At 33.7% G+C, this 71025-nt stretch overlaps 7 protein-coding genes and 1 long non-coding RNA gene across 8 annotated transcripts; 4 read left to right on the top strand and 4 right to left on the bottom strand.

Moving 5' to 3' along the window:
* The first annotated feature begins 1611 nt into the window (after positions 1–1611).
* On the top strand, positions 1612–9758 carry LOC130498369 (uncharacterized). The gene is made up of 10 exons (XM_056991689.1): positions 1612–1837; positions 1928–1961; positions 2052–2111; positions 2200–2436; positions 2524–2777; positions 2900–2999; positions 3086–3130; positions 3233–3319; positions 9073–9198; positions 9287–9758. Exons 1-10 carry the CDS (start codon positions 1752–1754, stop codon positions 9602–9604), a joined length of 1347 nt encoding a protein of 448 aa, XP_056847669.1. The 5' UTR covers positions 1612–1751; the 3' UTR covers positions 9605–9758.
* A 14352-nt stretch (positions 9759–24110) lies between these two features.
* Positions 24111–24829, bottom strand: LOC130498710 (uncharacterized). Its single transcript, XM_056992266.1, has 2 exons — positions 24414–24829; positions 24111–24303 (listed from the first exon to the last, which is right to left on the bottom strand). Exons 1-2 carry the CDS (start codon positions 24767–24769, stop codon positions 24213–24215), a joined length of 447 nt encoding a protein of 148 aa, XP_056848246.1. The 5' UTR covers positions 24770–24829; the 3' UTR covers positions 24111–24212.
* A 3928-nt stretch (positions 24830–28757) lies between these two features.
* Positions 28758–35287, top strand: LOC108819402 (triacylglycerol lipase OBL1). The gene is made up of 6 exons (XM_018592432.2): positions 28758–29151; positions 29653–29846; positions 30296–30329; positions 33698–33833; positions 33924–34395; positions 34824–35287. The coding sequence occupies exons 1-6, from the start codon at positions 28758–28760 to the stop codon at positions 35106–35108; spliced, it is 1515 nt and encodes a 504-aa protein (XP_018447934.2). The 3' UTR covers positions 35109–35287.
* Positions 35288–43683: 8396 nt separating this feature from the next.
* On the bottom strand, positions 43684–46307 carry LOC108832045 (uncharacterized). Its single transcript, XM_018605537.2, has 7 exons — positions 45999–46307; positions 45669–45756; positions 45446–45532; positions 44718–45290; positions 44317–44644; positions 44168–44249; positions 43684–44056 (listed from the first exon to the last, which is right to left on the bottom strand). Exons 1-7 carry the CDS (start codon positions 46191–46193, stop codon positions 43850–43852), a joined length of 1560 nt encoding a protein of 519 aa, XP_018461039.1. The 5' UTR covers positions 46194–46307; the 3' UTR covers positions 43684–43849.
* Positions 46308–49278: 2971 nt separating this feature from the next.
* Positions 49279–51104, bottom strand: LOC130498451 (protein DCL homolog, chloroplastic-like). The gene is made up of 3 exons (XM_056991826.1): positions 50609–51104; positions 49880–49994; positions 49279–49781 (listed from the first exon to the last, which is right to left on the bottom strand). The coding sequence occupies exons 1-3, from the start codon at positions 50959–50961 to the stop codon at positions 49605–49607; spliced, it is 645 nt and encodes a 214-aa protein (XP_056847806.1). The 5' UTR covers positions 50962–51104; the 3' UTR covers positions 49279–49604.
* Positions 51105–62155: 11051 nt separating this feature from the next.
* LOC130498714 (photosystem I chlorophyll a/b-binding protein 5, chloroplastic-like) lies at positions 62156–63535 on the top strand. Its single transcript, XM_056992269.1, has 6 exons — positions 62156–62462; positions 62537–62669; positions 62754–62866; positions 62957–63061; positions 63140–63228; positions 63298–63535. Exons 1-6 carry the CDS (start codon positions 62266–62268, stop codon positions 63438–63440), a joined length of 780 nt encoding a protein of 259 aa, XP_056848249.1. The 5' UTR covers positions 62156–62265; the 3' UTR covers positions 63441–63535.
* A 34-nt stretch (positions 63536–63569) lies between these two features.
* On the bottom strand, positions 63570–66258 carry LOC108822135 (protein WEAK CHLOROPLAST MOVEMENT UNDER BLUE LIGHT-like 2). Its single transcript, XM_018595162.2, has 3 exons — positions 66028–66258; positions 65372–65926; positions 63570–65278 (listed from the first exon to the last, which is right to left on the bottom strand). The coding sequence occupies exons 2-3, from the start codon at positions 65912–65914 to the stop codon at positions 63572–63574; spliced, it is 2250 nt and encodes a 749-aa protein (XP_018450664.1). The 5' UTR covers positions 65915–65926; positions 66028–66258; the 3' UTR covers positions 63570–63571.
* Positions 66259–66411: 153 nt separating this feature from the next.
* LOC130498715 (uncharacterized) lies at positions 66412–67706 on the top strand. The gene is made up of 2 exons (XR_008937641.1): positions 66412–67322; positions 67401–67706. It is a non-coding gene; the product is annotated as an uncharacterized LOC130498715 (long non-coding RNA).
* Positions 67707–71025: the final 3319 nt, after the last annotated feature.

A 71025-nucleotide genomic window follows, 5' to 3' on the forward strand; every position in this document is an offset into this window, starting at 1 on the left:
CACAAAAAAACACACAAAACCCAAATTCCAAACTATATATATATACTTTCTTATATTTTCGAAAAATTGCTGATCTAACCATCTCATCCCGCGCAAGGCGCGGGTTACTACCTAGTCTCTATTATAGAGGAAGAAATAGAGGTGGGTTGGAGTAATTTCACCTCTAAATGCTATTATAGAGGTGAAAATAGCAATGAGTTGGAGATGCTCTAAAAGTAGAAAGCGTGTTCAGTATTTTTGTCATCCTTCTAAACTTTTAGAATGCGCATTCTACGGATAAAAGTACCAGATTTTTGCGAAAATTAATGAAAGTTTCAGTTAAGGAAATATTCTAAAAACCTCCTAAAAATATTTTAACTTCCTTAAACGTGTTATGGTCAATTTTACTTGTGAAAAAATGATTTTGTTTGTGAAAAAAATGATTTTGTTTGTGGAAAAAAATGATTTTGCAATTTTTTTTTCATAAATCTATGATATCTCCAGAGTTTATCTTGTGATTTTCACAAACTCTTGTTCTATTTTTTCAAGTTTAATAAAACTAAAAAAAATACAAATGTTTTAAGCTTTTTATAAAAAAGACTTTGTAAATGTTTTTTATAAAGTTTATTTAAAGTTTTTTACTAAAAACTTTTTGTGTAAAGTTTAATTTTATTTTTATATAGTTTAAAAAGTTTACTTTTATTAAAAAAATTTAAAAGGTTTTATTTTTATTAAAAAGTTTGATAAAATTAAAAAATTTACAAACATTTTAAACCTTTTATAAAAATAAAACTTTGTAAAATATTTTCTATAAAGTTTTTATTAAAAACTTTTGTAAAGTTTATTTTTATTTTTTTAAAGTTTACAAATTTTATTTATTAAAGTTTTATCAAAAATGTTTTAAACTTTTTATAAAAAATAAAATTTGTAAAACGTTTTTTTAAAATTTTATTTAATGTTTTTCATTGAAACAATTTTGTTAATTATTTTTTTTACTTTATAAATTTTACGAATTTTATTTTTATTAAAAAAATTTTAAAAAGTTTTATTTTTGTTTTCCCTTTTTTTAAAACGCTTTTAGTTAATTAAAAAAATCTATTAGTTTAATGTGTTTAATTAATTAATCAAGTGTTATTTTTGGGATTATGAAAAAAAGTATACTAAAGAGACAATTAAATGATGGTTTTATACTTTAGAGACAACTATAGTGTTTTTTTGTTCCGTTTTGGCAATTTTCCCATAATATAATGCAAAATAAAAAGCTTTAGAGGTTGAATCCAAAACTGCAAATTTGGAGAGAAATACTTTCAAAAATAAAATTTAAAGTTTAGAAAAATCCAAATATAAATTGTTTTTGCGAGATGTTCTAGCGGAAAGAGTAGCACTGACTTTGTTTGTCTGTATATGTTTTTTCTGTATTTATTTCTTTTTATGTTTGTCTGTTTTTGTTTATATTATTATTGTGTGAGGAATAGGTCACCCTCTTTTGTGCTTTTGCACAGAAGAAAAATAATTTTTATGGGGAAAAAAGAATTTGTAAGTTGGGATTTTTTTATTTGGTAGGCGACATGTTTTAACAGCTTTGGTTAGATTTGGCATGTGGTTCTGTTAGATACCAAACCCAATCGCTCTTATTTTTCATCTTAGCATCTCTCTAAATTCGTCCTTTTTATAGCATCTCCTCTCCCCTATACCAATCACTATCTTCATTATTATTTGTTTAGATTCAAGCAGTTTAATTAGCCGGATTATAAAAATTCTGTAGCAAGAGAATGCCGTCAAACAGTGATCTCCTTTTTTTCTATTCATCTTCTTCCCTTTCATCTTCTTCATCTTCTTCTCAGCTAAGCACTCCAAGGTACTTCCAATAACGAGGTCAATCAACAATAAATAATCTGTACTAATATTAAATGTTTTCTAGTTAATTGTGGGTTTTTTTATCTTGCAGTGCATGTCAAAACGGGTCTTCTCGAGCCATTACTGTAAGTTCCTATTTCTAATAGTTCATTTACTTTTGATCTTTTGATAGATATGTTTGTTTTTTCCGAATTGTTGTACTATTGTATTTAAAGAAATCTCCTCTCTGGGATGTGGAGAAGGACAAGTGCAGCTTCGGTTTCTCAAAGCCTAAGGTCAACTTACAAATTCGAACGAGTTTTGTAAACCTTGTTAGTTGAAATGTTAAGACTTGGGTCTAACTATGGGCTCTGGATTTTGCAGTCTAGTGAAGAACTGAAGGAAGAGATAGCCGATATTGAGACAGAGATCTTACAGTTAGAGCGGTACCTTCTCTCGCTCTACAGAACATCGTTTGGAGATCTTTTGCATGCATTGTTGTTAAAAGATGATTCTTCACTTCTTCTACCAAAGCCACACACGACTAAATTTCAAAATGACAGAGTCTCTTATGTGTCTGATACACCTCTCTCGTCGAGCGTCAAACCGTTTTCTGAATCGGTGAATGATCTTAATTAGAAGATACACATATTGATGTAGTTGCAGCTCGCTTTCAATAATATTATTCTATGATTGTGAACGTTTCAGGACAATAAACAAAGATCAGAGTTCAGCAACCCAAGTTTGGCTGATCTTCTTGGTCTTAACACTCTCAGTCCCAATAAACTCTCTGAAGAGATTCTGAGACTTATGTGTGTAATCATCATCAAACTCTCAGACAAGGGACAAAGGAGATTTGTCAAGAATGAAAAATCTGGAGAAGAACTTGGAGTTGTTATCAATACACTTTGCCTAAATAATGACAATTTGAAGTCATTAGAGAGTTTTCTTCATAAATTCAGGTGAGATTGCGCGGTAAAGAAAAGAAAGAAATACTTGATTTACATAGATTTTAAAGTAGATTTTTAACTGACTAGACGTATAGGAGGATAAGGATGAAGTGTATTTGATTTACAAAACGCAGATCATTGGTTCAAAAGCTTGAGAAAGTTGATCCGACAAGTATGGCTCGAGAGGAGAAGCTTGCATTCTGGATCAATATTCATAATGCTCTGGTGATGCACGTAAGAAAATTAGCAATTACGAGCAGAGAAATATATTTTCAGTACCTTTAGTTATCATTACGAGCTAAATTGGTGTGCTCTTACAGGCGTATATACTATATGGGACTGGTGAAGATATAACAAGCACAAAGGTCTTAATGGTTTGAGATATGGATCATTTTCGTTAATATATAAAGTTTATTTTGTTAGATCATTGATCATCTTTGATATCATTTACGTAAAAACCTGTTTAGGCAGCATTTAATATAGGTGGGGAGTGGGTAAATGTATACGATGTCCAGAGTTCTATTTTAGGAATTCGTGAAAGCCATTCACCAACAGTAAGTTGATTACAACTTCTTTTTGTTGTCTACGTTTGCTTTAGTTTGTTACTTTGTTTTAATCAAAACCTAATTTAATTTTAATTACCTGTCTATTTATTCACTAATATATTTAAGCATGGATGTGCATTTTCAGTTCAACTTCAGTTTTTTTTTTGTTTGGTTTTGAAATAATTTGGATAAACTCTATAATTCTTGTTATCGATCTCTTAGCGCGAAGGCTGTATTTATACAAAGCATAAGCTCCTGAGTTGATAAGGACTCGGAGAAGATAACTCCTAAACAGAGTAATAATAGGAGAACAAATATATATCGTAATCTAAGTAAGACTTATCCCAATACTCCCCCTCAAGTTGGCAGTGTAAGGTTCTGAACAGCCAACTTGGACAGCAAGAAATCAAACTGAGGCCGAGGAAGAGACTTCGTAAGGATGTCAGCCAATTGGTTCTTCGAAGAGACATGTTCAGTAGTAATGAGCTTGGACTTAACAGCATCGCGAACATGATGACATTCTCGTTCTATATGCTTCGTACGTTCATGAAAGACGGGATTTGCAGCAATATATATTGCAGACTTACTATCACAATGTAGGCGCATAGGTGCTTGATGAGGGAAGCCAAACGACTGCAGCAAGCCTTTCAACCACTTGAGCTCCTTGAGTGTAGCAGACATTGCGCGATACTCCGCTTCAGCGGATGACAATGAGACTGCATCTTGCTTCTTCGTCCGCCAACAAACAGGAGTGGCGCCAAGGAAAATGATATATGCAGAGAGAGACCGACGGGTAAGAGGGCATGCGGACCAATCGGAGTCACAATAAGCATTGATCTGAATCGGATCATTAGCTTTGATGAAGATACCCTGACCCGGAGAACCTTTTAAATAACGAACCACACGGACTGCAGCATCCCAATGAGGCAAGAGTGGCTTCTGCATGAACTGAGTGAGAATATGAACAGCATAGCCAAGATCAGGCCGTGTGTTTGTGAGATAGATAAGACGACCAACTAAGCGACGATACTGGCGAGCATTTGCGAGTGGTCCTTCCGCCTTTGCGAGCTTGTGATTCAACTCCATAGGAACAGGAGAGGGCTTGGCGGCAAGAAGACCCGTTTCAGCAATAATATCCAAAGCATACTTGCGCTGGGAGAGATAGATGCCAGATGCATTGCGAGCTACTTCCAGGCCAAGAAAATATTTAACTTTCCCAAGGTCTTTCATTCGAAAACATGTTTGCAAGTAATCCTTAAACTCCTGCAAAGCCGTGGCATCATTGCACGCAATAACAAAATCATCCACATAGATAAGGATATGAATGCACACAGCTCCGCGAACCTTAGAAAATAAAGAGTGATCCGCATATTCATGAGAAAAACCAAACTTGGTAAGAGCTGTAGTGAGTTTAGAGTACCAACAGCGGGGTGCCTGTTTGAGCCCATATAGTGATTTCCTCAACCGACAAACCTTATTAGGATCAGAACACGTATAACCTTGTGGGAGTTTCATGTATATTTCTTCTTCAAGGTCTCCATGCAAAAATGCATTATGGACGTCCATCTGATGTACAAGCCAGTTATTAGATGCCGCAAGCTTGAGAATGATGCGGACAGTAGTTAGTTTGGCAACAGGGGCAAAGGTCTCATTGTAATCATCTCCCTCAATTTGTTTATCTCCACGCACCACCAGCCGAGCTTTGCATAACTTGTGAGAACCATCCGCATTATACTTATTAGAAAAGAGCCAAGCATTGCCAAGTGCCTTACGACCAGGAGGGAGATCAGTCAAATCCCATGTATGTGTAATTTCAAAAGCATCAACTTCGCGAGAAACCGCATCGCGCCAGACTTTATGTTTAACTGCTTCGTTGTACGAGCGAGGCGCCGTATCAGCAACAATGGCAGCCATGAAGGCCTGATGGTTCGCTGAAAATACATGGTCAGATACATAACTTGAGATGGGATACGGAGTCATACCTGAGGACGTTTCATGAAGATCTTGATCAGACAGGGAGAGATCGTGAGTGGGTTTATTATCAGATGATGCAGAGTGTGCGACGTAGTCTTTTAAAAGAACCGAAGGAAGTCTCTGTCTCTGTCCTCGTCCAAGAATTTCAGGTATACCTGGAGAGACTGGTTCATCATGTGAGGCTGCGACAGGTTGTGGTGATGATGGTGCAGATGTACTCGCAGACTGGTCAGGTATACTGGGATCAGGAGATGGTGATGCAGGCGACTGAGACAGATCGTGTTGGACAGGAGGAGAAGCCGGAGGAGAAGAAGACGAACTTGGCAAGCTCCCCCTGGATTCAATACTCGGAAGTAACCAATCATCTATAGCAGGATCATAAGAGTTCACCGGAGGTGTAACATAATCCTCTGTTCCAACACCTGGAAACTTAGATTCTGAAAACACAACATCCCGCGTAATGAAGAATTCATGAGTCTCGAGATCATAGACGCGCCATGCTTTCTTGCCGAATGGGTAACCCATAAAGAGGCACTTGCGACTGCGATCTCCAAATTTATCTTTATCTCTAGACTTGCGATGCACAAAGCAGAGACAACCAAAGACACGGAGTCGATCATAATCTGGTTTCTTACCAAACAAGAGTTCATATGGAGTCTGGCCATGAAGGACTTGCGAAGGGGTATGGTTAATCAAGTGAGCTGCCGTGAGGATACTCTCTCCCCAAAATGTCGAGGGTAACTTTGCTTGGAACAAACAGGCTCGCGCAATATTCAGAAGATGACGGTGCTTGCGCTCCACACGCCCATTCTGCTGGGGTGTATCAACACACGAAGTCTGGTGCTCGATCCCGTGTGCGCGAAAGAATGATGAGAGTACCATAAATTCAGAGCCATTATCTGTTCGGATCTTCTTGACAGGGCAGCCAAATTGTTTGTCACAGAAAGCAATAAACTCTCTAAGTAAAGTTGAGACCTCTGATTTTTCCAACATTAAATAGGTCCAAACTGCTCTGGAGTAGTCATCTACAATGGTCAGAAAATACTTTGCACCAGAAGAAGAAGGTGTTCTATATGGACCCCAGACGTCACAGTGAATTAAAGAAAAAATTGCAGAAGCTTTATTAGAACTCTCGTTAAAACTGGTACGAGTTTGCTTAGCACGAAAACAAATCTCACAAGAAGATGGTTGATCAAAACTCATCTTTTCTAAAATAGGTAAAAGCGACAAAACACGATAAGAAGGATGTCCTAGCCGTCGATGCCATAATTCTGAGGTAGACGAGTTCTTGACCGCAGCACTATGAACAGTCGAAGCAGTAACACCAGTAAAATAATAAACCCCCTCACGCTCTTCACCCGTTCCAATCAGGATCTTCGAAAAACGGTCCTGCAAGACACACAATGTATCAGTGAAAATCGCTATACATCCTGTTTGCTTTAACAAGCGTGAGACTGAAATTAAGGTGCAGTGAAAGTCAGGAACAAATAAGACATCCTGCAGACTATAGTCACGACTCAGGTCTAGTGTGCCTTTCTTAAGGGCACGAGAGTGTCGTCCATCTGGAAACTTAACCGAAGATGGGAGGATATCAGTTACATCTCTCAACAGTGATATGTCTCCTGTCATATGATGGGAGGCCCCTGTATCAATGATTATATCAGTGAGTTTCGTTTTACCAGATAGTCTTTCAGTCGATATATTGGAGCGAGAGGATTGTAAGAGTTGTATCAGTTGTCCAATCTGATCATTGTTGATGGAAAGTGGAGCAGCAGCATTGTTTGAAGAAGCCCGTGTCGAGTTAGATCGTCCACGTCCACGACCTCCTGAGTTCGAGTATCGTCCCCCTCGTCCTCTTTGATTAGATCCTCCAGTATTGAAGTTGTTTCTCGGTTGATCATTCCACCATTCAGGGTAACCATGTAGTTGAAAGCATTCAGTTTGATCATGCCCTCTCCGACTGCAATGCGTACATGTTCTGTTAGGATCGCGAGGTCTCACCGCTGCAACTTGTGGAGGCTCTGCTTTGGGTGACTCTGTTTGAGCCGAGAAGCCAATTGCCTCGGTTCGGGCTTCGGTGACGCGAGTAGAGTTGTTATGTTGCTCTTCTCGGATGATGCGGGAGTACACATTGTTCAAATCTGGTAAAGGGTCCTCGTCAATTATCTGAGAACGTATTGTGCGGAAGCGAGATTCATCCAAACCAAAAAGAAATTTATGAACCCTGATCTCTTCTCGTTCTTTCTCTATATCAGTCGCTGCATCACAAGAACATGCTTTAGTAGTTTTGAGGTTATCAAGTTCTTCCCATAACTTAGACAGCCTTCCATAGTAATCGATGACAGATTGTCCGTTTTGTTGACAAGTATTGATAGCATCTCGAAGCTGATGAATACGGACGCCGTTTCTAACAGAAAATCTCCGTTGCAGGTTTTCCCAGAGTTTGTGGGCATCAGGGACAAAGCTAACGGTTGATCGGATTTTAGGATCAATAGAAGTGCGTATCCAACCAACTAACATCGAATTGGTAGCTTGCCATCGTGAGAGGTCCGGTTCTGCTGTAGGTTTAACGATGGTGCCTTGAATAAATCCAAGCTTGCGCTTTGCCTGAATCGAATTTGACAATTCAGTAGCCCACTCTGTATAATTATCTCCACGAAGTAACACGGATGTGATGAGGGCTCCAGGATTGTCCGACGGATGTAGATAATAAGGGGAAGCAGAACTGAGGTCTGTAACTTGACCTCCTGTCGTCCCTGATGTAGCTGTAAGATCAGCCATAATTCGTGTTTCTCAAACACGAAAAATTTAGAGATTGCAGGTCGAGATCTTCTGCTCTGATACCATGAAATAATTTGGATAAACTCTATAATTCTTGTTATCGATCTCTTAGCGCGAAGGCTGTATTTATACAAAGCATAAGCTCCTGAGTTGATAAGGACTCGGAGAAGATAACTCCTAAACAGAGTAATAATAGGAGAACAAATATATATCGTAATCTAAGTAAGACTTATCCCAATAGGTTTCGGTTCAGTTGTAGCTTTCGGTTTTGAATCTAAAAATATATAGGAACCATTAGCTATTTTAACTTTTTTGGTCTGGTTGAATAACAAGGTTAGGAATTTGGTAAAAAATCGAGTTCAGTCTGTTAAGATTTATTTCTATTTTCGGATAATTTTGAATAATTTAGATTATATTATATTATATTATATTAAAGAAGAATCAAACATATTTTTATAATAAGGTTGCTTAATATTATATAAAGATTCATTAAATATGATATATATTTAGGAGATTAAATGTAAGAGTAAGATGAATTAATTGCTTTTATATTTATTATAAAACCATGTAGTAAATAAAAGTAGGCTAAGTATATACGGTGGTTCTAATCGTGTAGTAATCTTAGGAAAGATCTTTTCTTTTCAAAATAATTTATCACATACAAATTAAAAGCAATTGCACTACTGTAAATATTTTGAAAAACTAAGGGAATGTAATAAAAGGACAACAGATTTTAATTGTATTGATTCGCTTGCTAATTGCAAAGGCTGGTGCCAAAATTGAAGTAAAATAAAAAAGAGTAGAATTGAGTTTGCAAAAATATCTGAGAAAAAATGACCTAATATAAGAGAAAATTTGAGAAATTTGCCATATTTTCTAAAATTGTTTACTTTGTGAACCTATTGTTAAAATAATCAAGGCATATAAACACATTCATCTTGAACTTTCCTCAGTTTATAATGTGTAAACTTTAACGTCTTTAAATGTTTTCTGTTTGGTCATGATAGCGTGTATGGACGTTGTTTTCACCGGCTAGGAGTTCAAAGACAAGTAGGAGTCACACATATGCGTTGGAGTATGCAGAGCCACTTCTTCATTTTGCCCTTTCAACTGGAAAATTAACCGATCCAATGGTACTAAAACCACAGAATTCTTTATCTCCATTTCATCTTCTCTCAACAGAGTTAGCCATTTCAAGAAGTATTGTAATGGTTTCACCAGGTTCGAGTTTATACAGCGGAAGGAATACTCCAAGAACTTAGGCAAGCAAGAGACAGTTTCATACAAACAAGTGTTGAATTTGAAAAGGAGACACGGATTCTATTGCCAAAGATCATTTACAACTATGCAAATGACGCTTCTCTGGACATGGCAGAACTTTTCAATACAATATCAGGGTGCCTAACAGACACACAAAGAACAAAAATGAAAAGGGCTGTGAAAAAAAAGCAAGATAGATGCATTCACTGGATTAAGCATAACTCCGACTTCCATTTTATTATCCATTTGGAATACGTAAGAGATAGTCTAGGAATCTGAACTCATATCTTTTGTATCTATCATACAAAAAATTAGTTTGCATCACTTGTTTTATATATGTGCATTATTAATTTATCAATGATGCAACCAAAATTTGCATCACCTAAAATGATTCTGAAAGTTATAATGTAAATATTGTACAACAGTTTAAGTAAATGATGCACATATTTATCAGTTTTTTTTTGTTGTAGAAAATAATGTTATCTTTTGTTTTTACTAATATTAACTAGATCATGATATGCGCAATATCACGGGTTTTAATTCAAATTGATTTAACAAATTTTATAAATTAACTGAATGTTGTTTAGTGTTAAGAGAGATTTTATTTATATTTTATGTGGTTAAATTAACACTTTTATAAGTGCTTTATGTAATTTATTTTGCTAATAATTTTGTTCAAATTATAATCAATTTACATTTTAATCAGTTTAAATTTGGTTCATAATAAATATGAATATAAGTAGAGATTTGGCCCATCTAATTAATTTTGTTAATCTGTAATATCAAAGTATAATCCCTATTAGAATTTTGCCATTCCCTTTTAGTTATTTACAATGGCATTAATTTTATTTTTGCTATTATTTATTTAAGTTAAACTAAAGTTTGTACAATTGAATTTTGTTTACAAAACACAATCTGATTATGGTAATATTTTAAAAGCACAATAAATCCTATCTAAAATACATAACAAAATGTGATTATATGAGACAACCCGTTCCATAGACCTCAGACTGGCTCTGGAGATCAATTGGTGATAAATTATTTTGTATAAAGATTATTAAAAGGTGAGGTCATTGGTTCTAAGAACGTCAAGCACACCAATAACCTGTCCTGTGGACTCCAGGCTGGCCATGCAAGGCACCGACCTACCCCTCACATGTAAGCCCTAAGATTTTTCCAGGTTAGGTTATTAGTGAGTTTGGCGTTCCTCGAACCCAATACCTCACCCTTTAACAATCCTTCCACATGACAAATTGCCACCAATAGAACTGCACTTGTAATGCCCTGACCGTCCATGGCTAATGGGCCATCCACTCCCGATTTCTTGGCTCGTGTGTCCCGTCTCGTCTGACGAACGGTGCATTGTTTTTTCCAAAGCCCGAAAGTCTTGTTTACTGACCCTCCAATCATGACATGACATTTCTCTGTACTTTTGCCTCACTCGCATTGTATCACTAATCATTTTCCAATAGATCACTTATCCTATCACTACTCCAGCCCAATCAAGCTTAACTCTGGAATTCTAAACGAATATTTGACAGAAATGAAAAATCAACTTTGATGACATAGGTAATCAAATCAATCAAGTTTTTTCTATATATTAGAGCTCGGGATGTTACACTCTCCATTACGAGAGTATATATATTTGAACTTTCTTTTACATTAATAATAGATCGTTTTATTTGGATCCTAAATTTTTGCATTTTTTTCAACAACTAACTATTCGCTCATTGTATGAAATATTTGAATCTAAGAACAAAATCATATTTAGTAGTATACCATTATTTTCTAAACCACCATATTTAAATAACATTTCCCGCAGCTCTTACATGTGCCATTTTTTAGTTAACAAATATCATATCATAATTATATATTCTCTAATCCGTCAAATAATATAGTACTAAATGATAATCCGTATCTTGCGCGGATGATTTTTTTTAAAATATGTTATTTTAAATATTATAAACAATACAGATTTTGTTATCAATAACTCATTTTTACATTTAATTAGAGATGACACTCAGATGCTATTTGTTTCAGTTTGGTTATGTTCAGTTCGGATCTTTGCGGATTCGGTTCAGATCTTTGCGGATTTAGTTTGAGTTTGGGTTTCGATAACCCATTTATTTTATTTTATTTTTAAATTAAAGTTCATATATATTTTACATTTCTCAAAACATAAAAATAAAAATTATATATAACATAAAAATTGGTTAAGTTTAAATATTTGGATAGGAAATCAATAAATATTTAAATATTTTGGTATTTTGAGTATCGTTTAACTATTTTAAACATGTAATTTTAACTATTTTTATATATTTCCTAGTATTTTATAAATCTTAAGAACATCTTACATATTTTGTATATTCTTTTTAGTATTAAATTCAGAAATAATATATTTAAGTATATAAATCTGGTTTGAATATATTCAGATACCCGTTTGGATTGGATTCTGTTCCGGTTCTCTGGATACCAAAATTTTGAACCCATTTTGATATCTAACCAATTTTGGTTAGAGTTCAGTTCTCTTTTTGGATTGAATTTGGTCCAGTTTTTTGGATTCTAATTTTTTGTCCAACCATATATTTTTTTTATTGTAAAAATATTTTAAACAAAAGTGATGATCATAATGATTTTGGATATGCGCCAATTTTAAACCAAAACACATTCTTCTATGTAAGTAGCGTATTTAATTAATCATTAAAAATTGTCCTAGGCTCATTTAAGGAAAATGATGTGTTGAACTAAAAACTCTTACCATTTCAGTTTGTCTAAATCGACACTTCCAAATTATTCTATGTCGATATTGTGATGAAGAGAAAGGGGATTAGGGTTAGGAAAGAAAATATTTTGTGCAATCCATGTTCTTGTTAGGTGATTTCAATAACTTTTTAAAATAAATCTTCGATGTATCAATCTCTTGTAAGATTTTCGAAACTATTAATTAATTATTTTATTTATATTATATGGTATATAATTAAATTTCAAAAATATTGATATAGATATATATTATATTTCATATTAAATATTTATTATAGTATGGATTTATTAACATATGTATAGTTGTTGCAACAAAAAATTTAAACCATTAATCCCAGATTTTCGAAGTTTTAATTTTTCAATGCAAATTTCAAAATTAACATATTTATGCTTTAATATTTTATATAGTTTAATTTAAATGATATATATATTTAATATTTAATATATTAAATGAGAATTCATATTCATACAATTATATTATCATTTTTGTCTTATTATAACAAAAACAAAATTAAGGAATTGATCACGAAAATTTCAAAGTGGAATTTTTAACAGTTTTAGCAATTTATAGTTAATTTAAAAAATTCAAAATATAAAGTATAAGAAAATTATAATTTTTTTATTATATGGTTAATGTGATTTTTTTATTTTCTTTTAATAATATAAAACAAACAATATGAGGAAGGATACAATATCAAATATGTATGATTCATAACCATTAGTTATCATATATATGTTAATCATATTTGAAAATTCTGTAATTTTTAGTTAAAAATAATGGAGATTATTCTTTTATATACTACTAATCAATTTAATAATTAATTTAATAAAAATTATAATATATGTTTAGATAGACCAACTTATATTTCTAAGAATTCTAAGAATCATCCTAGTGATGACAATGACTACGAAAACATGTTGTAATGCTCCAGGATTAATATATAGAGAATTTCGCCAAAATCAATAACGACTCAACATGAAAAAATATCGTCCATATATGAACATATTCGTAATACAGAAATTTAAGTATTTAACACAATCTGTTAAAATATAGAAAAGTTAATCCAATGAAGATCTAGCCATTATCTTTTTTGAATTATATTTAAGAGTACAAAATATTCAAGTTACCATTATTATGGATAGTATCATTATAAAAAAACATACTGCAATTCTTTATCAAATAATGCTTATCTTTAATCAAAAAATATTAAATAAAATCAATATAAATTTACTTGGATTAAAAATATTTGCGTAAAAGTAAAATAATAAAAGCCCTGTTCGGAATCGCGCTACGCGCTTTCCGTGCGGCAACCCGAGGCCTAACGAGTTGTCAAAAAATCAGATAAACTCGGGGTATACGCGGGGAGCTATTTTCAATAAAATTTATTTTTAAATATATAAAATTCATTAAACACCAAAGTATATCATAAACAATAATAATTATTTTTTAGTTACATCTAATACAGAAAAAAGATCTACTTAATTACAAGAATGACCAATAATATATAGTTTTGATAAAGAGAAGAAACAAAAATACTAAAGTACATGCAAATTAAAAGTATAAAGAACTATTATTACAATTAATGGGTTAGGCTTATGAATATTATAACTATATGGGCCTTTAAAAAGTAATTGAAAATCGTTAAGTCAAATTGACCGGTATCATCTTCTTCGTTTGACTTGAATTATCGAACCACCAGACATGACAGAAACCACCACCCGTATCAGTCATCAACAGTATCAGGTTTACAACTTCGAATCATATGTTTATGCAACACTTGCAGTCTCATTTTTTTGAGAATCACGCTATTTTTGTGATTCCAAGTGAACTTTGAGATTCCGAATTTTCATTTTTATATGCCGCTTTATGTAATTCTACGGTCCAGGCGGACATAACTCGTCTCACCGTATAATGATATTGATCACCCCTAACTCGCCACCCTACAGCTCCGATCACTGTATTAGACAGGGACTAAAAGTAACTAATATTTATAATATTTAATTATATTGTTACAAATTATGCTTGATGCTTTTATGGTTAAAAATTCTGTTGGTTATTTTTTAGGATAATGAGTTGGAAAACCTAATTGGAATGGATTTAGATGTTTCAGCAGGGTTCATGGTTCCATTATGACTTGAATTGAGTAGGAAATTGATTGCACTGTTTGAATTGTAGTGCAGAATGTAGATTTGAAACTCAATCCGAAAACGACAGGACAACTAAAGAAACTAGTATTACTGATAATTGTACTATGGCTACTTATAACTGTATTACTGAATAAGTTTTCGCTTATTAATAAATTTTGTAGGCATGATTTTCCTATGCATAATGGATGGTATTTAATGGTTTTGGCTGATGGAAAGGTGGATGAAAATGCTGATGAAAATGTGGATAATGGTAGGCAAGACTGAGAAATGCGTGATAGATATGTAGAGGTTACACCTGTGGCTGAACTGATTCATTTTATGGAGAAATTGGAAAATGGTTTGGGTTTGAAAATACAACAAAATTTTGTTGGTAAAAAGGCAGTGCAAGAAATGGTGGAACACATGTAAGAAAAGTTGGCGTTTAATGTGGTACATTCGGATAATGAGCGATTAGTTCTAAGATGTAATAAAGAAGGATGTAAATGGGTACTACGAGTTTCAAAGATTAGAAAGACATAAATATTATCTATTAGAACGTAAACCAACATGCATAGATGCTCTCGTCGAAGTCAGAGTAAAAGCAACACAAGGAGGAAAGGCACACGACAACTAATTGCATCTTTATTGCATGATGATTATCCAGGACAAATGGAAACTTCTTCTCCTAAAAGCATCGTTGATCTTGTATGGAAAAAAGCTGGTGTCAATGTATCGTACTCCACTGCTTTGAGAGGTGAAAACGAAGCTGTGAACGTTTTGTGTGGGACTCCCGAAGAAAGTTACCAGATGCCGTATTTTTATTTGTACATATTAGATAAGATCAATCATGGGACACTAACACGTGTGAAATTGGATTAGTCAGAAAAATTCAAGTATTTTTCATCGCTATGTGAGCTAGCATAGAAGGTTTTAAAGTGATGAAAAAATTGATAACCGTGGATGCTATTATTCTCAAAAATATATATGGTGGTGTACTAGTTTTTGCAACGGTACAAGATCCTAATTGACACCACTATATATCATTTAGCCTTTGGTGTACTAGAAGGTGAAAATAAGCACAGTTGGAGTTGGTTTTTTGAGATGTTCAAAACTCTTGTGCCGGATTTATCGGAGTTGGTATTTGTGAGTGACAGAAATGAAAGCCTCATTAATTCTATAGCTAAAGTGTTTCTCATTGCTCATCATGCGTATTGTATATGTAATTTGGCTCAAAATGTGAAAGGTCATGTAAGTAACATCAACAAGAAAATTGTTCAATGGAAATTTATGGACATTGTTCAGATTTACACAGTGTCTGAATACGAGGCAGCTTATTCTGGTCTCAAGACTTGATATTCTCTGCTGCCAAGTATCTGGAGGAAAGTTCTGAAAAAGAAACGTGGGAGAGGTGTTGGTTTCCAACATCAACACAAGCTACATTGCGGAGTGTGTGAACAGCATGTTCAAGAATACAAAGCTTAGAAATTACTTAAGTTTAGAACAAAAGTGAGAATCATTTATAACAAAAAATTTAATGATATTTAACTAAAATTACATTTTGAAAAAATATCATTGCTTAAAATAAAATTAGTAATATTTTTATAAATAAGTCATACATATACATGGGGTGATCACCAGCCCTCCTAGATGCCTTCGGCGGACTCCCCGACTAAACTCCGGTGAACGATCATTAGACGTTATTCGGGTCTCTTTCGAGGGTATCCGGATACCAGGGTCATCAAAAAAAAAGTCATACATATATATAAATATATATACATATATATAAATTTATATAATAATTTATTTAAAATACTTACATAATTAGGCTTTTGAAAATCAACTTGAGCATGATACATCAAAAATACATTTCTCAAAACAAATAGGGAGATTTATGATACTTTGTTATTCACAAAACATAAGTATAAATGTAAGTAACTGCAAAAAATAAATAAAAATAAAAATATAATAATAAATTTTGTCATACTAATCTTAATTCTTTAACTGTACCTATAAAATTGATTTTTATAAAGGCTAATTGCGCTCCATATACACGGAAAAAAAGTTTATTTAGTTCCTTGGTTGTTCCACTGTTCGTATTTTCAATATCCCGATAAATTCCTTATAACATAGAAGCACTCTGTCTGAATCTCCAGTAAACATAAACTTGTTCCTCCCCCTCCGTATCTTTTTCTTAATTACAGTGAAATAAATCCAATGCTTATTCTGCTCTTCTTCTCTCTCTCTCGCAAATTCTTTTCTTCGTCGCCATCCCCATCGTACCTTCTTGTTCCGCCTCCTCTCCTGTTAAGCCATGGCTTCTCCACTTCCTCCTTGCTTCATCATCTCTGTTTTTCGTTTGGATTACTGCCGGATCCAGCAATTTGAATCGGGTTTCTAGGTGTGTATCTAACTTCTATGGAGTGATGGAGAGGTCGTGGAAGGTTGGATCTTTGCAGGAGGCGCCGCCGTGATTGTAGATCGAGGGTTTGCTATAGCCAAATCTGGATCAGATCTGCTTCGGAGGGTCTGCCGGAGTGGCAGAGCGTCGCTGCCTCCACTGCCTTCTCTTGTCTCTTCCGTCGGCGGCTCTTGTAAGAACTTCCCCGTCTAGTACCTTTGGTCTATGATGAAAAGATGATGTAGAGGCTTTCGCTGGGGAACTCCTCCCGTTCTGATTTCACAGCAGTCACCAAGGCGTCTTCTTTGGCTTCAGTTCTGTCTTTGGTTTGAGATGTCTCAGGGTTCGTGCCGTTCCTCTGCTCTGTTTTCCCTTGGTTTGACGGGTCCTTCCTCTGTATTAGGGAGTTTTTTTATTTTTTTAAGACTCAGAATTTCTGAGACACCACTGCTTTGATTAGCTATTCAATATAGGTGGTTTCTTGTTCGATGGTCTGTTCCCGAGTTTGGCTCCATCGTCTTTAAACGCAAAGTCTCTCTGTTATTGCTGACACACAAGTTGTTCTCAATAGTTTGGGTTTATTTTAGTCAATCATTATTTGCTCTAGTTTGTGTACGTCTCTGTTTCAATTGTCTATGTTTTTTCCTCTCGTTTTCCATTTGTGGGCATCTGTCTCTGGAGACTATTGTTTAGTCTGCCGGCTTTGTTTCCGGGATTATTTTAATCGCCGGCATTGTAATATGTTGTCTATGTTAATATAAAAATCCTCTAGTGTTCAAAAAAAAAGTTTGTGGACACTTGTGTAATTTTACCAACACCGCACTATCCGAATACCTAAATAATGTTTTGGTTGCATGATTAGCTAAATATCTTTCATTTCGTGATTTTCCAGCCAATTCACCCTTTTATAAAAGTGTATGTAAGTGAAAAACATAAAAACAAAAATTTCAAATAGTTGAGATTTTTTATACTTTCTTAATAAGAGAAGAAAACCTCTTCAGTTAACGTTACTCTCAGTTTAGTTGTTTCGTTTGTTTGTTTATAAGAATTATTGGATAAAGTAATGGATTTAATTAATTTTTATATAGAAAAATAAAGAAAAATCTAAAAATATTCCCTCTTTTTTTTCGCTAAAGGTTATTCCAATTTAAATGCAAAGTAAAGCATATGCATTTGACCTTTTAGGTAAAGGTTATTCGAACCACATAAGCCACATACCAAAAAGAAAAGAAATGTATACTGTAATTTTATGTCTGTTTGCTAAAATCTGATACTAATCATTTATCTATATTATGAAAAATCATTCTAACAATCTACTAAAAAAATTGTTGGACCATATATGACTATTTGTTATTTTTATCCTACCACTAATTACTCTAACGAAACAAATTTTTAAATAAATCATATTATTACTCCTTATGTCATATGATGATGTTCTTCTCTAAAATAGTTTTTCACTTAACATTATGGTTCTTATGCAATAATGTTATGCACCATATCTTATGCTCAATATTGACCTACAATATTTAGACATTTAATGAAAAATGAATTATCATATATCAGTCATCAAAGCGGTGAAAGGAACACGGGATCGACAGGACTCTCCCAGGCACGATTGACGAGGCAGGAAGCAACGTCTCCAACGCTTTGACAACGACAGCTCGTTAATTACCGCATTTGGAAACAATCCTCCGGTCCTTGCCTTGCGCCTTCTTGGAAGCCCTACTTCTTTTCTAGAAGTAGCATCCTCCAACATCTCATCCTTGCAATTTTCATCTTCAAATCCAAATCTACCAAGATCTGTAGTAACTCACTCGTCCCACAAGCATCTAGACCACATCTTGAAGTATCCACAAAGCAAAACACACACCCATAAGACTCTCACAGACAACAACCTGCAAACCATGTCAAAACGCTTTTCAAAAGAAGAGAAAGGAAAAGGCTTGATGTCTGAAGGAAAGGAATCTCACATCACGAGAATTAAGGCGCCTTGTGTAGACAACTCAGCTCTCATTAAGGAGAATGCTCTCACTATCATCGGCAGAGTCACGAACCAGCAAGAACAAAGGATTTGGGCTCTTCTACCAGCTCTTCCCCGCAAATGGCACCTACAAGGAAGCATCACGGGCTCAGACCTTGGAAATGGTTTCTTCCAGTTCAGGTTTGAGAGGGAGGAAGACATACACAGAGTTCTAGACAATGGACCGTACCATTTTTCCTACTGGATGGTTATCATTCAGAAATGGGAACCGGTTATCTCTCGCTCCTTCCCATCACAGATCCCGTTTTCGATCCGCATCAAAGGCCTCCCGCTACACTTCTGGATGGAGGAAGTGATCTGTAGCATAGGAAAAGAGTTGGGAACACTTGTGAACCACGAGCTCACTAAAACAACTGCAAGGGTTAGAGTTTTAGTGGATGGTCTCAAACCTCTAATAAAAGAAGCGGTCATGGAGTACGACTCAGGAGAAGAGAGTATCATCTATCTGGAGTACGAAAAATTGGAGAACCACTGCTCCCTGTGCAACTCCTTGACCCACCTCAAGTATGAGTGTCCAAACCAACCACAAGTAACGCAGATGGAGGATAAAACGGAGAAAGAAACTTCACTGGCACGTCATGGAGAGTTCTACAGTAACAAACAGCTGACAACAGAGCACTACTACAAAAACGAAACCCAACAAACTGCTAAAAGAGATCAACCTGCCAAGCTGATGGAGGAACAAGCAGCAGCTTTCCATGAAAGAGTGGACCGCCACGGTAACAGGTTTGGAGCCAGAGTCGCCACAAAGCAAACCCGGATCCCCTCACAACCTAGAGCCTCAGAGAACTGGAGAAGAGATCCTACCAGCTGGAGGAACAAAGGGGCTGACGTAACATCGGGAGACAAAGACTACAACTCTCCTTCCTACACGATTCGAGACGCTCCACTAAGGATGTATGGAACACAGAGGAAACAACCTTTTCCTCAGAGAGGACTCAGTGAATGGAGATTGAAACCAGCTAATCCACCGCGACTCACAGCGCCACAAACTGCTCCTCCAATTAGTGAAACCCAAAACCCTGCAGAGCGGAACAATCATCTGTTACAGGCCGAGGAGACAGCAAACAAACAGACAGAAGAACAAATTATCTCGGAGCTCAACGAAGAAACTCTACGATACATGAACTGTCCTGATCCTACAGAGGCAGCGGCCAGAAGGCATAGAGTGATGGCAAGTGACGCAAGAGGCCAAACAGAGTTAACTGCTGCAAATCTGTTGGCACTACAACGGGCATCGTCTGAGCAGACTACAAACGCTCACTCCCAGCCTTTAGTCCCTGCTATACCATCCAAAGATCAGATCTTACAAGAGCTACATGAAGTCACAAAGCAGTACCTTAGCTGTGCGGATCCTGTTGAAGCAGCGGCTCGACACCGAAGAGTTCTCGAAGGAGACGCTGAAGGACTGATGGAACAGACGGCAGACTCTATATTAGCAGCAACGATAACCCAAAGACGTCCTCTCTCTCCTTGGCAACGGGGGATAAGATCCGAAAGCCCACCAGGAATCGACTTCAACGAGGCCATGCAGCCATCTGATGTGGAGCTTACACCCCCACCTGTTTCACGGGGCTTGGTCTCCAAACGCTTGGAGCTCTCTCCACCTAAAAAGCCATCCACACCAAGATCTAAACGAAGTGACTCGACACGACTTCAGTCGATCATAGTCAGTCCTACAGGAGAACAAGTAGTGGGAAATACGACACAAAGAGAGCTTATCGAAACTGCAGATGTTGAGGAAACTCTAAGTAATTACCATAGCAAAGGTACCACTCAGAAGCAGAAGCAGCTACGACTTCGCTCACCGAGATTATCCCCTAACATCCTCCGGGGAGCAAGCTCGAAGAAGAGAAAACTCTCTCAGCTACAACAGTCCCCAAACGTGGGCAACAAGCATCCCCATAAAGGATACATAATAGACGTCAATACAGCAGGATTGCGAACTATGGGACACTCTCTCCACGTGGCAAATGGAAACGAGAGAAACCCAGCCATACAACTAATACCTGCAACAAAAAGACGCAGAAAAGCAATCAAACTTCAAAATCAACTGCACCTCCTACAAAACAGTCAGATGGGAACACAGGACCTTCAAGAAGGGGGCCACAATAGAAGCAACCGTCCATCCCAAGGAAGTGACAGGATTTTCGGTCTCCTCCACCCCCGGCTCCTTAGTCGTATTGAGTTGGAACTGTTGTGGGCTGTGGAACCCCATAACAGTCCAACTTCTGAAGGAGATCCACCGGAGGAACTCCCCATATATCTTCTTCCTCATGGAGACTAAAAACAACTTGGAAGTAATTCTTGATAAACTCAAATGGCTCTCCATAGACAACTATCACGTCGTTCCCCCAAATGCTCCAGGCGGTGGTGGACTTCTTCTTATCTGGAAGAATGAAATCAAGCTCACGGTCAGAACTAGCACAAAAAACATCATTGATACGATGATAGAAGATAAAGGTAAAAGCTACCAAGTCACCTTCGTGTACGGAGAACCTGATCACACCAAATGCGTCCAAATTTGGAATGAGATATCAGCTTTGCAACCACCCCTCGGAGAACCTTGGCTCTTGACTGGAGATTTCAATGAACTAACCGACAATAGTGAAAAGAAGGGAGGCCCGGAGAGAGCGGAGGGCACTTTCTGCTCCTTTAGAGACTTCCTGTCAAGTAATGGTTTATTTGATGTTAAACACTATGGAAATTATTTGTCGTGGAGGGGGAAGAGAAGTACGTATCTCGTCCAATGCCGACTGGATAGAACGATCAACAATAGTGAATGGTTTGACACCTTCCCATCTTCTAGATGCCAGTACTTAAGGTACGAAGGATCAGATCATCGGCCTTTGCTCACCTTCCTAGATACAAGAAGAAAGAAAGGTGCGAAGATTTTCAGATTTGATAGGAGATTAAAAGATAACCCTGAAGTCAGGAAACTGGTTCATGAAACATGGAACGCTACACCTCACCTGGACGTGGAAGAGAAGCTATCTAACTGCAGGAAAGCCATCTGTAGCTGGAGCAGGGCTTTCCACGAGAATAGCAGGAAAGCTCTGGAGACACTTCGCTCTCAGCTGGATACAGCAATGTCAGACCCTGTTTCAAGAGATGATTTAATTCATGAGATAAATACGAAACTTCTACACGCTTACAAAGCAGAAGAGGAATATTGGAGGCAATGTAGCAGACAGTTATGGCTTACTCTCGGAGATTCTAATACCGGCTACTTTCATGCGTCTACAAAGGCTAGAAAATCACGAAACAGACTAACAGTCATTGAGGATGAAAATGGCATACCGTGGTTTGAGGAGGAACAGATTGCTGGTGTCATCTGCAAGTACTTTGATCGGATCTTTACTTCTGAGAATCAAGATGGCCTACAAACCGTAGAGAAAGCACTTCATCAGTGTGTTACAAGCGAAATGAATGAAGCATTAATCAGGAATCCCACTGCAGAAGAGATTAAAGATGCAACCTTCGTTATTCACCCGGATAAAGCACCAGGTCCTGATGGCTTCTCTGCTAGCTTCTTCCAAGCTAACTGGGATGTGGTTGGACCAGATGTGATAAAGGAAATCCAGAACTTCTTTGCTACAGAGACTCTCCGAACCTCGCAAAACGTTACACACGTTAGATTAATTCCCAAAATAACTGGTGCAAAACGAGTTGCAGACTACCGCCCTATTGCTCTATGCAATGTGTATTTCAAGATCATCTCAAAGCTACTGGCCCTCAGACTTAAACCTATCCTACCGTTTATTATCTCAGAAAATCAGTCAGCATTCATTCCGGGCAGAGCAATTGCAGACAACATCCTAATCACTCACGAGGTTCTACAATATCTGAAGACATCTCAAGCACAGAAGAAGTGCACAATGGCTGTAAAGACTGATATGTCTAAAGCATACGACAGAATGGAGTGGGGATTCATCTCACAAGTGCTTAGAAAGTTGGGTTTTCACGAGAAATGGATCAACCTAATCATGCAATGTATTACTACAGTCTCCTATTCTTTCCTAATCAATGACTCAGTCCTAGGAGCGGTTAAACCTAACAGAGGCATTAGACAGGGAGACCCTCTATCTCCCTATCTCTTTATCCTCTGTGGACAAGTGCTATCGGGCCTTTGCAAACAAGCAGAAAGAGAAGGTACCTTGCAAGGAGTTAGAGTGGAAAGGGGAAGTCCGCGAATTAACCACCTGTTGTTCGCGGACGATACGATGTTCTTCTGTTACTCATCCCCCAAGTGCTGCAACAAACTGAAGGAGATATTGTGGGAGTATGAGCAGGCATCAGGGCAAAAGATCAACAAGGACAAATCAGCCGTGACTTTCTCCTCGAAGACCTCTGCAGAGACAAAACAAAACGTTAAAGATCTCCTGGGAATAAGTAAGGAAGGGGGAACTGGCAAATATTTGGGTCTACCTGAACATTTTGGCAGGAAGAAGAAGGACCTCTTCACGGCCATAGTAGATAGGATAAGGCAACGAGCCAATAGCCTGTCTACACGCTTCCTCTCCAGGGCAGGGAAGCTCACCATGCTGAAAGCCGTACTGTCGGCCATCCCAACTTTCTCCATGTCGTGCTTCGAACTACCTGTCAGTTTATGTAAACGAATACAGTCAGTTCTAACAAGATTTTGGTGGGACAACCCCGATGGAAAACGAAAGATTGCTTGGGTTGCTTGGGATAAGATGACTAAGCCTAAAGCAGGAGGGGGTCTGGGAATCAGGGACGTACAGATCTTTAATCAAGCACTACTTGCTAAACAAGCATGAAGGATACTCACAAAACCAGACTGTCTACTGGCTCGCGTTCTGCTAGGAAAATATTGTCATTCTATCTCTTTTATGGAAGCGCGAGTACCAGCAGTTAGCTCACACGGGTGGAGAAGTATTCTACACGGCAGAGATCTACTTATAGGCAACTTAGGAAAGGATATCGGTAATGGAGAAACTACGAAAGTGTGGAAGGACGTGTGGATCTCTCTAGACAACCAAGTGAAACCGTTTGGACCTATACTAGAGGCAGATATCGATCTTACAGTATCGGACCTCCTAACAACAGATATGAAATGGAATCAGAGCAAGATCGAAGCAATCTTACCTCATCTGACTAACGAAATCCAACTGCTTCAACCGAGTATTGCCAAAGCAGAGGACTCTATCATCTGGCAACCTCTTCCTTCTGGAGTTTATACGACTCGATCAGGATACTTCTCCAAAGCAATGCAGACAGCTACAACACCAACATCACCTACAGGAACCTTTGACTGGGTTAAAGATGTCTGGTCGACAGCTTGTTCACCAAAGATGAAGCTTTTTGTTTGGTCCATCATACAGAAAGCTCTACCGCTAGGAGAAAACCTACAACAAAGAGGGTTACTATCAGGAGCTCGGTGTAAGAGATGCAACGAGGTTGAAACCGCTATACATACCTTCTTTAGATGTCCATTTGCGCAGGAGGTTTGGAAGAGGGTCCCTCTCAACTGTGTAGTTCACCTAGCTACATTTGAGAGTTTCACAGATGTTGTTGTAGCACTGAAGAGAACATTCTGTCTACCGCCAACGGGGATAACAGGAACGATACTCCCATGGATCTGCTGGGTAATCTGGATCGCACGGAACCAACTGGTCTTCGAAAACAAACCTACATCACCAGCAGAAGTCGTAACAAAAGGATTACGCTTGGCAAGGGAATGGTCATCAGCACAGAGCTCGATCGAAGTAATCAAAACGCCAAAGCCAAGAGGAACTCACCCGAGGAGGCGATTGCAACTAACTGTAGAAGACCCTCTACTCATGACTTGTAGATCGGACGCGGCTTGGGATGTAAGAACGAAGAGGGCCGGCTTAGCTTGGATCCTCACCGATTCGAAAGGCTCGTGTATCACCCAAGAAACGGCAACACAGGACAAGATCAACTCTCCACTGATTGCAGAAGCGTTAGCTCTCCGATCGGCTCTACTCTCCGCAGGGAATCTAGGGCTCCCAAAGCTCCGGTGCTTGTCTGACAACGAAACGCTCATTCGAGCTATCAACGGCGACATGCAGGTCAAGGAAATCTTCGGTATCGTCATGGATATCAAGCAACTCTCCTCTGCTTTCATCACCATCTCCTTCTCTCACTTTTCTCGATCTCTGAATGTTGAGACTGATGGGCTAGCCAAACAGTCACTTTCTTCTTCTTTGTATTTGGACCCCCTTGTGGGCTGACTCTGGGCCTGAGACCTTTCCTCTATTTTAATTAAAAGTATGTGTTTCACAAAAAAAGAATTAGCATATATCATACAACATTTATATGTCATCTTACATTTTATGATTCCAAATATTTAAAAATCTAATTTCACAAACAATTTATTAAACCATCAGTTCCAACAAATTTTTTTATATTAGGTTAATTAATTTTTATAAAATTATGTACAATAACAATTGTTATTTTAGATAAGTTTAAGAAAAAAAGCATTTAAAAAAAAAAAGAAGATAAGTTTAACAACTATTACAAACCCTACAAATCTTTTTTTGGTTATTTTTTCAACAAAAAGTAAAAACCCTACAAATCTATAATATTAAACTATTTAATAGCCAAAAAGCTCTCAAGTAAATTATAGGTCTCACCAACTCAACAAATATAACTCTTATAAAATACATACAAAATATAATGAGAGAAAGTAAGCTTGGACATCCAGGTCTTTGGGTCGAGTATGAAGCAGTTTCTTTCGAGCTGGTTTCTTTAGATCCTAGACATTTGGATCCAACTGACTATTTGGTTTTTTTTGTTTGAGTTCAAGTCGGTTCCTTTTGGATTCAGGTTTGTTCGAGTCCAGGATTCAGGTTTGTTCGAGTCTAGAATTCATGTATTTTGGTAAGTTTGAATAGAAAAAATATCTAACGAAATAGATTATTTATGGTTAATTAATTAATAGTTATTAATTCAATGGCACATGTTGTAACTATTAAGATGAAATAATGTTATTTTTAAAAGATATTTCAGTTTCTTTTACTACAAAGATACTTCATTTTAAAAGTATAGATGTAATATTAAAATTATATTTAAGGTAGTGCTTATGTAATCCTCATAAGATCATAGTTATATCTAGTGTACTAATTATATTAATAGTTGTTATTTGATTTTAATTGATACTTGTATAAATTTAAAAGTACTAATTATAAAAGCTTAGTTAAATATAGCGGAGCAAACATGGAGATTTATCTTCTTCTTTTTTTTTTCGTTTAAACTTTTTTTCTTTTAAAGAGATTGGCACAAAGTCCCAACATCTTGTTCTCTCCACTCGGATCACAAGCTCACGTTACCAAGCTCGATAACATGGAGGTTTATCTCAAGTAGGATTTTAGTTATTGTGTGATTTATGAATACTTGATTAAGTCTAGAAATAATCATCTTAAACATGATTTAATTGTTTTCTGTTCGAATTTTGGTTACTTTTTTAAAATAGAGGAAGACTCATCTATCTTATTAAAACCCGAAACATTATGTTGAATGTAACCTTTAGTCATGTATAATATTACATAAGATATTATTAATGATTAATGAAAACATTATATCTACATTAATGTAATTATGAAAACAACATTAGACTAATATATTTATTTCCAAATAATAAAATAATTGATCTTGTGTCCAAGCACTATAAAAGAGTAAGTCTCATCTTTTAGTAACTTTATATTAATATTTTTGTAAAAATTTATAAAATTAAATAATTGACTAAAAATTTAAACCATTTATAAAAAAATAAAAAAAAATAAGTATAACTATTTTTCGGTTTAGTTACTACAAATAATTTCATTTAATATGAAATTAGTTAAATTATTTGATTTTATGGTACTTTCATTAATATAAAATTATATTCATTTAAACTTAATTAAGATTTCATATTAAGTTAAATATTAATATTATATATAAATAGAATCTTAGTGTCAATAATTGACATAAAAAAATTGTAATTAAAAATTGATTAAAAGTATAAATTACAGAATTAATCAAGTAAATTACAATGATTTAATTAAAATTCATAAAGAAAAGATTAAAATGATTGAAAATAAAATTAAGTATAATTTTATATAAGTTTCTATTAATATATATACAAAACAATATAATTATATGTATATGTATATATATTTAAATATACTACAATAAACATTTGAAAACATTTTTGTTTCCTTCATAAAAATTTTGTTAAAAATATTTCCACCCTTTTATGTGTGGATCAGAATTTAAGCTTTGCAAGCTGGACGTCACAAGTATGAGCTTATAAATCATCACAAGAAAGATTCGATTTTTCTTATTAATCAAACCTATGCTATTGCTTCTCAGTTTCTTTATTTTGCTTAGTCTGAAAATCTATTTCGGTTTCTGTTCAGTTTTAAAACTTAAAAACTTGAAATTATATCAGCTTTCTTTTGTAACTTAAGTTTTTTATCAGCTTTTCTGTCGAACAGGGAAGTATAAATAAATTGATTGCGTATAGTGATGCCGATTTGGCTTGTTATCCAGATACACGTTGCTTAACTTCTAGTTATTGTGTCTATCTTGATGTTAATTTTGGCCCTTTGTCCTCGAAACCACAGCCAACGGTGTCTCTCTCAAGTGTTGAAGCATAGCACAAAAGCGTTGAAAATACGATAGCAGAAACTTGTTGAATGCATAATCTTCTTTTTGAGCTAGCTTGTCCCTTAACCAAAGCGTTGTGGTTCATTGTGAAAACATCAGTGTTGTATCTCTCTAGTAATCCAATGAAGCATCAAAGAACCAAACACACTGAAATGAACGTTCACTTTGTCAGATAAAAGGTTAAACTGGGCCAGGTTAAGGTTCTTCATGTTCACTCTTCCCTTCAGTTCACAAATGTCTTTATCAAGGATTGCCAACGTCTGTTCATCGAATTTTGGTACAATTTAACCGTTCCATCCTCAAAATGAACGAGGGTGATAGTGTATTATGCTTAAGTTTGCAACTTTTTTTTGTGCACTGCTTAAGTTTGCAACTACTTTGACTTTATTCGATACTGATCTTGTTTCAATCATGTTTGGTAAATCCATTCAATCATGTTTCATCTTTGGTAAATCCATGCAATCATGCCTCAAGGCGAATTGATCTATTTCAGTCCCAGCACAGCCTCTCTCTTATTTTTAGCAGCCACGCAAACGATTCCTAACTTGAACTCTCTGTTCCAACCTTATTTTTTTGTGTTTTATCTCCGCACGTCTCTCGACCATTATAAAGACTTTTTTTAGTTTTTTTTTTTTTTGAAAAAACCTTTTTTAGTTGAAATGTTAAATTTTATAAAGACATTTCAACAACGGCTACCCTAACTACGATAATTATTTCCTGCTAAGCACGAATATCCAGAAAAAAGTATCTTCCAAACAATAAAAAAAGTATTAGCAATATATATATTGAAAGAAGAAAAAAACACCTCATATTTTATAAAAGAAACTTTGGTGATCAAATTATTATCAACCAAATTAAGTAGACATTCAAAATAATGAAATCCAAATTGGATAATCCGATTGATGTATACAACCACAAAATCTACATTCATGAAGTAAAACCAAATACCATAGTGTATGTCATCATAGACATACTACAGGATGGAATGCACAAACTTTGGAGAAAGTTGACTGTGTAAAACAAAAACAAAATGAAAATTTTGAGAGAAGTGCACGTACGTACCGAAATAAAACGCACACAAAACTCTGAATTTTCAAAAAAAAAAACTCCGAAATTTTCAACTCAACTGATTAAATCTCCACGAAATGAATAAGTCTAAATGTTATATTCTAAGTCGCTGGACTATTAGAAAATATACAAATATATATAATTTAATCAGCCTGTTTTCTTTTTCATGTTAATCGGGCAAACACATAGAACTCGAGGTAGGTACGCTCGTTTAGGTTACACACTTACACTGTAAATGGATTCAATTTGATATATTTTTAGCACGTGAAAAGCAACGAGGGATTTTAATTAGTAACCACAAGGACTTATATGATATTCTCAACTATAAATTTACAATAAATAACTAAAAATCATGATACCAATTATTACAAGCACTATAAATACGTAGCCTTGCTCTAGCTTGCATGACTCACAAATCAGCCAACATCACTTCTTTCTTCTTCTTTTTGAGCGAAGTCTGTTCTTTTCATATAGTGATAATGTCCCAAACCGATATGAAATTCTGTAGTAGCTATTTTCTGGTCGATCCGACCAAAGCTAGTGTTCTTGATCTCCTTCTCCTTTTATTTTTCCCCAACCTGACCAACACAGGATTCATAGATTCTCCCCCGGACACGCTCAAAAGCGTCCGGAGAACTTTCGCAAGTCGATGGATCATTGTGTTAGCCGTTTTGGTTCAAAAGATATTAATGCTCTTAAGAGAACCCTTTGCATCCGTAGGTCGTTTCCTCACCTATTGGCCAAATCTTCTTACGGCAAATGGAGGCTTCTTCAAGTTGATACTTCATGTTTTGACAGGTAATAAATCTAACTATAACATACTTCCATTCACTATCTCCACTTGTCCCTACAAACAAATTCTTGAACTTAGAGAAGGTTTTAGTTGTTTCTTTCATTATGTGACATAAGCATCCCGAAAATTTTAACATCTCAAGGAGTATATATCATGTGGTCCTATATTTTAACACTCCCCTCGGACTTTTGGACCTTTGGACTTAGACCAACGACACTTATCATAGCTTAAACGGACTTGTAACAGAACGAGCAGTACTGAACATGCAAGACGCACATATATATATATATTTTTTTGTAAAACAGAAGACGCATATGTTAAAATAAAGTAATAAATGATACTGCATCAAGAGTTTTGTATTATTTAATAACATAAAATGAATTCAACGTGTAATTTTTGAAGTAACATTATAGAATTTTTAGGACAAATTGTTCACCTATTTTAATTCTTGTTGGATGATGTTGAGTACGTACTTTTACAGGAATAACCAAAAACTTTTGTTACAGGAAAGTTGGTACAGCCTGAGGAATCGTCGGCGACATATGTGTCATTTGTAGGATGCACAGATCGAAGAGTAGAGCTTGACAAGAAGATAAGTGTTGGTACCATCGAGTACAAGTCGATGTTGTCAATAATGGCTTCTAAGGTCTCTTATGAGAACAAATCTTTCATCACTTCCGTAGTAAAGAACACTTGGAAGGTCAAATTCATCTTCTTCTCTTTTTTCTTTTTGGCAAATACACGCCTCACTGTTCTTCATCCACCAACTTAATCTTCTTCTTTCTTCTTTCTTCTTTCTTCTTTTGATCGTTTCCTTTCTCGATTAATTAGATCGTATGAGTCTAATGATACAAATAAATAATTCTCTTTATTGATGGTAAAAATAAAAAAAGTTAAATGATATAATTAACCCTTTAAATGATAACTTTTTGTCGTGTATATCTTTGGCGCGTTCCAAACTGCCAATAATAATTATAACTATAGCAAATAATATATTAGCTGACTACATCTCTATAAGTAATACTATTTTTTTTTTAAAGGATAAGTAGTAGAAATATTGATTTTGTGACTTTTCATATTCATATACATAACAAATAATTGTTTTAGTTCTCACACACTCAGTCTGACTATATCTATCCTGTGATGCAGATGGACTTCGTGAGTTACTACGACTTTTACAACGGTAAATTAAACCATACGCTTTGTTATTTCGGGAATGTTTTTCCTTTCCCACTTTAAAGGGTAGAGCATAAAGGATTCAGAAGATCAAATACAGAAAGTCATAAATAGAGCCCCAGAAGTCATAAAGCATTTAAAAGAGGAATATCGAAAACATTACGTGGAAATTAAATAGATCTGTATACGGATACGGTGGACAAAAATGCAGTTGATAGTAAGAAAAATAATGGGAAATTTTTCTCAATAAAAAAAAATCAATTCCTTCATTTTAGACTACAAAAACGGGTATGCGAGTGAGATTAATGATATAGACTCAACTCGGTCGTTGACTTAAACAAGGGAACCTACTGATTTTACTAAAAGGAGTCGTCTGGTAATATAAAATATTGAAGCGTATTTTCATGCATATAAAAGTAGAAAATTTTCAAGGATTTAGATAGTCTTAAATGTTAACTAGGAGTAAAACTCCGCCATGCGCATAGATGAAAAAAATTAAAATATTATTATTTTATATAAATGCATTTTTCAATTTTTTGTCAAAAAATAAAACCATAATGTAATTATTTTTAGTTTTTTTATTCAAGTTTACTTTAACTTGAAAATTTATTTTATTTAAATGTTCATAAAAATAATATATATTTTATAAAGATTTTTTATTCATATTATCCTTTATTTAATTAATTTTATATTAAATATGTGTTTTGTAAATATATAAATTAGTTCTAGTAAATATATAAATTGAATATAAATAACATATATAAGTTGATAAAATATATAATTAAAACTACACTTACTTCGATAATATATATATATATGTGTGTGTGTGTGTGTGTGTGTGATAAAAATATGATTCATAAATTGATGTAAAAAGTTAATATTTGTAGTAATTATTTATATATAAAATATATTATTTTAATAGGTTTAGAAAAATTATTAGGTATTATAATATTTCTAAAATCTTACGAAAATAAATATTTATAGAGAAAACATATTTTGATATTATTACTATATTATGAAAATTTGTCAAAAATATAAATCTGTATATAGAAAACAGTCATTACTATATTTAAGATATCCTACCAAAAACATAAATCATAATATAGAAAATTTTACAAGTAAAATTAGAATGATATCATGTCGTATTTTTTAATCTCTGACATCATTTTTTTCAAAATTATTATGGTGAAGACACATACAAATCATTGCTCGAATAATGTTTATGGGATGATCTAACTTCTTTAAATTTTAATCTGAATATGGCTATATAATCTAGAAAGTTTAGCATTTAAACTTAAAAACCATGTTGACCAAAAAAAACTTAAAAACCATAAATATAAATGCTAATAGGACTAAACATCACTTTTGGAATTCATTCAATGTTTTTTTCCAGTTTTTAGCTAAGAAAATTAACCTTTAGTAAAACTTAAATGTGAAAGAATAATTATAGATATACATTTTATCGAAACACGAATAGCACATGACGTTCGTATACGAATACAAATTCTTAGAATATACATGCTCAGTGAGACATTACAATGCAGGTTACTTTACTTTTGTTATACAATAAGTTGATATATGTTTTGTAAATTTTATGACTGCTTAGAATACAAGTAGAAGATTACACATTATTTAAAAATATGTTGATGATTACAATGTTCGGCGTATCTGTAATTCTGTATGCTAATTTTCCCAACAAAACTTATGGTTGTTGCACTTTTTGATCAACAGTATTAATCATATTTTATATATATTTAAGACAACGTTGTTCAAAAAAAAAATCTTTAAAACCAAAAATATGATGAGAAGAAGATATAGATTTTATATATGTTTTGCGTAGATATATTTTATATTTTATATATGTTAGAACTGAAGATTCGTGAAACAGAATGTGCATGATGGTATTAGTAGATTGATTTATCGAAAAAAGTATATCATTTCTACGTATTAAACCAGAAATCTTTACTTAAAACCAGTGCCGTGCGAAGGAGTTTGGGGGCCTGAGGCAAATAATATAATTTCTATATAGGCTCAAAATCTAAAAATTTTATTTATAAAATAAAATATATAATTTATCATTATAAAAGATAAATATACACTAAAAATAAAATAAGATAAATATAAAATAGTAAATATTACTATTTATATTTATCTTCAAACATGATAAATAAAACTATCTGTTTCCAAATTTATATCGTTAACTCACAAATATAAATAGATAAAATTAGTTGTAAATATATTTTGTAAAACATATATGAAAAATAACTAAAAAGGTAAATACATAAACTTAGCATATAAATGAGTAATAAATAAGACAAAATAAAAAGAGTGAATTGGTTTAAAATCCTAGAAGAAAGATGAAATTAAAAAAATACCTATGATGTGATAAGTTTGTGTGTATGAAGGAATGTATCATGGTGTGGAATTTAGAATATTAGTTTAGTCAGAGCAAAAATTTAGTGTATAGGGTGCAATTTCTCTAAAAATAAATAGATTGTCTTAAAGACTTTTTTCAACAAACTACTATGTTGTATAAAATTTAACTACATTATAAAATAAAATGTAATTTATTTAACCAATAAACTATGTAATTTAACTAATTAAACTAGATAATAAGAACAAGAGGGGCCCTAAATTTAACAATTTTAGAGGGGGCCTAGGGCAATTGCCTCTTTTTAATTATATGTCTAAGGCACGGCTCTGCTTAAAACGAACATAGTTAAAAACAAGAGATATCTTATTTTGACGTATAATTTTTTTTTCTTTTTGCTAAAACTTTTTCTATTATTTTTTTTGACGTATAATTCTTGATTCCAAAGTTCTTGTTTAAGAAACACAGCACGATTTTAACTCCCCACATGATTGTAGTCTAGTGGTTGAACTACAGCGGTTGAATGATCTTGTTTTGTAGATCAAGATTAGTAATTAGCTTGGCGTTTGATACATAAAACCCCCTTCATTGAAGTATGTATTTCAGAAAGTTGTCAAAATATGATAAAGTAACAAATATTATAATTATTGTACTGGGTATTTCAAAATCATGAAACTGTTTACCAAAATACTTTAGCAAAAGAATCTCACAATTTTTGAGATCCACAGAATAAAATATTATTATTTTATATATCTATGCTTAACTTTTTATTAAAAACTTCATAACTTCCTATTGGAAGTGCTCTAATAGGAAGTTATCATTCTTACAACATTAAATTCCTATTTTCAAACATTCTTAAGAGAAAATTTGATTTCTTTTTCTTGGTGCACCTGAAAATATTCTTTTAAATATCAGTTTATATATGTGAACCTTTATATAATTTGAAACACATCGAAATAACATCTGAAATTTGCTAATTTTTTAGTTTTTATTTATGTGATCAGCATTCCAAAATAGAAACCTGACGCAAGCCTTCGTGTTCAAGGCATCGAGTACAAATCCAAATCTTATCGTCGTTAGCTTCAGAGGAACCGAGCCTTTCGACGTTGATGATTGGTGCACTGATCTTGACATCTCTTGGTACGTATAAAGTTCTATATATACCGGCATTTCTATCTCAATATCATTACTCGATATATCAGTGTTTTACAAATTTTAATAATTAATTAGGTACGAGTTGAAAAACGTTGGCAAAGTTCACGCAGGGTTCTCTAAAGCTCTAGGCCTCCAAAAAAACGGATGGCCCAAAGAAATTATACCTCTAGGACACCAATATGCGTACTACACAATTAGACAGAAGCTTAGGGACATGTTTGCAAAAAACAAGAACCTTAAGTTTATTCTAACGGGTCACAGCCTTGGTGGCGCACTAGCCGCTCTTTTTCCGGCAGTACTGGCGATTCACGGTGAGGATGAGTTGCTAGATAAACTAGAGGGAGTGTACACATTTGGACAGCCACGCATAGGGGATGAGGTGTTTGGGGAGTTTATGAAGGAAGTAGTGAGAAAGCATGGAATAGAGTATGAGAGGTTTGTTTATAACAACGATATTGTGCCTAGGATACCCTTTGATGACAAGGTTTTATTCGCGTTCAAGCACTACGGATCTTGCAATTACTTCAATAGTCTCTACAAAGGAAAGGTAAAAATAAAGATCACGTTTCCAATTATCTGTTGTCTTGCTAAATTACTTAAAAGATGACAAAAAACAATAAACAGTGGGAGTTTTGTTTGAAGTATGAAAGAAGGACCTTTTAAATTTAAGCAAAAAAAAAGAAAAGAAAAAGAAGGACCTTTTAATTTGGGCTTTAAAGATGATTATCATTTTCACGTGAAATCGAGATATGACATGTATGTGTGACCCACAAAAGGGTATATAATATATATTTTCAATTTATTTTCTATTTTTAATCTTGACCCATAAGGGTTTCTAAACCCTAAATATAAATTATAGCATTATTTTTGAATTATATGTAAATTTTTTTGTTTAAAGCATTTCTTTACATTCAAAAGAGTTAGAAACTTAGCATAGTTCTTTCGTTTACTCTTTAAAGCATTATCGTTTTAAAGGTAAGGGAAGATGCACCAAATGCAAATTACTTCAGCTTGTTGTGGCTAATACCGAAGCTGTTAAATGGTGCGTGGGAGTTCATAAGGAGTTTCATAATACGGTTTTGGAAAGGCAGAGACTACAAAGAAAATTGGATTATGACGTTTATTAGGATTTTTGGAATAATATTCCCTGGTGCCTCTAATCATCTGCCATATGATTACGTCAACTCCACACGCTTGGGAGGCTTGGCTCGACCATTTGCTGCTACTACTCCAGAGGATAAACTTGCCCTTATTGCTTAACTCAAAACCACTCTAAATTTGTAGTAATCGTATCTACTTTATGCGCTCTTGTTGGGTTCAATAAATTGTACTGGAGCATTTATTCTCGTTATATGTAATAATCGCATCTCTACTTTATGTGCTCAATAAATTGTACTGGAGCATTTTTCTTTTGACGAACTACTGGAGCATTTATTGTCTGTGTATGTTGTGTATGTGTGACTTTTATCGTGTTATTATAATGTTTTTTTTTTTTTTTTTTTTTTGTAACTTAAAATTATTTCCACACAAATGGTTGTCTAACGTTTTTTTGGGATAAAATGTGAATACGAGTTTGTGACTAAACGCAGAATTACATTTGACTAAAAATTGATAACCAAGATGGAACTATGTTTGGTAGATTATTAACAGAGTTATGCATAGGTAAACCATTGGAAGTGAAATCATTGACACCCGCTATAGGGTAGCTAGCCAAGCAAGAAGATATTATGAGTAGTCTATTGAGCTTCTCATCACTACAAGAAATATATGAGTATTTTTTTTTGCTTTTCAGATATGGTTGACATAGTCTTAATTTTAGATGTCGTTTGCTAAAATGCAAAAGCTATATTTGATTGGTCCGATTTTAATTTTGCACACTTTTAGAAACATAGTATACATTGTACTGTAAATTTTGAAATGCTATACATAATTAAAGTTGAAAAATAATTAATTTTATTTTGCCTCTCACCCTCGTTTCACTATCTTTCTCAACCCAAAACTCAAATATTTTTTTTAACTTTAAACTAAAATCTAATATTTAAATCAAATTTAAACATTTAAAAAAAGTAACTATAAATATTAACTCTAAATCTCAAATCCTATACTATATACCTATATAATACCTAAAACCAATCACATATCTAAAATCTAAATAAAAATCTTCAAAACTCTAATCTTTTTTATTATTTAACTTATCTTAAATCCATGTTTTCTATAGGAATCTAGTTTTTGTTGGATGTTCTATACTGGTCTAGATTCCTAGACTATTCCTAATCTGAGTGATAGTGCAACCTTTTGATGTCAAAAAAAACAAACGTAAAATCTTAAATTTAATCTCAGTCTAAACTTAAATCTTAAATCTAAACCAAAATTAAACATTATATCCCGAACCCTAAACTCACTAAATTTTACACCATAAACTCTAAATTTCATATTGAAACCACACACCCAAAAATCTACATATAATAAAAATCTAAATTTTAAACATTTAAACATTATATCAAAATACAGTTCAATATAAAAATAATTAAAAGAAAAAATATATAACACAGAAAAACAAAACAAAAAAATTCATTGGCTAATCATTTTCGTTCGTTAGATTAGATTCAATATGCTGGGCAAGATCTTCCCTTCTTATTTTATCTGACTGATTTTTCACTGGTTAATATATTTTGGTGAGGATAACCAACTTTTAATCTACACCATTCATAAAAATCTTATATCATGGAAAAGAATAAGAGCATCTCCAATGTATTACTCCAAATTAGTGTAACTCCAAAATGGAGTAGGGTTTTACTCCAATATATTACTTCATTTTTTACTCCATAAAAGAATATTCACAAATGATTCATTTTTTATTTAGTGAATAATTATGAATAAGAATTTAACAATTAATCCAAGTATTTTATGTTTACAAAAATTTCATAAAATATATATTATTTAAATTAAATATTTATCATAAAAATACAATTAGAGTTTTCTTATAATTTTAATTGGTGCAATTTTCATCATATGCAATTTCCTAATTCAAAAAAGAAATTATCATTAAAACATTAAAAATGAATTTTTTTTTGTAATTTGAATTACTTACATGATCTAAATGTTTGTGAATACATCATGCTCAAGAAGTACATATGTTATCAATCAAAATTTTGGCCCAAAAGATAAACAAATTCATATATTCCATTTGAACAATACTTCACTGATTCCGAAAAATAATTTTCCGAATTATTTAATCATTTATTTTTATAATATTATATTATTTTATATAGTTTATGTTTTTTTTTAGTTTATGAATATTTTATGTAAAACTATTAAATAATAATTTGTGAAATATTTTATTTTGTTATTGTACTATTTTAAATATTATTTAAGTATAAAATAAAAAATTTAAAACTAAAAATACTATTTCATAAATAAAAAGAGTTCAACTCCAAAATGGAGTAATGTATGAGATTACTCCATAAATGGAGTAACCGTAACCATTACTCTATTTTGGAGTTGGATATAAAGTGGGGTTGAAAAAGATTTTACTCCAAAATGAAGTTTGGAGTCAAAAATGGAATAGGGTTGGAGATGTCCTAAGTGGCAGAATCGAGGAACCGTTATAACTAATATTATAATTTCTAAATCAACATTCAATTCTAGAATTAGTTATACCAAATTGTATTACGGAATTTCCAATTTAAATTAAAAATAAATCAAAATTATATTAGTTCTTAAAAGTAAGAGTATATGAGAATAAATAAGATTATTTTTTATCAAAGAATAAATAAAACTATTTAAGAATTGTTTTTGCTCATTAAAAGTATTTGAGCAATTGGTCCACCTAAAGGACTAGAGGAGAAGAGCACATACCACAAAGCCACAATAACTAATTATAATATAGCATCTCTTTAATATATACTAGGTGATAATCCGCGCTCTGTGCGGAATGAGTGATTTAAAAAAAAATATGACTTTTAATTTATAGATATTAGAAATTCAAAATACATAAAGTAAGATATAATAGAATATATATGTATAACGCTGCGATTGATATAATATAAATTAATTAAAAATTGAATGTAAAAGTTTGTTTAAAATTGAGGATGAGACTAACGCTTCATAAACAATACAAATTTATCATGAATTTAAGAAAGAAAAAACATATAAAATAGAACTATTGTTTTCATAACAGAATTATTATGATAATAATTAAAGGAACATAGATAATAGGAAAAAACACTAAATCTAGTGAAAATTGTCTTCAAAACTCTTCGTTTGCAATCCTATAGAAAAAATAACAATTAATTATTTTATCAAAAAATTATAATAATTTACTCTCTTCTACAAATTGAAATGATATACCTCTTTCTGAAAGTATCGATTTCTTGAACATCAGAGATGAAATTCAATCCTTGCATTTTGAGTGATATTTTTGAGCTGTTAGGATTGTGATGGAGGTGATCATGTAGTGTAGGCAATATATATATATAGTACGCCGAATTTACTTAATGTGCGAAAATCTTGATATGTAATTACGATGTTAACGAATCATCATTAATGTAGACAGTATCAAATTGATTAACAATTATGAAAAATAGTTTTTTCAGACCATGAGATGACAATATCGCATAAATGGTAACCTTCCAATCAAATTTAAGAATAAATGCATGATTTGTTTTTAAAAATAGAATCAATTTTGAGTCTTAGAAACATTATTTGAATATATTAGACATAATCACTTTCCGTAAAAAAAAACTTGAATCAATCACATTTGTAAAGCAGTAATCTGCTGAAATAAATCCATGGCTACAATTTATAACATTGCATATCTACTTACCTTTTATTCGCCCATTGACATAGCAAAATAATACATTACCATGCTCTAATCATGCAAAGTCAAAAACGAATATCTTTTTTTTTTAATTGATTTAGCTTCTTCGTCTTGAAATTAGTGGTCGCACGAATATTGATTTAGCTTCTTGGTCTTGAAATTAGTGGTCACACGATTTAGCTTCTTGGTCTTGAAATTAGTGGTCACCTATATTTATCACACGAATATTCTAACATATAATGTGAACAAATTAGTCTAATTAGTTAAAACCCACAGTATGGACTCATTAGGTGTCACTTGATGTCTTGCATATTTCCATTGTTTTATCTTCATATTTGCATGCATTTTGATCATCTAGAATAGGATTTAGGCTTGTTAGGTTGCATTTTGCATACATAAGTCTTTATCAGGTGTTGGAGTACCACATGGAGCATTTGGGATACATTGGAGACTCAAAAGAAGCAAAAGGAGTGATTTCGAGACGATCAGGGCCGCAGCGACTCCCTTGCAGCGGGTCTAAGCAGTCGCTCCGACCTCATCACCTGGAGCGACCACGCCCCAGCGGCTCCCACCACCCGCTGCGTCTCGCCAGCCTGGAGCGGCTTCATCCCAGCGGCCCGTGCTGCTCGCTCGTCTTCTCTGGAGCGACCATGCGGAGCGAGTAAGGCCGGTCGCTGCGGAACATCAGCTGGAGCGCCTTCGGAGCAGCGAGGAGTGCTGCTCGCTCGTCCCATTTGCAGCGACCAACCGGAGCGGCTGTCTCTACCCGCTGCGCCTCGTCCCCTGGAGCGACCCCGAGCCAGCGAGAGGACCAGCTCGCTCGTCTCATTTGCAGCGGCCGCGTGGAGCGACCCTTCCTGGTCGCTCCGAGCCCGTTTCATCTCGAACTTAAACATTTCTCAGGGGCATTTTAGTCATTTGTATGCACGTTTTTCTGTTCTAAAACCTAAGTTTAAGTATTGTGTAAGCGAAGAGAGGCTAATCTATCTTTTGTTACTTGGTAAACATCAAAAAACTATTGGAGATTTCATCTTTTGAATCATTGATTCTCTTGTTCTTATTTTATTTCTTGTTGATTTCTGTTATTTCATCTCTGTTTATGATCAATCTGAAACTCAATATGAGTTTAAGAATGATCATGAACTTTAGTGAGTAATCCACCATTGAATTCATGGGTTAGGAAGATTTAGGGTGATTAAGTTAGTTCTAGGATGTTTTAGTATAATCAAACCTTATTCCTTGCCTAGGAGAGTATTCATAATGCATCTGATGAGTTGGCCTCTCAAAAGTTGATCTTTAGACATCTCCCACCCACAAGGTGTTCGATGATATGTCTGAGTCAACTCTCCTAAGCTCTTAACACACTTTACCAAAGACATTTGTTGTTAAGGGTGTTAAGATAGCCAATAGACTTGTTTGTTAATGATTGCTTTTATATTATTCAGCCAAAGACATTTGATGTCTGAAATATGTTAGCAAATGAGCATTCATCTAGACATAGAGTTTGTTTAAGATTGTGTCTAAGCTTAAGGTTGATTAGTTTGATTGATTGTTGCCATCCTTAGTTCGAACTTTGATCACCCAAGATCTAAATTCCTATACCCATGAGTTCTCCTTTCTCATAAAAGAAAGTTCTTTGATTTACTGTTGTTATTGTTTAGTTACTGCATTTTAGGTTCTAGAAATCATCAAATCTTCGATTGCACTTAGATTAAGGAAGTACTTGTATTCTTGGTGCTTTGAATCCCTTGGAATTGGTTCGACATTTCACTCATATTACAACATTTGTTTTAGGAGCTTTGAAACTCCTAGTATCATCACTACCAATAACACTTTAATCGTTTGTAGTTGGCTAACTATGGATTATTTGACAGTCACATATACTCTAATAATATGGCTCATTTCATTTTGTTAAGGTTATTTTCCAAGTTAGAGTATATGTCATAGTTAATTTTTTTTTTATAATAGTGAAGGATCACAAACTATGTTATTAGTGTTTTGTTTATGTGTAAGTTGTGGTTTGAGCTTGAAATATTTCTTTTTATAGACAATCCGAGAACTAAATACACTTAGACATTTTCCTATAATAACGACTGATGATATAAATATTAGTTTATTATTTGGTCCATATTAGTTTTTTATACATTGTTAAAAAATAATTCTCTTTTGAAATCACAGGAACTTTATTTTTGGTCCATATTAGTTTTTTATACATTGTTAAAAAATAAATATTGTTTATGAGCATTATTCATTGTTTCAGTATTTGATAATGAGGTACGGAATGTTCAGTATCTGAATTTTATATACATACAGTATTAGTAAATTTTCTTATATAATTGCGCTTTAGAAATGACAAGCGCAATTACTATAAAACAAACCTACTAATAAATTTGTCTATTTTGAATAAGAAATGAAAAGCGCAATTATATATGAAAAAATTGGTTAACCCGAATTCTCACAACATTCTACGAAATGGTTTAATATGGAAACTACGTGACTTTGTTATATATGGAAAAACAAAGTCAACACATAAATGATTGATTGAAAAATTAATCATCTTTTATTATCTTTAATGATCATAACAATGATTCATGTGTTATAACAAAATTTAGACTAATTTGATAATGGAAAAATAATGTAATTATTTTAGTAATGAAATGATTTTATCAAAATAGGGGTGAGAGTGAATGTGAGGATGCCACCTAGAAAATGGCATTGTGTAAATAACACATCAAGTTAAGGTTGTTTTCTTTTAGTGCTCCCAAAATAATATATAGGAGATAAACTTTGGTGTCTAAAACTCTTGTTTTATAGGTTTTAGTCTGAGCTAGCCGGTACACTCCTTTCCAAAATCCAATTTTGTTTCTATATGACCCTATGTTTTCAAAAATGTCCTCCATCTCTTCTTTTTCTTCTTCATATTTTTTTTTCTCTATCTGTCTCTTTTTTTTCTTCTTCACATTATTTTCTTCTATAATGATAAAATTTTCATGGATGCAATTAGATCTTATTCATTTAGCTTCTCACATGCCATTTCATATCTTCTTGCATCTGATATAAGCAAAATAATTTTATTCTTCTCCTCCAGAATCACCACCAGATGGATCGACTCGAGAATTGGATAGATACTATTCTAGAATCCACATACATGGCTTACAATGCTTTTAGTCTTCGAAAACCCACGTCTCTTTCTCTTTGTTACTCCATTTTTTTTAAGGCAATCCAAAACGTAACTAGACTGTCTAAGCAACTCCGAAGGTGCATCTTCGGATCAACCACACTTTTGTTGAATTCATGCAACAATCTAAGTTTAACATTTTCCAAAATTTCAAAAACAATTTTTTTCATCATGTCCACTCACTCGATCTGTGGGTCTCATTTTCATCTGACGACGGTACGTTAATTTTTCGGAGGCTCATTAGTTTTGTCTACTGACCTTGCAATCACCACATGACTTTTCTCTGTGCTTTGACATCACTCGTACGATATCTCAAATCACTTTTCGAAAGGTTACATATCCTTCTACTACTCTAGCAAGCATGCTTTAGTGACATAGATAGTGAAATAAATTATTTTAATCATCACTCATACCAGAAATTGAGATGTTACAATTCACCTCACTCACAAAATGCAATGTCCTTGTTGCACACCACAACAAGTCTCAAGATGTCTCTCGGATCAGAACCAAGATAGCTAATTAGATCTGTTACCAGTGCCCCGATCATCCACGACTAGTGGACTTCTCACACCTGCTCATTTGGCCCATGAGCCCCATCATGTGCGACAGGTTGTACGTTAGTTTTACGAATGTTCGAAAGTCTTGTTTGCTAATCCTGAAATCACCATATAATATTTCTTCTTATTTTGGCCGCACTTATAAGATATCACAAATCACTTTTCGATAGGTCATTCATGCTTTCACTACTCTAGCCCAAAAATGTTTAACTATGAAGTTTTAAATAGAAATGTGACTAAAAAGTAAATGTACTTTAATGATATAGATAACCAAATCAATTCTTTTACTACTATGTTAGAGCCTCCCTTCAATGAAGCGGTAATCAAAGTATTCTCTAAATCTTCAGAGTAGAAGATCGGAACATAAATCCTCCTCATGGCTCAACCTCACTTTGAAATAGATATGTGTAATCGGGGTTTTTAACTCTGGTGATAAAGGGCTCACGGTTATGAATACCGCCATCTGAGTTCCAATCCTGGCCATTGAGGAATTAACATTTCGGCATCGTCAATGACAGAAAACCGATATATGGCAACATATGACTAGTCTAGACCACTTCTAAGAGATTAAGATACCTCTGTATAATTCAGAAAAAAAAATAGATATGTGACACATATCAAAAAAAAACAAAAGAACAAGAGAAATGTAGGAATTAACTATTGTGTTGAGATAAAGATGATAAGCTTGAGAGCTTAATCATATACATATTTTCTTACCTCTCCCTAGTTTTGATCACTCTCTTCTGTGACGTATTTCCTTCCAAAATATTTTATAGATAGAGCATTATAGTTAACTTAACTAAACCGTGGTTACTTTTAGAGGAAACCTCATTTAACTAAGGTTACCTTGATATTTGTAGACTGTAGTCAGTACTCCCTATCCGTTTAAATCTCTATAACCATCGTTTGTATCACAATTTCTTTCGATTTCAATTTGGCAAGTGATAAAGATCATGTGATCATAAGAGCAATCGAAATTCATACCCAAATATGCATGAGATATCTGTATTTTCAAAATAGCCAGTTGTCGAATTTAGCAGAACTACATAAGGGCCAAACTAAGCCTCAAGTTTTATGCTTATGATCTCGTGAGATTGGTTTGCATATAACTTACATGGACCATATAATATGGCATAAAGACATCACTAAATTACAAAGACATTTTGTCAAAAACCCGAAAACTATAACATCTTTCAACATTAGCATGATCAAACGATGATGCATATTGGATTTGGTGCTCTCATGGGATCAATTCACCTCTAACAACCAAAGAGTCAGAAAGATGGAAAGGGGTAGACTCATCCCTCAGATCTACTCAACTTAACTAAATATGCATCAAAATCACCAGCCTACAACGATCAAAGAGTATTACAAGCAAGAATACAAAAACCATATATATTACGTACGTACGCATGCATGAGTAGTGAAGAGTCGTTTTACCGTCATACTAAAAAGCATGGCAGGTGAAACAACCACTAAGGGAAGCAATCTTCTTCTTCCCACTTCTTCTGAAAGATAAAGCCTTGCCACGTGATGCGCTTGGAGCTTGATTGTCCAACACTGACCTCCTCATCTCCTCTGCTTTCTTCTCTGCTGACTTCACTTTTCTCATTATTCTCGCCATTGACGATGATCTTTTCTTTTCCAACTTTACCTGAGAATAAATATTTATTTGAAAATTGTTACTCTCTATGAGTGATGCACTCACACGTTTTGCAAGTGTTTTTATGCTTAAAGAAAAAAAAAAGTTATGAGAGAAAAAAACCTCAAGCTTTCTTATTTCTGCCTCCGCCTTAGCTTTCTGCAAATTTTGCCAAGATGTGATTCTAGCTTCCTCGGTTTTCGCCCTACACAAAGTATAAAACTTTCAAATACCAACTCCAAAGTATAAATCATGTACTTAGAACAACATACCATGTCGAGCCTTGAGGATCCATATCTTGTCCATGCAAGTGGTCTCGCATTTTTGAGCTATCTCTTTGGTACAAGCTTCTATGCCTCTTTGACCACCGAGTTACAGTTACCTTCTCATCTACCTGTAAGTCCTTGGCTTCTGCTCTGTTGACACGAGCATTCAGTAGTTCCACAATTGATCTTGCTGTCGGAGATGAGGAAGATAACGAACACTCTCTCTCAGGAGATAAACCGATGCTTCCCTCTGGACTCATTTGTGTGGCCATATCCCTTCTTGAGACAGCTCGAGCATCACCAGCCGCATCCTTAATACTTTCATGTATGTCATCTGTACACAGAGTTAGATTACATTAAGTACACGAGAGTAGTTCGTTTGTGTAGATTCGATCTCTGTCTAATACCTTGTGGTGCAAGAGTTTGAGAGCAGCCATGGATGCTAACAGACCTAGCCATGCAATGATCAGTTCTTTGAGTAAATGCAGCTGCATTAGTAGTAGAGCCGTTCTGCGGCAACACACGAGCTGAAAACGGAGAGCTCGATGTTAAACAGCCTCTGTTCCCACCGTGAACCATAGGTACAGCAGGAGAATACAAGGAGTAATACGCAAGTCCTGGAGGACCTAATGGACCGCTCTTTGATTTAGGCCGCCGTGACGCTGTGAATGAAGTTCGTGCAGCTTCTTCTCTGGCAAGAGGACTAAGTATCCATCTCTCAGCATCTTCCCATTTGGAAGGCACTGTTCTACCACTATACAAAGGTAAAAACGCAGCGTTTGGTGGACTTCTCCCTAAGGCTACACGCTCTGAGCACCAACCCTTTTGCATTGCATAAGTCGGAGTTCCAGGACTAGGAAACACGCTTGATTTATTAGTTGAAACCGAAGTTTTCTTAGTGAGATCCAGTGAAGTAGTAGTTTTTTGGTTGTCTAGCATTTTCGCCAGAGCCTCAGATCTTGATTTTCTTTCCTGGCATTCTATAAAAGAGTTGAGATTAGTAAAATAAAACTAATGTCTTGTAATCGTCTTTGTAATATTCTCATCGTTGTAATAGCATAATTAATCGATAATAATCGTTTCAGACGTTAAAAAAAAAACTAATGTCTTGTAAGTTTACAAGAAAGAGACTCACCTCTAAGAGCTATAGAGAAAGAGCTTCTTGCTGAATCAAGATTCTGGATTTCATCTTCTTTGTTCACCACATACTCTTGTTTCCAAGCTTAGATTAAAAAAGTAAATAGGAAAAGTTGTTTTTTTTTTTTTTGAATTTTTTTCCAAAAAAAGCATAATTGAATCTCTGTAGGACTATTATTGTCACTTGTCTTGATTTACTCAGACAAAGTTTGAATTATTACCTTTAACTTTAATTGATTTTCTAGAGTTGCGACTGTTCTTCTTACACCCTGTTCCACGCTTGTCTGGATCTACCCGTTGATCTCGCTCCTGTCACCTCAAATCATGTGAGCAAAATTACATATTCTTTTTTTTTTGCAAGATCTAAAGTAATTACACAAGAAACGTTTGTTTCAATAAAGAACAGTGACGAAATTAAGGAACCACTTTTGCATGATTTTGTTTTTTTTTTTTGTCTCTGTAGTTTGACTCAGTCAAATTAAACGCGAATTCATAAATGACTAGTAAAAATCACGAACTCAGTTGATGAAGAGAGAGTAATGCGGAAGTACCAGGGAGGGAGCGGAGACGAGAGAGTCGCGGTCGTGGGCATCGGAGGTTGAAGAGCAGCGATCAACGCTGACGGAGGCGGAGGAAAAGAGGCTAAGATTTGATTCCGGTGTGAAGTTCAAAGAGTCCGGGCTGGAGTCTCGCCGAGATCCTCCGGACGCCGTCGATCTCGCCGCTCGCTGTATATCCGACTGCATTTGAAACTTATGAGATATACCTTTAAGTGAGCTCTAGCTATGTAGAGAGAGAGAGAGAGAGAGAGAGAGAGAGAGAGAGATGCAGGTGGGAATCTGGTTTCGTGACTCGTATGGAGCAAGGAAAGAAATATGATAATGATGTCTTTGACTTAAGAGAAAGACTGTCGAGAAAGATAGGAAAAAATACGACTTTTTACACTATTATTTTACTCATTTTGAGCTGTCTTTGGGAGCGTGGTAGATTCGATTTTAATCATTTATCTATACTATTATTTGATAATTGATTTTAATTATTTAATATTTTTCATTTTGTTCATAGTTTTATCTAATTTTGTTAATGTAGATTATGAATGGAAGCTAATAGATGGGGCAGTTTTGAAATCAAAATGTCAAATCAACTAAATGTCACCATTCATAAGTGTAATTGCGTCTATTATGAAATAACGCTTTTGTCAAAATTGTTCTATCCTAGCCAATAACGCATCTTTTGACACGGCATTCACTTCTGGTACGGTATTAAGTTTAGATGCGTTTTTGTCTTTTGTTATTTTAGTTTATCCCATGCTCAAAAACGCAGCCGCCTAACTGAATAGGCGGCTGTATAGACGTTCGACGGTGGCCAACCGCCGCGAATTTGGTTAAATTGGTGGAATTAATCGGAACTACGACTAATCACTTTAACCCCTGATTTAAATGACAATTTTGGACTATTTATACAAATGTTCGGTCCAATAAACAATTTCATTTGTTTAGAAAAGAGATGAAACCTTATCTATGTATTTATAGAAAACTCAAGACCCTCTCTTATCTTAGTTAGCTGATGTGGGACAAATTCAAGTGATATTTTATTTTCTTTGACTCGTGTTCAGTAAAAACAATTATAAAATTCGCCACTAGGCTATGATGTTTTTTGTACAATATTGACATCTATTAATATTTATACGTATATTTATTATTAAAAACTAATCTCTGCGTATACCCTGCTTAATCTCTGATTTTTTATAACTTGATAGGCCCGGAGTTGCTGCCCAACTAGCACCTAGTGTAGTTTTGAATTTTTTGACCTATAATATTTTGAAAAATGGGATCAGCTCATCAGTAAACAAATTATGTAATTAGCAAAAAAGTTTTTTAAAAAGTTGTTTGAAGACCGAAAATATTAATTCGTTCAAGAGTATAAATTTAAATTTTCATACAATATTTCTTAAATAATTTTTCATATAAATTTACCCAGCGCGCATGTCTTATCCTAGTGAATTTATTATTTAAAAATACATTATAACTAATTAAATTTTAATTTTAATTGTATGAATATGTTTATTTTACATGTTTTATATCAAAATATCACTATTTTTTCTATAAAACCGCACTATCCTTTTTATAAAAACTGCACTTATCCTGAAAAACACATAAACCGCAAACGGTGGAATTGGAAAACTAACTCAAAGCTGTATCTTGTGTCAAAAGATAGGCTCAATCTAATGGTGGGAAGGTCTCCATCTAAAGCTAAACATCTGACGCGTCTGTGCAGTTTTGCACCCAAAAAGCTCCTTAATCACCATATTTTTCTAAAACGTACTTGAACCTGTAAATTCTCTAAAAGACTCCAAACCGTAGTAAATATATCTTAAAACATTCATATACCATGGCTAAAAGTGGATAAAATACATGGTATATCAACTTCTCCATACTTACTCTTTTACTGGTTCCAAACCTCATGTCGTTGTTTCTTGAGCTTTGTAGAGGTTGGTGATTTGACTTTGGAGGGTGTCGAGTCGGCTAAGCAGCTCGAGTTCCCTCGGGGTAGTTCCGTGCTGATTGCTACCATCTTCTAATGTCATCGTCACTTAGTTGGATTACTCCCCTCCTTCTAGCGCCAAACTTTTATGGTATTTTTGTGTAGGGTCGTTTTAGTACTACCGAACACTAGAAGATTTGGATCAAGAACAAAGATTTGAGGCTAGAAGAGATGTATTATTGAGTGTTTTAATAGGAACTACGACGTCTGGTGTATAAACACTAGTTCTAGTCGTCTGAACTCTAATCTCTTAGCCTCTAAGTGTCGATCCCTTCTTTTAGGGTTTGAATTCTCCTTTTATATATGTAGATGTTGGCTGAAATAGGGCGAACTCTTCCATAATTGGAAAAATGGAAGTTTTTCCTCAGATAGAAAACTTCTATTTTGTTCAAGGATCGGTCTGATAGCAGAGGTTGGAACCTGTATTCTTCTTATGCAAGGGTCCGGAAGCTGGGATCCTACCCGGAAGCTGGAGGAAACTGGTACCTGGATAATTTTCTCCAACAGGCCGCACAAGCAAGAGCCCACAACAAGAATACGAGTCCAAGGAAGAGGTCTAAGAGTACTGGAAGATCGCGGAGAAGGTTGAGAGAATCGCGGGATCACTCATCTATTAAAGGAAGGAGAGATGAAGGATCTAAACACATCGAAAACCCTAGAGAGAGCACATTACACACATCGACCTCATTTTACATTGTTTCAAGTCTAGTCTTGTTTGATCTCCTTTGTAGTATTCGATCTCATTTTCATTCTTTGTAGTCGATCTTTTACTCAATAAAAGTCCATTTTCGTCAACCGATTTCCGATTCATCGTTGTATTATAAGGAGATTGTTGCCTACATCCTTTTTTCACTCTCTAGTTTACATCACAAATACTATCAAATAGTTAGTGTAGATTTTAGGATATACACTATTGATGTATGCTTGCCATAGTAGTATCTAAATATTTTGGTTTTGCTGTTTCTGTCGTGTACCCATGTTGGTGAGTGAGCTGCGTCCAGTCTTTTTGAGTAGTCTTCTGGTATAGTTTCCAGCGGTCATTGCAGCCGCAGATGTGTCTTTCAGAGTTAGGCCGGTCTTGGGATCCCCTCTGCTGAGGTTCAAATAAAAAGTTTAGAACGAGTGGACCCTCTTATGCAGCTCAACGGCTCTTGGCCCCAATTTGATGTCTGCTCGACCAAACTCCTCTATTCTTTGCACTATTAAGGGATCGTAGTTATATTACCCACAAGCAAAAATTTTGATTTGGATGGCACAGTTCTACCAACAAGAACAATAAATGTAAAAAAGACTACAAAAGAAATTTGAAAAATGGAACTCCGTCTGAATATTCGAACCCTGCACACAAAGTGTGTATCGTTTCACTACCTCTTCACATAAGTTTAGTGTAAATTTTCATATCATACAAATGCTAGGGACTGTAAACAGTGAAAATAGTAATATTCTGGTGCTGTAATTGCTGATCTCCTGCGAAGACCATGTCTTGTAGAAAGTTCCATCCATAATTCCAACTCAAAAGAGAAAAGTGTCTTGAGTTCTAACTTCAAAACCTTGTAGAATGTATCCAAGAGCGTTGTTGAGTTTAAGAATATCTAGAATAAGCTTTGTTTTCTTCACCTGTTCTGCCTACGTTTGCGAAAATGTCTGAGGATGAAACTGTCTGCATAGAGAGGATACTTCTTCTTTATCAAACCTTTTATGCATTTCCAATACGAAAAGTCAACTACTTCTCCATCTTTTCGAACTATAAACAGACATCGAGATCTCTCGAATTCTGGGTGATGCCCAACCTGCAACGACAAAACCAACCGCAATCAAGATAATTTAAACAAATGCCAAGTTGTCGAAAGAAAGAAACCAAGTTTCAGAAGAAGCAGAATACACATACCATGATATAGTGTATTCCACATCCGATCTTCTTATCAACTTCAGGGTGATAAGGAAGGAGCATCTCAACAATTGTTTTTTCGTGCTCAGGGCTTAGCCTATCCTGGTTTGCGTATCTGTAATTTGAAATGCCAGCAGGCAGAGTTTCATAATACTATCAACCAGTGCAGAATGTATCTTCGGTATAGATCCAATGTAAACAAGGAACAATTATTTTTTTCACTCTTGCAGATACTCAAAGGAAATCTAGGCAAGCTTAACAAAAGCACTACTTAAGAATCAGTACTCGATGAACTGGATTACCACTAGTACAAGCCGGCCATGAAATTTCGGGGACTGTAGACAAATCAAGAAGGAATTTATAATTTGGGGGGGCCGAAATTTTTTTTTTACAAATTTAGAGGCTTATTTCCATGTAAATTTTTTCAAAAATTCCGGGGGCTTGAAACGAATGTTACATCAGGCTTGAGAATATCTCAAGAAATGCAAAAGAACTAGAACTAGAACTTGAGAATATCTCAAGAAATTCCGGGGGCTTGAAAAAGTACAGCTACACCAAGAAATGCTTCAAGATTTACTACTCATATGGGATCCAAAGAACTAGAACCATTTGCAAGTTACAGAGAATATCTCGAGCTGCCGTTTCATACCACTACAAGATCATATCAACCAATAGAAACACAACTAGATAACAAAACTACCTTTCTAGTATGCTTAATAGCAGACTTACTTTCCGGAGTGAAGAATCATCCTCACGAAGCCAACGAGAGGAACCGTAACCTCCAGAATTTTATCTTCCCAATCCACAAACGCATCTCCTTCTCCGGAGCTTTCCTCTTCTTCCTCTTCCTCAGAAGACGTAACACGCGGCCGGCGAAGCAATTCCGATCCGTACGACTCCGTGTCACCGACCCTAGCGCCGTCCGATTCCGTTCGCAAGGAGCGAACTCGAACTCGAGGCCGTGCTGAGTCACGGGGGAAGTATAAAGAGAGAGGTGAAGGAGAGAAGGAGAAGATGAAAGCTCGGCAACGGAAACAAGGGGAAGCCACTGGCGGCGTCGAGGAAACGGAAGCTAAGTTCATTTCAGGAAGAATTGTGGAGTAGAGAAAGAGAGAGCTAAACGGTTACATTATCCATTCGCGGACGTGCCGTGGAAAGCTTGCGACCAGAGGATAGAAGAGGAAGTCTGGGAATGGATTGATTCTATCTGAGTCTAATGGGCCGCCTAGTTTTTTTTTTAACGTTTTGAATTTTGATTGCTCGATTTGTATTACATATATAAGCAGGAGGTCCCGTATAAGCATGTGCATTCGATTTAGTTTTGGTTAGGTTCCGGTTCAGGTTTTTCAATTTTTTTGGTTCTTGAGATTTAAGAAACATTCATGTAGGTATTTGTAAAAGTTTGATTCGATTTCGATTGGATTACTTTAGTTCAGTTTGGTTGTCGTAACAAAGTTGAAGATTTAGCTAATATCCTAATCTTTTTTTAGGTCGAGTTTGATTTTGGTATCTTCCCTTTTTTTAAGTTTAAATAATCTAAATAAAATAGTATAATTCAGGTTTTTCGATTAAATTCCAGGTAATTTGGGGGTCAGAATAAAATAAAAATTCAGATAATCTTAAATATTTTAAATAAAAAGTGTTTAGGTAATTTATTTTGTGATTTTTCAAATATGACCTAGTCAAACACAAAACTAACTAATGTTTTTCTTTGAAATTTTTATTTGTTCTATTTATGCTAAAAGTTTGAATTATTTACGAAAATAAAAATTTTCGGAAATGAGTGTTTTACTCTATCATATTCATATTCATCAACTATTTACCTTATTATTATTGTCATCAATACATTAACCACCATGAACAACCAATTTGAAATTCTTAATATATCAAAATTTTGATTTTTATTCTTTTTATTTCATTCTGATGCACACAAACTACTTCTCTTTCCCCTTTCCTCTAAACTCATCTAAACAATTAAGATTTTGATTTCAAAATTTGAAAGGTTCATAGAAATATTGAAACTCATGATTTTTGGTCATTAACGAGTGGGTCACTTTTGTGGTGAAGTTTAGTGAGTTTGGAGAAGTTAAGAAAGTCATCTCACGTGTTCAATGTATGAAATCAATTCTTTTTTGCAGATATGTTCACGAAAGAAGAATGCACAGACTAGTTTTGCAATTGACTTCTAGGGAAGTCTTTAACTTTTTTTGTTAACAAAAAAATGAGAAAACTTCTCGGAAATTCTCTCGGATAAATATGTTAGTTTTGCAATTTATAGAAGTTTGTAAAAAATTTGACTTTTTATAGAAAATCTTCTTGGAGAAGACTTATCGAGAAATCTTCTTTACTATTAGATGGAGTCTTCTCACTATCGCAAGAAGTATGCGTTGGTCAGTTTTGTAACTGATAATTAATTGTAAAAAAAATTAATATTAATGGGAACATTTCTTGAGAAGTCCTCTGCCAGAAACCCTTTTGAGAAGTCTTCTAAAATTGTATTCTGTGTTTGGTCAAATCTTAGGTTACAAGAGATCGAAGACTTCTCTAGAATTATTTTGGCAGAAGAATTCTCTAAGAAGTCTTTTGATGGAAGACTTCTAAAAATGTCATATCTGAAAAAGTTAACTATGGTCAATTGCAAAAGTAACTCATGCATACTTCTTACAATAGTGAGAAGACCTCATATGAGCGTAAGAAGAATTCTATAGAAATCTCCTCGAATAACACTTCTAGGTAACTACTAAAAAAGTCAAATATCTACAGAACTTTGGTCAATTTTAAAACCATCATGTTTACGAGAGAAGATTTTTCTAGAAGTCTTTTCCAGGATTTTTGAAGATTTTTCAAATTCAAAAGTAAACAATATTAATAAATTAAGTTTTATCAAGATGTATGTTGTAGAGTAGACTTGTTAAGAAGTCTTCCTTTGTAAATTTGAAATTGCAAAAATTACCTAAACGGAAGACTTCTTAACAAGTTTTCTACGTCAATCACTATTAAACTTCAATTTACTTTAATATTAAAATGACTTTTTAATATATTTTTTGTCAATTCATGTGTATTAGTCATTATTAGGACTCCTGAATAAAATTTATAACTTAATTGGTGATAATTATAAAATGCAAACATTCATGTTTTTAATATTTCTAGCTAATCAGGGAAGACTTCTTCTTGGAAGTTTTTATGTTCGTTTTTGTAAAATATGAACTTTCTAGAGTGTTAAGTAACTTTAAGATATGTCTTTTTAATTTTCAAAAGTGCTAAATAACTTCAAAAATATCAAAAGACATATAGGTCAAACTAAAAAGTACATTTCCTTAAACTTAAAATAAACATAGAAATCGTCTAAAATCAAGTTATTAGATAGTCACTAAACACAGATAAAAAATATGATTTCAAAATCAAACCCTAAAAATACCAACAATATTGTAACATATGTTATCAAACCCTAAATCAATGAATATTATGACTCAGTCTACATTCATTTATCATTTATCGATGTTAAAAATAATTCAATTTTTCTTAAACTAAATTTACATCATTTATAAATGTTTATTGTTACATGATTTCGATTTTTTCCCTTTCAAAATATTTTTATAAACGTATTAATTATTTTAAGATTTAATACATGAGAAGAATTTCTCTAGAAAACTTCTAGAAGACTTCGTTTTAAACGGAAAACCTAGATTCTAATAAAATTTAGGCAGGGACATGTCAAAAAATTTCTTAGGAAGTTTTCTGGAAGTCTTCTAAACCATAACATAATCAAATAACTAACTAAGTTTATTCCTCTTCTTTTCCTTGTTCAGATTATATTTTATTGGAAAAAATCAATAATCTTAGAGTTTCGAATTTAAGTGAGATACTTTTCCTTTTTAACCCTCAAAAATGATAATCACCAACGAGAAAATTGTGTTGATCGAGGAAGGCATATGATTCCATTGGCTGATTTGCGTTTTTGTAAGCATATGATTTAGTTTTTTCACATTATAAAACTATTATAATTTGTTAATACTTACGTTTTTGTTTAATGTATAGTTTTACCAACAACATCATGCAGAATCATAACTTTCTTGGATAATGTAGTAAATAGATTTCATTTTAACCATCATCATTTCCATAAAATAACCTTTAAAGTTTTAATTTGAACCTTCACCAAAAGAACATTGTTAGGGAACTAACATCTATTTTTTGGAGATGTCTCCAAGCAAACTACATCTTGTCAGGGATGGACTATTTCTCAGAAGCCACTTTATTGTTGTTACCTTCCAATGAGAAACATATATACTTTGTAAATGCTTAATCTTGATGATTCAATTAAATCACTTTTAATTTTAAAAGTCTTTGATTTGAATAACTATAAACAGGATCGTGGGAAAATACCTAATTTGAATGGTTCGTTCCAACCAACAACGAACCAAAATGGACCTAATGTTATTGCAATACTCCATGTCTGTCTTTCTAGGGTTCCAGGAGGTGTTGATATAGACTCTAGTCTTTTTTCTTGTGGATTTCTTCAGGTATTGATTATAATTACCATTTACTCTTTAGTCTTTTTTCTTGTGGATTTCTTCAGGTATTGATTATATTTACCATTTACTCTTTAGATTTTGTTAGTTCACCCCAAATTCGAATGCTACTAGTAAAATGTGCAGTTAGAAGTTGTCTATGTTTGTGGACCATGATCGGTAGTTAAACCTATGCACTTAAATAACTAATTTGGATAAAAAGTTAAAAGTGATAGAACCAATGGAACATGTGACAGAATCGACTCACCAAAAATATATTAAGTAGTAGGAAATGTTTTTACATAAATAAAAAGGATTTTATATATGTGTATAACTCATAAAATCATAAGCTAGTTAGCTACTATTACTTGCAGTATATTGGTAAAATTGTGTTTACGTGCTTTTATTTAATTGATAATTAGTTAAAAGGTTTTTAGTTATAAAACCCCTCAACTATTTTTAAATAGGAAGAAAAACCTTATACTAATAGTTTAACATTTTAAATTATCAAGCTACAAATCATTTATGTCACCCTACCCTCAACCTATAAGGGCCTGTTCATTTCGTAAACCGGATGAGAATTCTAGACGCAGCATCTGCGCGTAGTAATTGGATGCAGCAATCAGATGTCGTTCGTTCGCGATTCTGTAAATTTTGGATCATGCATCTGGAAACTGTATCTAGATGCAGTTATGTTCGTTTTGTATTTTTTATTTTTGTATCTCGATGAGTTTTATGTCAAATGACCAAAAATTCCTTATCTTTTATTTTGGTCTAAACATATATAAATATATCTAAAAGTGAAACTAACTTATAGAAAAAAATGTTTAACTACAAATAAAATAGAGATAAATAAAAATGAACATTAAATTCAATTTTTCATTTTTTTATAAAAAATGAAATTAAATTTTCATGTTTTAACTTGTAAAATTTTGTGTTTAATTACAAATAAAATAGACATAAATAAAAAATAAATATCAAATTCAAATTTTCATGATTATAACATTATAAAGTAACAGTAATAAACACTAAACTCTATTTTCATGTTTTACAACAATGATAACATCAAACTCAAATGACTTTTACACAATATTTAACTAAGTCTCGGAAAATTTGATTTTTGGGTTTTAGCCGGAAAAACTTGATTTTCAGGTTTTAGCCGGAAAACTCGGTTTTCGGGTTTTGGCAGGAAAACTCGGTTTTTGGGTTTTGGCGGGAAAACTCGATTTTCCGATTTTGGCGAGAAAACTCGATTTTCCGGTTTTGGCGGGAAAACTTGGTTTTCCGGTTTTGGCTATAACTTCATCTATTTTGGATGGAAAGAGGTTATAGTTGGGAGCTTTAGCCCTAATTTAAACTTATAAAATAATTTAGAAATTTGTAAAATCAGATTAAAAGTTTTTAACATCAGTAAAATAGATAAAAATATATAAATTAACTAGAAAAGCTTGTAAACTTGGTTATAAAAGTTCATAAATAATATATAAGAAATTATAAAGGTACCTAAAATTATTTATAATCCTTACTTATTAACTTTTACAAGAAATATAAATACTGTTTAATGCTTATTATAAGATTGTCTAGGACAATGTTGTCAGGTGGTAAGAAGACTGGGTTGGAAAGCCAACACATTTTGACACCCTTAAAAGCATGCTCATTTGCATATCCGCAGAGAAGATATAGTTGTGAACTGCACTTCTCATCTAATCTATTAAAAGCGAAGGTCATAAAACTTTTATCTATTTACTGATGTTACGAAAAGCGAAGATAATGGGTTAGGGAATGTACTAAACGACTGTGTTTAATTCAATGGTATAATTTGGTAATTATTATGGAAAACTTAGGGCTAAGTACAAAATATACTTCAATTTTAATAGTTTAGATTATATATCACTGGATGATCTCTCTTTGAATAATTCTTCAATCTTCATCAATTTATTTACTTACTTCCTTAAAGGTATATGGACTTCATCTCACCAGGATAATTTTAGTGTTTAATTTGTCAAAATAAATGAGCAAGAATCATGCTTAATTGAAGAAGAAAAACAATCTCATTAAGAAATAAGTTTAGTAGTTAAAGAACAACCAAGTTGAAGATATTATAAAATGTTAAAACATATAAAAATGGACATTCTAAAATGTTAAAATATATATAATTGAATAAGACAACCGCGCGGGCGCGCGGATCATATCCTAGTATTTATGTTTAATTAATACATTTCTTAAATAAAATTCTAACTAAAAAATATGACAACAATAATTAATAAACCTAACATATAGTATTCATTTTTAATTTTTTTTATTATTTATGTGTATGTTTGGAAATAATTAATAAACCTATCTTTAAATAGTTAATGAACAATATTGTTTTTAAATTTATGTAATTATATTTTTACTATTTATAATAACTAAAAAATAAAGTCACATAAAAATCATTTATATAATAACATTTGAATATATTATCTTACATATATTTTCATATAAATAATACGCCAATGTAAGTCCAGTATGATAAATGTTGAAAATATAAAATATAGAGCACCATGTATTTTAAATAATATATACAACAATTTTATTATACATTATCATAAAATTTTGATCCATAAAAAATAAAATATATTTGTGCGGATATTTGGATCATTTTTTTAAAAGTATGAATGATACCCTTGATGGTTTACAAGACAAATAAAATTACTCAATATAAAATATAAATTATTGTATTTAGAAATATCATATTAAAAATTAGTCAGGTACATTTTAAAATATATATTAGCACTTATAAAAATAAATATTTATTACAAATTTGGATCATGTTCCTAGCTATTTTAGCTAATTAAAATTTCAAAAAATCTTCATTTTTAGTTTTTTTTTTTTAAATCTTTCTAACCACGTTTAAATCTATATATTCAGTATTTTCATAATCTTTAGCATAGTAATAATATTTAAAAAGTTATCCAAGAAGCAATTAAAATTAAACATTATAATCATTGCAATCATGTGTAACATTTAGTACAACAAAGATAAAAATGAAAATTAACATCCGCTATAGTCTAGTTAAGAATTAGTCTTGATCATTAAATAGGTCTAATTATAAGAGATTTATAAAATAATTTATAAAACTTATAAATTATATATAAAAGTTAATAAGCAATGCAGTAGGAATTGTGAAGGCATATGAAATCAATAATAAAAACTATTAATCATTTGTAAAATTTTGTTTAAAATATTTGTAAAGGTTTATAAATTTGATAATAATAATGTATAAGTATTTATAAATTAATTTAAGAGGGTTATAAATTAGTTGTATAAGTAATTATAAATGATTATAAAGTTTTATCCATTTTTAGTAATTTTATAAACACTTTTCTAATTTTATTTAAAAAAATAAACTATTTTATAAGTCTTCACTCTTCAGTGATAAAACCTCTAAATTTTATAAACTATTCTATATATCCAAAATAAAGGGAACTAGATTTTGACCCGCACTTTCAAAGCGCGGATTTGTCTCTTTTTGAAATATATGTATGATATTATATTTGTAATCTGTATATTTTTTTGTTATGTGTATATTGTAATAATTTTTATATGTTCAGGATGAACAGTATTGACTATTGAGATATCAAAACACTAATATGTAACCTGATGCTAATTTATAATATATATATATATATATTAATGTATATATTATCGGATGCTAATTTATAATTTTTAAAATATACATATTTGTTTCTCACAAATTAAATTTATTATTAGGGAAAGGAATACAGTGGTTTTAATTATAAATTTTAAATCTAATATTATAGGACAAAAGATTAGGCTTTTGATTAGTCCATCATAAATAATCAAACATTATGGGCTTAGGATAAAATTTAAAAATATCCAGCACAATTGCAGTTAAGTTAGGCAAATAATCAAAGTTCAGATGAAATAGTGGTGTAAATAAAACGAACTTGAATTGTAATTCAAGTCTCGTTTATAAAACGGTGAGGTCTCTCACTTACTGTTCACATATAAATGTGTTTGCATTGAATTTATGTTTCTGCAATCCAATTTTCTTTAGTTGTAATGATTAACTAAATGTGTATTCAGCTCGTGGTTATACAAATACATGAAGAAAGAAGATTTTAAGAAGTTTGACATTGCACTTTAGAAAGAGAGGTTAGTACTGCTAAGAAAATAACAAAGAATGATGATTCTTATAAACTCCTTAATTGTCATCTATTATTAGTATGTATGAATACTTTATATTTGCGAATAAGGAACATAACATTATGTGACTTTTCTAAATTGCATTTCATAGGTAGTTGAAGGAATAAGGAATATTGAGTGCATGTTTTGGCAGCAAGATAGAAACGATTGAAATTGAAACAATACTACCGCCATAAAGATAAGTTTGTTTAATAAAGTGTAAAAAAAATCTTTAATATATAGTGGTCAGACTTTATATTGGGAAAAACATAGTTATTTTCAGCAAATTAAATCTTTAAATATATAAGTTTCCAAAAAAAAACTAAATCTTTAAATATATGGTAACCTACTGATCATATGTCATGTTTCTATTACAAGACAATGTGTGTATTACATGCTTCATCCATATGAGAAATATGGCACAAAGTGATGACAACTACTAAAATTATGGAATTTTCTCCATACTCCAACCGGAAGCAGCCTTTCTTTACTCTCAAGGTAAGTCATTTTTTCATGGTGCATGTGTATTTTGACCTTTTTACATGTTACAAATAGGAAGAAAAATTGTTAAAACAAACAGGCAATATGAAATCAATAATTAAACGATGATACAATATAGATTTAAGACAAAAAGTTTAAATTATGAAACTTACATTCTCGTCAGCTAAGATGATTTTCATGGTATCGCCTGTCTGTTATTTTCAAGTGTGTAACACCTTCACATGAACCAACCAAGTTGTTATCCAATGCTTCAAACCCTTAATCGTAGTAAATTTTATATTAGAATCCACAGAGATTTTTTTGTGAAGTTTGTGGGCAGTTTACTCCTTGATACGTCGTATCTATATTTATAATAACTTTGAGGTAGGGTGGGTTTTCGTTTCTAACGTGTAAAATATTTAGAATCGTAGCTAACCGAATCTTAAATTACGGCATATGCCTAATATTATGGAAGTAGTTTAATGATGAGTTCAATTCGGTTACCATATATAAAAGAATATACCAATATATATATAATTTTTCCGAGATCTACCTTTAATGCTAATTAAAACCTTATTTACAAATTCGTTAAGATTTTAGTATTTAAAGTTTTTGCTTGATGAATAAATTTAAAATAAGAATATTCAATGTGAAGGATAATAATTATTGATATATTTTTAAAAAAATATCAAGTAGATAATATCAGGCAATTAGATAAGTTATTAGAAATCTTGCTTGAATCTAATTGGTTCCCAAAAAAACGTGACTACTTGTTGGTTGAAATTATGGCCAGCAAATTTATAATTTATAATTTATAATATAAATTATAATTGGTCTCATATCGGTTTTTTAATTATTTGTATTATTTGTATGTTTTTTATAACACAAAGTTAAAATACGTGAAGTGACATTATATTTTATTTGTATGTTTCGAACACAGAGTTAAAATCTGTAAAGTGACATTATATTTTTTTATTTGTATAAGCCTAAGTTCAAATCATTACGCACCTTTTATGTATTATATGATTGAGGCTTTGTACTTACGATTAGGGTTTAAAGTATGTTTAGGGTTTTCTATGGCTGTAAAGTGATTTTTAAATAAATCTCAATATAGGGTACTGAGAAGTTATAATGTTATTAAATATTTCTTGATGGTAATTGGTTCCCAAAAAGCTTAGCTTTTGATTGGTCGATATTATGGGAATATTCTCTAATAACACACAACCCACCTTTCTTATTCTCCTATAACCTAACATATTCTCCATGACACAAAAAAAAAGAAAATTACTAAAATAACCTTAATGAAGAATGATTTTACACCATTAGATTAAAACAATTGCAGCCACACGATCTTTTTCCCTTCTCTCCTCTTTGCGGGACCCATTCTTCTTCTTCCCCTCTTCAATTCACGTAACCAACCTTCTTCCTCTCCTCTTCAATTCACGTACCAACCACTCTATCTTTCATAACTTTGGTCGTTGAGAGATTGAACGAAGAACAGAAAAGAGCAGCATAAACATCCACAACAAATCGTGTATCTTCCTCCATAGATGAACGTGGGTATGTTCTCTCTCTCTCTCTCTCTCTCTCTCTCTCTCTCTCTCTCTCTCTCTCTCTCTCTCTCTCTCTCTCTTCTCTCTCTCTCTCTCTCTCTCTCTCTCTCTCTCTCTCTCTCTCTCTCTCTCTCTCTCTCTCTCTCTCTCTCTCTCTCTCTCTCTCTCTCAAATTAGATTTGGCTGAATCATGTTTGAACCAAAGACATTACAGTGGTAAGAGTGGTTGAATCATGTTACTGTGATGGTTCATACGAAACGTACGACTAGTTAAACTAGTACAACTATTAGTAACTTGCACCAATATGTATACTGGTATAACTAGTGTTAATGTGATAATTCACAGGAAACATACAAATAATTAAACTGGTACAACTATTATTAGCAACTTGTACAATATGTATATTGGTACAACTAGTGTTACTCTGATGGTTCATACGAAACGTATAACTCGTAGAACTAATACATCTATTAGTAACATATACAATAGGTCTACCAGTGGAACTAGTATGACAACTTAAAATAGTATTATTGGTATACTAGTATAACTGTAATATCAAGTGTAACATGAAAACAAATATAAGTGGTACAACTAGTACAAATGTCATCACTGCTATGTGTATAACTAGAATAACCGGTACAACTACTAAGTGGTGATGTTGTTTATCATACTTTTCAAGTAACTATGGATAACAACAGACGTGTGGTGATATATTTTGATCAAGGGGGTAGTTATTCAGATGTGGGAGATGAAGTTCGATGGAAACGGAAAGACCGACATATTTCTACTTTAGTGTCTAAGATGAGAAGTGATGAGGAGGTGACTTACTCTCACTTGGTTGATAGAATATGCAGGAAACTGAAGATTGATGTAGCTTCGACCAGGATTCAGCTGAGTTACTTTCCATTTGGAATGGATGATAAGAGGCCATGTTACATCTTCGATGATGAAGATGTTTTAGCATTTTTGTTGGAAGTCGAAAAAAATCAGGGGCGTATTGTCTTGCATGTCGAGTTCCCAGAATCTGGTTTAGAAAATCAGAGTAACGAGATGTTTTCTAGGGCTCAGGAAATTCTTAGTGATGCAAGAGTTAGTGATGATATGGTCGGTCTTAAAGAGTTGACGATTATTCCTCATATTCGAGAGGATGAGAATGAGAAAAGCGATGAAGTGGGTACTGAAAGAGATTATATGGAGAATTTGGCAGTTGTTACACCATCTGAAGCACCAGTTGAGGCACCAGTTGAAGCACCAAAATTTTGGAAAATTGAGTGAAGCAAAATCGTGTATCTACATTTAAAAAAAAAGCAGAATGTAGAAAGTAATTTAATTGAGTTAGATGTAACCGAGAAAAATATATGTTAATATATGTTAATTAAATATGAGTTTTCAGTTAATTATAAAATATAAAAAGGTAGTGGCATTTCTCTGTAAATAACTCTTAAAAAGGTAGTGGAATCCCTATTAGGATTCTGCTTTAATAGTATTAGATAATATATAATATCCAACGATTCATTGTCTTCCAAAATTTTCTCTCCAGATTTTTTAAATTTTATTATTTTCTGTGGACAATGTATTTTAGCTTCTTCTCCCTCTGATTGGAGATAACAGTGTCAGAGCCGAAACAACGTAACCAAAAAAAAAAAACAGAGCAAAATGTCTGTCTTCTTACGCGGAGGAATCGCCGGAGGATTTCTTATCCGTAGTCGTGACACCTCAGCCGTCATCACAAAACAACGACGAATCTCATCCGTTGGAGCCGTAACAGGACGAAGCGTCAATCCAACGGCATCCATTGAACAACGTGCCACATGGCTACCTGGTCTCGAACCTCCACCTTACCTCGACGGAAAGTGCGTTCTGTTTCTGTCTTTTCTTAACAGACAAAAAGCCTTTTGACCAAATCTTTTTATTTTAAATAAAAAAGGTTAGCTGGAGACTACGGGTTTGACCCGCTCGGGTTAGGAGAAGATCCGAAAAGCTTGAAATGGTATGTTCAAGCAGAGCTTGTCCATGCTCGTTTCGCCATGCTTGGTGTTGCCGGAATACTCTTCACGGATGTATATCTTCAAACATTGCCTTTAGTTTTTAAATGTTGCAACCTCAAAAGACTAACCAACAGCTTTGTTTTGGTTTGCATATAGCTACTTCGTACCACAGGGATTAGCAACTTACCGGTTTGGTACGAAGCTGGAGCAACGAAATTTGATTTTGCCAGCACAAAAACTCTCATTGTTGTACAGTTTCTACTTATGGGGTGATACAAGAAAACTCTCTCTGTATATAATATCCATTGTTTAAACGAACGAAAGCTCAGAGATCAGAATGATCATATTTTGTTTCATAGGTTTGCTGAGACCAAAAGGTATATGGACTTCGTCTCACCAGGATCTCAAGCCGCCGAAGGATCTTTCTTTGGACTTGAAGAAGCTCTGGAAGGGCTCGAGCCCGGGTAATGTTTCTTCCATGATTCAACTCTTTACTAATGCTTATACATTGTGTAGAAACTAAAGTTGGCTTTGGCTTTTAGATATCCTGGAGGGCCGCTCTTGAATCCACTAGGACTTGCTAAGGATATCAAGAACGCTAATGACTGGAAGCTTAAGGAGATCAAGAATGGTAATAGTTTTTCACCATTCATTTTGGTTGTTTCATACTGTAAACTTTATGTGTGACATTTTGCAACAGGTCGTCTAGCAATGATGGCGATGCTAGGGTTCTTTGTTCAAGCCTCTGTGACTCACACTGGTCCTATCGATAACCTTGTCGAGCATCTCTCTAATCCGTGGCATAAGACCATCATCCAAACCCTCTTCACCTCTGCTTCTTAGTTACATTTCATGTAGCAAATTCAATATACTGCTGGAGAAGTGTATCAATTACCTTTAAAAAGTACAACAAATCTAACCACTCTTTTTAACATTAATCATAACAAAATAAAAATCCAATACTGGAGTCTGGTTCACTTGTTTGATTTCTTTCTTGACAAGAACATGAAGACTTTTGGCAGCAAGGAAAACTTCTTCTTTTTCTTCTTTGTTTCAGGTGTCACATTAGTACCATCTCCAACATTGTTGCTTCCTTGTTCACCAAATGCAAATGATGTTGCTGAATGTAAAGCCGATTTGGACTTGCCTAAGTCATGATTCTCCTTTCCACCACCCTCTGGACTAGTCTTGGGGCTCTTCTCTGAACTCCATTTTCGCAACTCGTGATCCATACCAACTGTACCACCTCTGGCCTTCTCTACTTTCCCCATTGCTTCTTTTAATTTTTCTTTTTGTAAAGCTGTTTCTCTATTCACTTCCTCTAGCTTTTCCAAGACTCTTGATTCCTCTTCCTTAGCCGCCTCGATCTGAGAGACAATCTCTGCTAGTTTTCTGTTTGCTGCTTCCTCTACCTCATGTGCCTTCTTGCTTAGCTCATAGTACTCCTCCACTGATATTATTATGCTTCTTGGTGAGCTACTAATGTCTTCAATTTTCTTACTACATTCAGTCTCCTGCAACGCTTTTATCGCAGCTAAGGCTAACTTCTCAGAAGCTTTTGCAGCTTCCATTTCCCTTTTGGCCTCAGCTAACTGACTCTCTATTGCAGAGACTCCTGTTCTCGCTTCATCCGACTCTTCCTTCGCCTTTCTCAGCGCCTCTCGAGCAGCTAAGGCAAGCGACTTTGCCTCCTCTGCTTCCTCGTTAGCTTCTTGCAACTTCTTGGCTATTTCTGTGCATCTCTCCTCTCTTGCCTCTTCTCCGTTTCTCTGAACTGAAAGGGCTTCTCTACGTTTGGTCTCCGAGAGATCTTTCTTCTCTCTTTCGAGTTCCGACTGTAATGATCCAACAATTATCTTCAACGTTTTCACCTCAGAGTTCGCTTTATCGATGTTTGATTTAACTTCTCCAAGCTCCTTCCTGGCCGAATCAACCGCTGCTTGAATGTCACTGTTGTTTCTCTTACCGTTTGCGTCTTTGTAAGCCGGTATCTCGGCCCTCAGGTCTTGCTGAAGTACAGAAGCAGTCTCTAGTTTGATTTTCACATCGTCTGCCGCATGGATCTCTTGTTGAAGCCTCTCGATCTCTTCTTCCACCATTTTAAGTTCCTTTTCGCGGTTATAAAGGTCCTGGTCCCGAGCCATGGCTGCATCAAATTTCTTCTCTTCAGCTTCGAGATGAGCCGCTTGAGCTGACTCTAATAACTGCTTAGTGGCGATCACCTCTATTGACAAACCCGTCATCTGTTTCTCTACATCTTTAGCTTCCATAACAGAGTCCTCTGCTTTCCTCTCTGCCGATTCTTTTTCTCTCAACAGAGATTCGTACTCATTAGAGACCGTTTCTATCTCCTCTCTTAAGTTTCTTAGCTCGGAAACCGCTGACGAATGCCTCGCTTTAGCCACCTCTATCTGCGCTTTGGCTGCTACGCTCGACTCGTCAGCTATCCCTTGTTCCATTTCTTCCACACGCAGCTTCGCAAGATCAGAGTCTTGTTTCGCTTGTTGCTCCTCTTTCTCAGCCTTTTCTAGCTCCATTTTTAGCTTTTCGACGATACTCCTTGTTCTCTCAAGCTCCATCATAACCTTCTCCTTCGCCTCTTCGGCTACAACTGCTTGTTTCTTGTACTCAGGCATATCCTCTTGTATCTTTTCAAGATCTTGATCCACTGTCTTTCGTCTCTGGAAACAATCATATCCAATCCAAGACTTAAGTATAATGAATTAAAAGAACCAAGAGACTGTTGAAAACTGCAAAAAGTAAAGAAACAAAACCTCTATTGTTTGAATTTTATGTGCTTTCCAATCTGTGATCCCACCAAACTTTGAAACTGCATCCTTGACGGATTCGAACGGGGCAGTGGTATCGATCAAAACAGGACTCGTGGGTGACCCAAAACGTGGGGATCCAGAAGTTCTCGGATGCACAAAAGCTCTTGGTGAGACAGGAACTCTAAGACGTGAGAGACCGACGACATCTTGGCTTCCTCTAGGTGGTGAATCCGGCAAACTAATCCTTGCATCTTCTATGCTGTCGATTCGAGAGTCTAGAGAAAACGAGTCCTCGTGGTTTATCATGACTCTTGGCGCGATGTAAACCTTTGGTGGCTCTGCTTCAGCTAAAATATGTTGATCTTCTTGTGGTGGAGCATGCAGAGATTCAATAAATGGATTTGGTGTCTCTCGTCCATCTTCCAAGTTTAGGAGATCAAGAATGGATGAATCGTATTCGAGACTGTTATTGAAAGGCGTTGATGAATCTTCATTGAGATCAAGAAGTAAAGAAAAGTCGTTGGAAACTTTATCATCATCCACCATATTGCCACGAAACTGCGCAAATCAATTACCAGGAATTCACAATTACAAAGATCAATTCATGATATGAATCTTGTTCATCGTATTTGTTTTTATCAAAATAACACATGTCGTACCTTCAGAAAACATGCAACAAAGTGCAAGACGAATCTTCTGGTTAATAAAGGAGAATTAATTTAACTTTTGAAGACAGATTAACGAAGCCCTAATTCTTAGATTACCTGAAAATAAAAAGAGAGATTTCGTTTCGGAAAAACAGAGACTAGAGATAATTATCATCAGAAAAGATTTCAAAAAAAAAAACATCAATAAGGCGTGGAAGGCACGCCTCTCATTCTCATCTCTGTTGGTCTTTAAAATCTCGCTGTGTGGTTTATTATTATTATTTTTTTCATTTTATTTTTAGTATTCAGTTACTGTCAAAGTGTACACCACTGTAAATCCAACATATGTTCTTAGAGCATCATTATCGCGGTCTTTAACGACCGTCTTTTATTCAGGAACACGTGTTGTCCTTTGGGCGTTCATCTCTTTCATCTCTTTTTTTTTCAAGTTGATTGCAGTTCTTCTTCCTTCAAGGGTTTTGTTCTCACTCGTCTCTCTTCTCTCACTTTACTCTCGCTCTTTGTGATGACGACGAGATCTGATTCCGTTGACTGTCTTGTGCAAACCCGCTAACCTCCTCAGAGAAAGCTTCGATTTCTGGAGAAGTTTCGTCTGAAGACTCGATAAAGGTCGTTTCTTTACATGAGAAAGAAGCCCAGGCGATGATGAATGTTGATTGTCCCGGAGTCTTTTCTGTATCCGAAGCTAGCTCCTCGTTTCTTGATGAGGATAAGGTTGAGCTGAAACAGATCAAGGAAACGTCTGCTGAACAAGATGATGTGCACAAGGGAGACTGATGGGTCTGTTGTTGTTTGTATCTCTGAGAAGAAGGGACAAGATGATTCCACCCATGTTGAGAGACTTCTGGAGGCTGAGAAGAGAAGACTGTTGGCTGAGATCGAAACGGGAACTATCTTCAGGAAGAAGGAAGATGTTGTGGAGACGCTCGGAAAGAACGGAATGGATCTAAAGTGGAGCGAGTGAGAGTCAAGGACAATGCTTTTGTTGGGATCAGGACTATGAAGATTGATATGGTTGATGACACTGCGTTGCTCAACGTTGTTCCTTTCTGCAAGAAAGATAAAAATCATCATCCCAAGAGGTCAGGAGCTGCACACGGTGATGCTGCAGTGTTTACAATCAAAACTATTGATGATTCTAGAACACTGAACAAGACATTGTACCTTAAGGCTGCCTGGAAACGTATGTTCGATGAATGGTCTTGTTGAGCTATGGGAACGGAATATTGAGAAGAAGCTTGAGAAAACTTGTGTTACTGAAAGTAAACTTCTCGAGAAGATCAGAGGTCTGTCAAAAAACATTTACATTTAAAGTTTTTATTTTACTTAGCTCTCATTAGCTTTCTGTTTTTTATATGATGCAGAGACTCCATACCCGAGTGACATGGAGATGGTCTTCATATACTCTGTTTTTACCGAAGGACATCACTCGTACTTTGACATTGATGAGTCTTCTGGTGGAGTGAATGGTACTGATAATTGCAGGTGGAATTAGGAACAATGGAACAAGTACACGCAAGACTTGTCACTGCCTCACCATGCCAACAAGCAGTGCAGGTCAGTTTGCCATTGGTTCTGACCTGTGGTCTTGTTTTCTTCTTGTTTAGCACATGTATATTGTATTGTTGTAGTTACGTTGAAAGTGTATTCACAAGTCTTTGTTCTTCCTTCTCAATTTGTTTCTTCTTTCTCAAGTTATTTCAATTTTTTCTAAGAAACTTTATTTAAGAAACTTGCAATGGAGGACAACAATTTAGGTGTCTCTTAACTAAAGTTTTCAACACAAATTTATTACTAAATAAATGATTAAGAGACCCTAATGAGTTTTAAGGATAAAGATGCTCTTATGTCGAAGTTTATTTTGGTCAATGAAATATATTGATTTTTTATTTTGGTCAACAAAATGTCTTGAAGTTGTGAGTTAATATGGTTGTTGAATGGTACTTAGGCAGTTATCATATTTTCAGTCAAACTTAAAAGACTCAATTTACCAAATATACCAATAGATTAAAAGTTAATTGAAGACAGTACTTAAATTGAAGAGAAATTGCTCTTCATATACACTAAGATATTAATCATTATTAACCAACTATCCAAAAATGATTACAAACACAGTGTTATCCGCGCTAACCAGCAGAATTTTATTTTAAATTTTTTATTTAATCAAACAATTTTATTTTATTTTGTTTTAGCATATATTATATTTATAAGTTATAACATAATTTTCAAATTATACAGCTAACATAGTATTAGGATTTTTAGAAAATGGTTTTTTTTTATATTTCAGATAGATAATATTTTTGTATTTAAAATTGATATATAAATATATAATAATTTTTTGGTTATTTTAATAATTTTATCATCTATATTTTTAAAAAAATATTTTAATTAAACTGATATTTTAAAATAAAATAAAAAAACTAAAACGTCAATTCAATTACAGAGAAATTTTTGTTTTAGTTACACATATTCAACTTTGTCAACAAAAGTAAATCCATTAAATAGTTAATATTTTCTTGATGATTAATTAATATATTTTCCTTTGCTTTTAAAGTTTTCACTATTTATATTGTATTTTTTTGTATAAATTCTAGTTTTCTTCGGCTTCCATATTCTATTCATTTTCTTCTTATTTTTTTTGACAACATATTTGGCTAAACGTCTAGGAAACCACCGGTTTAGAAAACCAAACTAAAGGTAATGAATCAACATATAACATAGCTGAAGGCAAATTTCTCGACCATGTGCAAGGTTGTACGCCAATGTATTTTATGCCTTTGGGATATGTCTGATCGTAAAATTATGGAATAAAATCTTACTGCGGTAAAATTTTTCCATGTGTGTAACAAACGCCGGCCAGTCTTCAAGAGAAGACACCATCTTCACCAGTTAAGAATAATCCATTGCAAATACTATGTTCGAGAACTGTAGAGTCTTCATGCATTTCATAGCCCAAATCAAAGCTTCACATTCTGCATGTAAAGGTGATAGACTTCGTCGAAGATTCATATCTCCCATCATAACATCCTTCGAATCCGTTCGTGGACAGTACCAATCCTATCCGGTGAATGTATCTTGCGCCCTCCAAACCCCGTCCAGGAAACAAATTCTGGTAGCCCCTAATGATTGCCAATTAACCATTGGCTGGAAAGGCCCATGAGTTTCATGTATCAGTATTTGCGTCTCAGTCCAAAGTGTGCTTTCCACTTCCGCTTTACGCATAATTTTTTTAGGGTTCCCATTCTTATTTTGGAAATTTTTATCATTTATATTTTTCTATATATACCACATAATCAATGGAAATAATCTGAATCAACTTTCTTTGGCAGTTTCCAAAACAGATAGTCTAAACTAGTGAAAACCGATGTTGTAGGAAAAACTTCTGAAAAGGAAGGAATTCTGGATAAGGCTCAACTTTGTAATGCCGGTGGATATTCAAAAAAAAACATGATTAATAGTTTCTTCCTCACCACCAAAAATACTACACCAGAGGTCACCATGTATGCCACGTGCCCTAAGATTCTTAGCTACTGGTAGAGCTCGAGACAATACTTGCCAAACGAAATAACGTAATTTTAGAGAACAATTAAGTTTCTCAATTTTCTACAATAATTATTTGATTCTCATTTGATATATTTTTTAAAACTAATTGATGTTTCAATTTTAGTCTTTTATTAGTTTGTAAGTTTTCTTGTGTACCTATAATTTTTGTTAAAATATTATTTTTATAAAAACTTAAAATACTAATATTAAGCTATAGAAAATTTTCAAAATCAATATATTCATTTCTTTAGAAAATATCTTTAAATCTATTTAAAATATATTATAATAATTTTCAACAACGATATAAATAATAATTGAATTATAATAAATTTGGAGAAAGAAAAATTATTTGCCACAGTACTACCTATAAAATATCAACCAACATCTATTTATATTATTAAAATAGAAGTATCAATTAAATTTCACCCTTAAACTTGCAAAATATTTACAATTCAATACCACTGAAAAATTAAATAAACATACCTATGATTAACTTTACCATGTATTAATTTCCTAAAATAATTTGAGCATTAATATAAAACAACTCATGCAGATACTTTGCATATAACTAATGATTGTTAGTGAGATATGAATTTGTAATGATTGTTAAAATTCTCACATTCTATTGTTATGCGTTGGTGGATTCCAAGAATCTTAATAAAATCTAGTATTATTGGTTTGATGATTGTTTAATGACTTACAAAATCTCTTACTATTCATAAAGTTTGGCGTTTAATGATTCTAAGTTTCTATCAAATCTAGTGTTATTAAGAATTGAATTCTACACAATTTTACTTATAAAACAAAACTTCAAGAATCTTGTATATTTCCTTTAGATTCTTAAAATCCTTAAACTAGGTTATTTTCATAAACTTTTAAAATAGGAAAAACTCTTTAGAAGTATTTACAAATTTAACAAATCTCTTGATTTTTAGAATCAGCCAACTCTATAAAAATACTACTCCCACTAACCCCCCACCCCTAAGATTGTTCATTGCGGTATTAATAACTTTGCAGCCGTAACAATCATATTTTGATTACCAAAAAAAAAACAATCGTATTTTCTGTTTGGTGGAAACATTCATTGTGGTACATAATAAAATTTAAAGCAATAATTCTCCAAAATTGCTCCTAATATTAAATACTACACATATCTTAATTTTTATTATTTGTTACTCTCTAAAAATTTTCGTTGTAATCAACTAATATAAGAATTAGTTCAGAGATCGATTCATATGAGATTTATCCTCCTATATAAGCGGCCAATAAATCTGTATCATTCATATTTCAAAAAATTAACACAAATATTTTTAATCACAATTTTTTTGCAATTGATCTCAACTATAATTCATATATTGGCACTAACCAATAAATTTATTATATATCCTAAATCGCCAACTATTTTGTTATAATTCACATATATTTCAGACTCATATGACCACAAAT

This window comes from Raphanus sativus, chromosome 8 (genome assembly GCF_000801105.2).
Source record: "Raphanus sativus cultivar WK10039 chromosome 8, ASM80110v3, whole genome shotgun sequence".
Classification (NCBI taxonomy): Eukaryota; Viridiplantae; Streptophyta; class Magnoliopsida; order Brassicales; family Brassicaceae; genus Raphanus; species Raphanus sativus.

Excerpts from the sequence above, each read along its gene's own strand:
- LOC130498369 (XM_056991689.1), top strand. The coding sequence starts at position 1,752 with ATGCCGTCAAACAGTGATCTCCTTTTTTTCTATTCATCTTCTTCCCTT. Across the intron at positions 1,962-2,051 it reads GGTCTTCTCGAGCCATTACT|AAATCTCCTCTCTGGGATGT; the intron begins GTAAGTTCCTAT and ends TTGTATTTAAAG. Across the intron at positions 9,199-9,286 it reads GAAAATTAACCGATCCAATG|GTTCGAGTTTATACAGCGGA; the intron begins GTACTAAAACCA and ends TGGTTTCACCAG.
- LOC130498710 (XM_056992266.1), bottom strand. The coding sequence starts at position 24,769 with ATGGTGATGAAAGCAGAGGAGAGTTGCTTGATATCCATGACGATACCG. Across the intron at positions 24,304-24,413 it reads AGTTGCAATCGCCTCCTCGG|GTTTGTTTTCGAAGACCAGT; the intron begins GTGAGTTCCTCT and ends CTGGTGATGTAG.
- LOC130498714 (XM_056992269.1), top strand. The coding sequence starts at position 62,266 with ATGTCTGTCTTCTTACGCGGAGGAATCGCCGGAGGATTTCTTATCCGT. Across the intron at positions 62,867-62,956 it reads GTACAGTTTCTACTTATGGG|GTTTGCTGAGACCAAAAGGT; the intron begins GTGATACAAGAA and ends TTTGTTTCATAG. Across the intron at positions 63,062-63,139 it reads CTGGAAGGGCTCGAGCCCGG|ATATCCTGGAGGGCCGCTCT; the intron begins GTAATGTTTCTT and ends TTTGGCTTTTAG.
- LOC108832045 (XM_018605537.2), bottom strand. The coding sequence starts at position 46,193 with ATGCAGTCGGATATACAGCGAGCGGCGAGATCGACGGCGTCCGGAGGA. Across the intron at positions 44,645-44,717 it reads TCAAACTCTTGCACCACAAG|ATGACATACATGAAAGTATT; the intron begins GTATTAGACAGA and ends CTCTGTGTACAG. Across the intron at positions 44,250-44,316 it reads GATCCTCAAGGCTCGACATG|GGCGAAAACCGAGGAAGCTA; the intron begins GTATGTTGTTCT and ends TACTTTGTGTAG.
- LOC130498451 (XM_056991826.1), bottom strand. The coding sequence starts at position 50,961 with ATGAACTTAGCTTCCGTTTCCTCGACGCCGCCAGTGGCTTCCCCTTGT. Across the intron at positions 49,995-50,608 it reads ATGATTCTTCACTCCGGAAA|ATACGCAAACCAGGATAGGC; the intron begins GTAAGTCTGCTA and ends TTCAAATTACAG. Across the intron at positions 49,782-49,879 it reads GTGGAATACACTATATCATG|GTTGGGCATCACCCAGAATT; the intron begins GTATGTGTATTC and ends TTGTCGTTGCAG.
- LOC108822135 (XM_018595162.2), bottom strand. The coding sequence starts at position 65,914 with ATGGTGGATGATGATAAAGTTTCCAACGACTTTTCTTTACTTCTTGAT. Across the intron at positions 65,279-65,371 it reads ATAAAATTCAAACAATAGAG|AGACGAAAGACAGTGGATCA; the intron begins GTTTTGTTTCTT and ends GATTGTTTCCAG.
- LOC108819402 (XM_018592432.2), top strand. The coding sequence starts at position 28,758 with ATGACTCACAAATCAGCCAACATCACTTCTTTCTTCTTCTTTTTGAGC. Across the intron at positions 30,330-33,697 it reads TTACTACGACTTTTACAACG|CATTCCAAAATAGAAACCTG; the intron begins GTAAATTAAACC and ends TTATGTGATCAG. Across the intron at positions 33,834-33,923 it reads ACTGATCTTGACATCTCTTG|GTACGAGTTGAAAAACGTTG; the intron begins GTACGTATAAAG and ends ATAATTAATTAG.